Source organism: Tachypleus tridentatus, chromosome 9, assembly GCF_004210375.1.
Source record: "Tachypleus tridentatus isolate NWPU-2018 chromosome 9, ASM421037v1, whole genome shotgun sequence".
Classification (NCBI taxonomy): Eukaryota; Metazoa; Arthropoda; class Merostomata; order Xiphosura; family Limulidae; genus Tachypleus; species Tachypleus tridentatus.
Window position 1 is genome coordinate 62,638,387 of NC_134833.1, and position 72,089 is coordinate 62,710,475.

Here is a 72,089-nt window from a genome sequence, read left to right on the forward strand (position 1 = left end):
AGAACAGTAACAATTGAAATAATATATTCATCACTTAGAAGTTGTCTTAGTTTCTTAAATATGTACACAACTCATAGAATGGAGGCATAAAACATACAAATAATTTTGTTGATTTGTTTCAGTTTTAATATTTGTTTAAATCAATGCACATAAAAGTAATAACGTGATAGCAGTTTCTTCTATTGTGTTTGATAAAGAACAATATAATTTTGATGTCGTAAAGATCGAGATTTGTCATAATTGTATCCGAACTACATACATATAATTATCTTTCATAGCACAAGTTGAATACTTAATTAATTATATTTATTACCAACTTATATCAGTATATACCGCAGTAAAACGTATTTTGTTGTTCAATACACACACATATATATATACAATTTTGTTTACCTATACTTGAAAATTTTCGAATTTCGTTTTTCTTTGCCATGTGAAATGTTTCAGCTCCAATTTCTCAGCTTCAGAAGCTTACTAACTCACAAAATAAGCTGCTTTATCCTCAAACCAAATAGGAATACAAACCATGAATAAGAATAAAAAAAATTAAAATTTTACTTTCTTATCTTCTTGATTTGTTGAGTATCAATAAATTTGTCAAATCTACAAAACAAACCTTTACCCCTCTGAATTTTGAGATTATTTATTTTTCAATATTGAGGTTGATTCTTACCTTCAAAGTTTCAATTTACATTACTTTAATTCCACCATTTTGTTCCAATATATAAATGAGTAATTCACACAAAATTTTATCCATATTAAATAACATTTGTGAGTTCCTAAAGGTATTTGGTATTTTACCACGTAGTCTTCATTATATGTACATATTCTAGAAGAACCCGGCATGGCTAAGTGGGTTAAGGAGTTTGACTCGTAATCCGAGGATCGCGGATATAAATCCCACTATTCGTTGGTAAAAGATTAGCCCAAGAGTTGGCAGTGGTTGATGATGACTATCTGTCTTACTTCTGGTATAACACTGCAAAATTAAGGACGGGTAGCGCAGATAGCCCTCGTTTAGCTTTGCGCTAAATTCCAAACAAACCAAAAAAATATATGCTAAAATGTTTAAGAAAATTCTACATAATTCAGAAAGGTTCTAGATTATTCTGGGATGTTCTCGCGTATTTATGCAAGGTGACAAGAATTGGTTGATTTGTGTCGCTGAAATTTCGTGGAACAAATTATTAAGGAATCTTACATTGGTATAACTAACATAGAAAGTTAAATAAAATTGTTTAGGTTTATGACATTCTATTTTGGTAACTAACATGTTTTAATGTTTTAAAATGCACATTTGAAAAGTATGTGAATTAATTTTTAGGAACCTTAAACTGTAACATTCGATGAGGCTTACAGAAGAATGTCTTCAAATTTTACTCAATTAAATAAGCATATAATACTTCTATGGAAACCATTGGTTTATATATTTAGTTGTTAATATATATATATTTTTAACAGTTATGACTTGTTACTGCTTGTCATATCGATAAGCACTATATTAAGTATATATTGTTTAAAAATGTAATACGTCTAATACTAAATGAAATAAAAAGCAAAATTCATCTAATGAAATAACGCAACATTATAACAATTGAACATATGAATTATCTAAAAAACGCTTTGAATTATTACTTTTATTTTGTTTGTTTAAAATCTTTACAATATTATCTTTTCCATTTGAAATAGGCTTTTTTGAGTTTGCAAGATTAAATCCAAGTTTTTGTTTTGCAGGTGTTTCTTTAGTAGAACAGTGCTACAAAATAATGACCTCACTAAGAACGAATATAGATGAATAATTACACTCACCTGCAGCAGTAATATTGAAAAAAAAACGATACTAATGTTAGAATGCCGCGAGTTAGTCAAAGAGAAATCCAATTTGCAAACGCAGAATAATGTTCCGTGAAGGATTATTTTAAGAAAATGTGTAGTAACCATTCCTTGCGTTGACCATATTATCAGTGATCCTCCCCAACGTTTGGTGTACAGGTAAAGCAAGTTGCATGAGCTCGGAAACTTATTCCATCCAAACACACATATTAGTGTTTTATGTGTGATATCAGATAGGGTATTGATTTTTATGGAGAAGATGTGCTAAATCCTGATATTTTTTATGAAGAACTTCATTGATGGATGACAAGATGGCTGTATATACCTCTCTAGGACTGGTCAGAGGTACTGACTTTGTAAAAGTGTGCTTCATTGTACCAAATATCTATGTTTCTAAAACCCTTTACCACAATGATAAACAGCCATACAGTTGTTTAAGCAATATTGTTTGCCAATTTGCTTCCAAATTTATTCTCATAACATTTATTTCTTACAGATCTATTCTTTATTTAGATTCTTTTATAAAATGTGATATAACTCTAGTTGTTACTTTATCGTATCTTTACTTGACCTAAGTTGTAGACACAAACATTTATGTGAAGCCTTAACATTTCAGATTATACTTGGCTTAAATCTGATCTACCTTGCTGACGTTTAATGGTAGAATACCACTGATGCACAGATTGGAAGAAGTTATTTGGTAATTTTTAAAATTAATGTTGTTAAGGAAGAGAGTGACATTTTAATATTATATCTGACCATTTATAAAAACCCTTAGATGAAGTGTGCCTGTCTGGTTTCATCATACTTTTGGGTTACATATAGGTAATACGAAGACAATGCCTTTGAAAATGCAGTTTATTCAATGTATTCTGTCCCCCCGATAGTACAGCGGTAGGTCTACGGATTTATAACGGTAAAATTAGTGGTTCGATTCTCCTCGGTGGGCTCAGCAGATAGCCCGATGTGGCTTTGCTATAAGAAAAAACACACGCACAATGTATTCTGTTGTTATAAAAGTTATCCCATGAAGCAATAAGATATGTGAAATGTACTCAATCCTAAATAAAGAGCTTAAAAAGCAACAGAATTTGAGGTTCTTCTCTCTTTGCATTACACACAAGTTCACTGAATTTTTGAATTGAGAAATAGAAACACTGTGATAAATAAAATTCATAAATCAAATTGTTGAGAGTTAATTGAACATTAAATCAAAGGCACTTAATAAATTAGATATATTTAACAATGTACTTATCATTGGTGTAAGCTACAGTATTGTGCAAAAGATTTAGGGCAAAGTCAAAAACTAGATTTCAGGCTATTTTGAAAGAACAATGAAGGTAAATTGCAGGTGAAATATCAAAACTTTATTAATATCGATATTTATATTTTGTGTGTTCCCCTTTTCTTTAATTCACAGTGGACAGTATCTCAGGCATTGTTACAACATATTTAAACAAAGTGTTGTCTTGGATTTTACTCCAAATATCTATTACACTCTCATAAAGAGTTTTTAGAAGTAACTTTTGATTTTTTAGGTTTAGGATCCATCAAATCTCAGATCTGCTCAATTGGGTTTGAGATTGAGGACCTATGGGCCCCCTGCATCATTTGAATCACTCCAGGAAGTTCTTTCTTAACCAAAATATTTCTGCATTAACTGGGTGAGTGTATGGAGCCATTATATCCTGGATTGTAGAATCCTCTACCAATTATATACAAATCTGTGTGTATACTACAGTAGATCAGTATCTTATGGTACTTTTGTTGGTCCATTTTTCCATCTATTTTACAAATATCTCCTCTTGTGTTAGCAGAAAAACAACATCAAGCCACTACATGCCTCCTCTATGTTCGTGGTAATTGATATGCACTAAAATAAGTATATATTCCCCTTCTTTCACTGGATGTACAAACCCTAAACTTTGAACCAAATATTTCAAACTTAGGCTTATCCATTTTTAACATCCTTTTCCAATCATCAGCAGTTCAGTGTTTCTACTTTATTACTAAACTTTAGTCTCTTGGGAATATTTGGTAATCAAAGTAAAGGTTTTTTTTAACTGCTACACGACCAAATATTCTATTTTTATTGAGTCTTCTTGATACTGTAGGTCTAAACATTTTTTGTCATTTAGTACATTGTCATTTATCTCATGCTTGAGATCAGGAGCAGTCTTCCTTCTGTACCAAAGACTGCATAAACAAAGATACTTCAGTATCGTTGAGTTTAGGTGTTCTGTCTTTTTTATCCCTATTTTAAAATTTACCTGTCTTGCTCTCATGATACAGGGTGAACTAAAGAGTTTTAAGAGCATTTCTAGTCTGCAGCAATTTTTTGGAGAATCCAACCAACATCACAAATCTCCTGTACGAACTCTCTGTTCTACTGACAATTGTATACACTTCTTAGGCCAGTGCACAACAAAACATAACATACAATGTGAAACACTTTTTATCAAGGTTTATTAGTGGAATGTCATGAAACTGATTTCTTCTAGAATATATCAATAATGATGCTAGCTCCTTTCTAGCTTCTTTTTATGTAACTAAGTCACTGCATGGGGTACCATGACAATTATTTTGGACCCTAAATTTAATCAGTATGTTCATTCAAACAGAACCATTATAACATTCTTAAGGTACAAGAATTTGGGAATTCTGAAGAATAATAAGTATTTTCACCTTAGCTCATTCATTTGTCAGTGAGGATAAGTAAAGTATTACCATAGTGTTGAAATTTACATTTTGTAATGGCATGGAAGAATTAGCTCTATAAAATTTACAGTGCTATATATAGCAAAGATACTTAGACGTAACATTGATTTTGTTACCAGTTTTACATAGACAATAACATTTTATTTAAGTAAACAAATCAAACAGCATTGGCATTCTTCATTTTTTCAACATTAATTTTTTACATAATATTTTACTTGAGCCAATGGGACACAAATGGTGTTTCTGTATGTCTGTGATATTTGAAGTTTTTAAAATTGTTACACAAGTCTTTTAGAATGGGCAGCTCCAATTTTGTAGGATTCTTCTTATCTGCATAGTTAAACTGCTTTGCTACGACAATATATGAATATACAATGGGTTTCTGTTTTCCACAGTGTTATATTTATTCTGAATTTGTGAAGGTTTCACATAAAATGTGGTTCAGAGAGTTGTTAAGCTGATCTTCTTTCCAGTTAGGCCCTGTATGGCCAAGTGGGTTAAGGAGTTTGACTCGTAATCCGAGGGTTGCAGAGTTTAATCCCTGTTGCACCGAACGTGCTCGCCTTTTCAGTCATGGAGGCTTTATAATGTGATGGTAAATCTCACTATTTGTTAGTAAAAGAGTAGTATAAAATATTTATTTATTTATTATTAATCATAGAGCTACTGATGGACTATCTTTGCTGTGCTGAACGAGGGTATCTAAACCCAATTTTTACCGTGATAATTATTCATTTTCATTTCAAATTTCACTGGTACTCATCTAACGCAGTTTTAATTTTCTCCGTTTTTCAGTGAATGTGTTAAACCTAGTAGTTGCTATTACCGAGTTTTTATTATTTTTGAAAAAAAATACAATCATATGATTGAAATCCATTATGTTTAGACTTGCTTCATATATTTTAACATTTTCATATAAATATATATACATAAAAAAAATATATTTTAGACGACAATATAATTTTACCCACGTTAAGGTCGGAACTGAAAACTATATTCAACTTCACTTACGCGCGGATCTATTAGGTTGAGAAATAATTCGTGAGCGTTTTTAAATAATTTCATTCAAGCATTACATGCAAGACTATACAATACTTCAATGCATGAACACATTACACCCAAAACATTTATTATGATACTTTATTTCATGTAATACCTAGGTATATAGTATGCATTGTTGTAAACGAAATTGCAAGAAATTAAATGCGAAAAGCAGATGGTGTCGAAAATGCTCGATTTTGTCCACTTGACATTCCATTTAATGAGCTGAAAATGAAAGCAAAAATTAAAAACATATGAAAATCAAACACACCATCTATTAGAGCAAAAAATTATCTACCAAATGACATGAAATAATTTGCGAAAGCGTTTCATTTATGAATATATTTTTTAACTTGAAAAAACGATCACGAATTATTCCTCAACCCAATACAACACCGAACAAAATATGGCCCGGCATGGCCAGGTGGGTTGAGGTGTTCGACTCGTAATCTGAGGTCGCGGGTTCGAAACCCGGACGCACTAAATATTATCGCCCTTTCAGCCGTGGGGGCGTTATAAAGTTACGATCAGTCCCATTATTCGTTGGTAAAAGAGTAGCCCAATGGCTGGTGGTAGGTGGTGATGAGAAGGTGCCTTCCTTCTAGTCTTATACTTCTAAATTAGGAACGGCTAGAGCAGATCGCCTTCGTGTAGCTTTGCATGAAATTCAAAATAAACCAAACATATCTAACTATGTTAACGTTACGTGTCACGTAAGCTTCAATAAAATAATTTAGACAACTAAGGAAAATAAATTATTTGCCCTCAACAACGTAATTTATAAAAATGATAACATTTGACTTTGTCAGAAGTTTCTTTTAATAGATGACAATTCTAAACTTTCTAACCATAATTCTAAAGGTCATTTATAATTAGTTTGATGTTTCTATACTCTTCTTTTTTAAAATTGGTATGAAAACAATTCGTGATAACCTAAGAACACGTGTTGTTGTGTTAGATAAGTCAGCAATTTTCAATCTTAAATATTTTAAGGCATATGCTGCACCAGAGCTAAATGCCAAGGTCAGAGACCCTAATATCTAGACACACTCATGAAATTTTAAGAATACCAAAAAGATACACCATGTGCTATTTATGCTCTGCCCGACGCGGATACCTGAATCCAATTTTAAGAGTCATAAACTTTCAAATTTACCATTAAGCCAAAAAAGAGCCTACAAACAACTTCAATATTTGGTATTTATTAAGGAGTGTAAATGTTATATCAAAACAATTTGGATTGAAACCTAATTACATTTTGCTGTTGCATAACTTTCTTTAAACACCAAAGGTTTCTAAAATTTATGTTAATATAATATTTTTAAGTAATAGACGCTGATATGGTCTGAAAGATTAATATTGTTTTACATACATACCTTTTTTATTTTTCCATGGTTCTTCTAATAAACTGAGGTACCTTAATCTAATTTAACAGAAATGAAATAATTTTACAGTTTATTTTTGTCGGGTCATTTGGCATTACTATTTTACTTTACAAAGTAAGACTTGTGGAAGCTGCTAAAGACTACAAATTCCCTAATTACACACATAAACACATTTGGGTGAAATCTCACGATTCCTTAAAGAGGATAACTAACTCAATATAATAAATAAATTTAGGTTTATTTACTTAAGTAGCTCATTTTTTTTAATATTTATGTTTCACAGAATAAACATAGTATAGAAGAATGTTAATATAAAAAGAATTGTAAACATTGTTAAAAAAAGTATTAAATTTAGACACCCCTAGCCACAAAAATTTCGAACCTTATAGGCGTCACTTTAAATTTTTAAATATTAAATCCTAGAAGGCGCTGATTGGTAAAAACAAACCAATTGACTCTACTCTTCAGAATTTCTCTTTTGAGATTTTTAAATCATGAAGCTTAAAAATAGTATAGCTGTATATAACATAAATGGTTTTAGAGGCTTTTGCCTTTCCATCTTTTCCACAATCAATATCATGCATCTGATCGAATGTAATTTTGACCTCTCAGGACACTTGCCTTTTCATTTACTCTTCTTTCTACACGTTCAGCACCCTTTCATCACTTCCAATTAATACAATTTGTTTTATTCTAGTAAGAATCCAAAGATATGCGACATATACAAATGTCACAGACAAAGCAGTCTCCTTTCTTTCTATGTTTATGTTCCTTGGAAGACGCTTTACATATTTCATTCACAGGAAGAGTTTTCAATCAGAAAAAAAGTTTTAAGGTAGTATTATTGGATTATTGTTACGTAGTCTGATACCGCTAATCAGTTTTTTTACTCTGACGTTTTTTACATAAATTTGGGTCGTTTTTTTGCTGTTGGGTGTTTTAAAAACTAGCTTAATAACAACTACTCTAAGAAACTTCGTTTGTTTTAGAGAAAACCACAGATGGTTATCTGAAATTTTCATCGCGACAAATAGAGAGAAATAACTAAAAAGTAAGCAGTCCTTCCTCGCTGCACAACCAATAACAACACTATGTAATAATTTTGTTTTCCTTTTTCCGGGTATAAAGTGTTATTTCCCACTAACTTATGCCTATAGTAAATGGAAAAGACCTATTTTTTCTTCAAACTTTCCTTTTGTGACCTGGTTAATGAACTTTTGAAATTTACCCATTTTCCAAAATATTTCAGGAGATTCAGTGCTGAGTAGTTGACAGAGAAATTTCTCGAAGTTACAAGAATTTTCAAGAACTTCCTAGAATGTTGCAGAAGCCTCAAAGCTGTGCTGCTCAATAACGGGAATAAGTATCCGTCTCTTCCCCTGGCTCATTTGGTACACCTTAAATAGGAATAAAACAGCGTCAAGACGTTGCTAGAAGCCTTGAGTATAGTTGGAGGTTATGGGAGACTTCAAAATGGTAGTATTCCTGATGGGTCTCTAATGAGGCTTTACCAAGTTTCCTTGTTATCTGTGCCTTTGGGACAACAGGGAAACTGCAGCGCACTACAACAAGAAGCACTGGCCACAACGGACCGAGTTCTCTGTGGGGAGATACAATGTCAAGCGTGAGCCGCTAGTGAGTCTCCAGAAGGTTTTGTTCCCACCATTGCACATAAAATTAGGTCATATGAAACAATTTGTCACAGCTCTTGATAAGGAGTCTGCAGCTTTCAAGTACCTTTGAGACTTCGTCCCTAAGCTGTCTGGGACAGAGGTCAAAGATAATTTTAAATGTTCTTATACATGATACTGTTTATACACTTTTCAGGGTACAACATGTTCAAGTCCAGAGATAGTTGTTTAATGTATTCCCAGTAGAACTGTATCTTTAACTTTATCAACTTACCTTGTTAGAAACATTTGTCAATCATTTCGGAGAGTATTTTATGGATCGTCATGAACTGCCTCAAATCTACCAACGACACACTGATTGAGATCCTTCAAACACAGTTAAGTATTACTTTATGTTATGTAAGGTATTACAAGATTGGAATTTTAACAAGAATATAATGTATTTGTTTAAAGTTTCAGAGCTGAATTACAGTTCTGTTGTATGATATCACACACAATACTGCTCTATAGTGTTTTGAGTGACTATAAAGTTACTTAATGCATTCCTTTCTTTATAATTCTTGAAATGTAACTTATATGACAGCGAAACTTTTATTTTTGAATTTCAAAGCTCGTTAGAGTGTCAAAATTAACTTAGATGAGACGTCTAAACTGCAGGTAAATCAAGTGGATTAATTTCTCAATGCCAAATATTAAATAGAAAAGTACATAGTACTAAGTCACAAATCATCGTTTTTGTAGAGCACTAAAATGTTATTTTTATGAACTGTCAAATGTAGCTATAAAAATTATTTTTTCGGTAATAACTCATTATAGAACATTTTAAGATAAATAAGTAAATATTTCAGTGATTAATTATGTAAACGTAAATAAAATTATACGTATAATTGTTTATCATCACCTGTATATTTGCATATTTACCTTCAGTATAGATGACGTTCAAGAAGTGCTCATAATTCTAATAAGGAAATTTTGCAAATTCATACCCTCGAATTGCATCTGAAAGCTTAAGATGCAAAATACTTTCTGATAAATCAACTTTTATATCATATTTTACGACTTTACTTTCATAACATTTAATTGTTTAATTAAATATATGTGTCAGGAACGAAATAATTGTCCTTAATTGTATCATAATTACTTTCAAATGTGTTTTTCTGTTTATTTAAACATACATAACAGCTTATAAACAGAAAGTTTGTAACATTTTTGATACAGAGACATAGAACGGAAATTATAATTAAAATAAGGAACTTTAAATTACATCGTTCTAGATCTGTAATGTATTTACAACGTTAAGATATTCGAGTTAGAAATACACTGTTTACCAAATTACAATGAATTACCGAAAGAATTATAATACTATAAAATAACAAAATCATATCAGTCTGACTTGTTTTTAATAACATCTTCAGTACATTTTCTCAGATCTTTCAATTTTTCAGGCTTCTCTGCTTTCGACTCTGCATAAAAGAAAAACATTTTTGATTTACTAAAACTGGATATTTTTTCTCATATTACGAACCACGTTTTGTACAAACACATTATTTAATAGAAGGAAGAATTTGCCCTTTTTTATTATATAATAGATTATGAATCACAGTTCTTTATAACAGTGTATAGCTTGACTTGTCACATTATTTCAGAAGTTTATGTATAACCCAAATTAAAGATGTTTGTTGACGCTTTCAAAATTGACTCTTGAATTATAGTTAATGAAAACAGCATCAACACTAATAAGAAAATTGAACTTTTGTTAAAGTACAGAATTGCAACTGTATGTATGATAAATCTATATTTTACTCTTGTTTTTTTTCTTTGTTTCTCTATTACTCAAGCACATATATGGAAAGAGTACATTTACTGGAATAAATGTTATTACTATGCTTTCTAACAATAACCAAATACCAACATCTTAGTTACCCCTTGCCCAACAGGACGAGCCAATTAACCCTTGAGGAGCCAACTCAAGGGCACTCATCTATAGGAATTAAAGGCAAAAGTGATGTATCGAAGTGCCATCAATATAAACTGATTCATCAAGATGTTATCCCTCAATCACCAGGATCCTCTCATTCCCTTTACAGGTTCCCACACTAGGCAAACACATAGATAGATGTTTGGATATCATAGGACGTAAAATAAAAAGACAGAACCTTTCCTGAGAGGTCACTTAATCACGTACAAGAATCCACACCGAGGGCTAACAAACGACAACGAAACATTTAAAGAATCATTTATTACTAAAAGCAAGTATAAAATATGTATGTTTGTATGTTACAATTATTCTCTATTTTCTGTTTCGAGATTGTTCTGTAGCTGACAATTAAATGTAACTTTGGGGCCAATTACCTTTACATTTGCGACATGATCAGAAAGTACGTTGACTTACCTTTTCTCCTAAGAGCACATATTCACACCTTGAAAATTTATTTGAACCGTAAGTACACAGTAAATACAAGTTTTATAGTTGTAAAAGTTCGTGTTCATCATCCAATAACAATCTTTTGAATAACAAGAAATGAAATATCGATATTCGAACTTTATATGATTTCAATATAAATCTAAAATGTGGCTACTATTAAAAACAGAAAGGGAAATTTATAGTTATATGGTGTACACTGCTTTCAGTGGTGGATACCTTGCATTATTTAACTTTACAACTTTAACAAAGAGAAAAAAATAAATTATATACGTTGTGATATATTTTCAAATGAAGAAAAAAGTGAATCGAAATCATATTCTTCATTTATTAGATTGCTTCACTTGACATAGTTTAAAGTAGAAATAAAATTATTTGTAATGTTACCATTAATAACTACTTTTTGAATACCTGTAAATTTAAGTGGATTTGATAAGGCAATAAAAGATAAAGATAACACACAGTAATCAGAAGTATCATAACAAGCAATCTGGTTACGTTTGACTCAGGGAATCATACGTCAAGTTTCATTTTTGTAGATCCGTAAACTTAATTTTATCGGATATTATAATGGGATATTATTTGTATTTTTCTCTGGTCTGAAATACTACCATGGTAGCAAAATTTGTGAGTTCCTGAAACACATGTTTAAAAAATCTCCGTTCGTTACTGTAGGCCCGGTATGGCCAGGAGGCTCAGGCTTGTAATCTCAGGGTTTCAGTTTGGAATCCCCGTCACACAAAACATACTCGCCCTTTCAACTGTGAGGACGTTATCAAATAATGGTCAATCCTAATAGTCGTTGATAAAAGTCCTTTTTGCAAAAAAATAGCTTAATTTCTAATTATCCACGTAAATTTCATTATCCACGTAACGAAAGCAAAGTTTGAAGAGCCATTTTCTGTACTTTTACAACATGAACACTCTTTCAATACAGCAAGTTTGTCAGAACTAGAGAAATACAATCGAATATCTAAGATAGGTTCAAAGGCCTGTTCGTTCTTACCAGGACATCTACAACACAGTTTGGTTGAACTTTTATATTACGGTGAATGTATAATGAGGCCAGACCATTCAATCGATTTTCAGAGGTAGTATTTCTCAAATTCGTTTTGATTCTTCTGAGAGTTGGAAACGAACGCTCAAATGAGCTCACTGACACATGCAGCGTGGCAAATACTTTCAACAGTCTAGAAATGACTGGGAACATTTCTGCTTTGCATATTACATATGCATCTATGACATTTTTTGTCTGTTGTTCGCAAGTGATTTGTACCAAACCCTGAGTTCACCTACTGCAGCTAGTGAAGTGCTGTCAATGTCAGTCTTGTGTGTATTGACCAACTTTTCAATTTGTTCACATTGTTGTGCTGTTCTGTGGCTGATCCTGATGGTAGTTGACACATGGAGTTTGTAAGGAGAGTTTTGTGACTGGACAGACGTTCACATATTTGTGAAAGAAGGTGATCAACAAATGGTACAAATGCAACAATACGAAAGTACTCCTCAGGGCTAGTGGTTTGTGGGTTAGCATGGTAGATCTGTCTTTTTGCCTGCCTTGGCATTATGATGTCAATTTGAAGCTCACTATCCAGAGTTTGAGCCTCACAGAAAATGATGTTAACTTCATTCACAGCATTATATCTGAGTGAACGGATTAAATCTTCTACTATTTCTGCGTGATGCATCGCAGCACCGAAATCAATGTTCTGTTGCTGCAGTAAGTTGCACAGACGTAAACTAAAGGAAAACAATTTAGCAATGGTAAGTAGAGAAACGATGAATTCTGACTGTGTTATAGAACACAACAATTGATTGGCTTGCATGACAGAATCTCTGTCTTGCCAACCTGATATGGTCTTAATGGCATCTGCAACTACATGGATTAATTCTGGAAAGACAATGACTGAGTCATGACTCTCAACCCACCGGCTGGGGAAGAGACTTTTCAAACGTTTTTTTTTTTTTCGATTCAGGTGTTTTATTCTCCACCGATAGAGCAAAAAGGTGCTTTCGTTTGGGTGTATTGAGAAAGTTTTTAATGCTAGAAATTACTCCCATGCAATTTCGCACAGGAAGTTTTTTACAAGCATCAGAAATTGCCAAGTTTACGGAATGGGCACTGCAGTATACATAGGGTGCAAGTAGGAATTTATCAGTTATGTGTCTCTGGACACCATTTAATTTCCCATTCATAGAGGCAGCACCATCGTACACTTGTCCCCGCTGGTAAGCCATGTCAATACCATATTTTGTCAGAGTGGTAATGATAACATCAGCCAAATTTCTGCCTGTCACATCATAAACAGGTATAAATTGCAAAAAAATCTTCTCTCATTGCAACAGAGTTGTCATTGGTATGGAAATATCTAAAACAAAGCGAAAACTGTTCATTACCTAAAATATTTGTTGTTTCATCAGCTAATATTGAGAAACACTTTGCAGAATTAACTCTGTTGACCAAAGCATCAAGAACATGAGTATAACAGGCATTAACGATTTTATTTTGAATTTAGGAATCAGATACGTAGCATTCCTCTATGTACTCTTAAGGCTTGCTTAAAGCAAAATTGCCCAAAAATTTCCATCATTATTGATGGGCTCCTCATCAGATTCACCAACAAACATTGGACCAGGATCATATTTTCCCCTCAAAGCTAAACCCTGTCTCCCGCACGCACAGCAATACAGTATCAATAATAGGCATTAAATATTGCCTGTTCTGTTCAATTTCTTGCTTATTAGTTGCAACAAGCTGCAAGTGCACACATGAACTTGTGTTTACGACGTGTAGAAAACTGTTAGCTTTTTTTTTCTTTTCTGTCTTGGTGGTACAGTTTCAATTCATGTGCCTTGAAGTCTTCAACAGTCTTCTTTCAGTTTGTGTATGGAAATTATGCTAGATGTTCCAATTTCTGGCTTCCTACACGAACACCATCAGGAACAAAAAGAGGGCAGTACTTGCAGAAAGCAAGTATGTTGACTGCAGAGTAGCCATCTCCAATGTGAAAGCCAACGATGCTGAAAACACAACTTTCTTGTACCACACTGGGGGAAAACATAATCACTCCCTGGCTTCCAGGCATTCTCAAGGAGGCATTTTTTATTTAAGCGTTTGTCTAAAAGAGACAGAAAGACATAGTTGTAATTAAGTTATTTTGCACATAATAAAGTTTGTTATGAGAGAACAATAACCTCGAAGAGAAAGACTTAGAGCTGTACTTCACAGAGCAGACCTAACATCCTGTGGCTGTAGGCCTACAATCACTAGCAGCAATGAATATTCAGTCTAAAACTCATCAGTGTTTCCATGATTTTAAATACAAAATTAATATAATGAAGAGTTGACTCACCTGTTTACCAATGCTGACATAATCACAAATGTAATTTCCAATGTCCCAGACTGGACCTCAGGTGGTAGTGGCAGCGCTTGTAGAAGGCCACGGTGATGACTCTGACAATTAAGTTGACGATTCTGATTCAACCTCATTGATCAGGTTCAGCCTCATGAATGGGTTTAAAGAATCCATGCAGTGTCTTTTGCTTCTTCAGGCTTGGCATAGTGAATGATTATTTACCACAAATTCTGTTTGTCAACGTCACATTCTTTTTGTCAAGTCAAATTCATAGTTCCATTGGCGCCATCTATAGTGAATCATTCACTATAGATGGAGCCAATGGCTCTAGGTTTGTGTCATGGCGCTGCCAGCCTGCCACGGTGACACCCACTGTTTATTTGTGAAGATAATTCTTGAAATCCAGGAAATCTGAACATACATTGTCCATGATATTTAAATACAGGTTATAGACACTATACATATATTTTGCACTCTCCTGAGGTACTCTATATTTTATATGTTGATGACAGGACTGTAGGCCTACTTTGCTTGGCCTGATAACTTTAAGTTATATATTACATATATATAGGCCTATATATTTATTTATGATTAAAAAAACAACAAGACAAACACCTCAGTATGCCATTCTGAAATTTGTCAAAAAGGTGGTCTCAGAATGTATAATTCAGGCTTTTCTTTTATGTTTTTTATCAAAAAATTTCCCGGAGGGCATGCTCCCAGATCCTCCTAGTATGTCTTCGCGCCTGCGACGCTTGCATCAAGCACTCAAACTAAAAAAAAAAAAATCAATGGCCATTTCTGGCTACGCCCCTGGTAATAAGCAACAGATTTTATCAACTCAATAAGGAATTGTCATATATTTATTAAATCATTTATTGGTGAAATTTTAAGGTTTGGTTTTGAACGAGAAGCTTCTAGGTGTCTCAGCAGTAAGTAGTTAGACTATAACACTAAAGTTATTATTAGAACATCAATTAACTGAATTCACTCTATATATATAGCTTAAGGAAATTGTGTTGAATCACAAATGATAACTCCATTCATGGTTAAAGTGAATTATAAATCATTCGCAGAGAGTTTGAGAAAGTCTGAATTATAAATATTTACGTGACGGTTGCAGATGAGAGTTAGTGTCAAGCAGAGGTGTCGCTAGGTTCTGACATATGGGGGCCGGTGTCCCTAATACCCAATAGGAGACATGAGAAATCATAATAGAAAACCAGGATCGATATCGTATTCAAACGCCTAAAGTTTTCACCTATATGGGACCTAGTCCATTCTCTTTTAAGCACCTAGCGATACCTGTTAACATCGATGTTAACAACTGGGAAACTCCCGCTCACGACCGAACCACCTGGAGATCTCTTACACATTACGGAGCAGAATTCTTTGAGTCATCATGAAGACAACATTTTGAAGAGAAGCGAGAGAAGAGGAAACAACGCCAGGTACTACTAAAACTTCTTCTTCTCTCTGAGCTGACATGCCCTCACTGTCAGGAAACCTGTACAGCAAGGATTGGCTTTATTAGCTCTCTCCATACCCATGAATGAACTTGTAGGACCATCATTTTCGACCTCGAGGGATGGTCATGACGACCTGTGTGGTACAAAGATATAACAACATTTGTAGCAATCTGAATTTTAACGTCATTTGGTAATAAGTGTCAAGAGAGAGAGACATAAAGACCTGTTATATAAACTACCTGTACACACATATCTGTTTAATACTTACAACAATACTACTCAGATTTACTTCTATATTTACAAGTGAATAACTAGTGTCTACAAAGTTTCAGTCGCTTAGATTGGATATTTTGTCATCTGCAGTTAAATTTGTTAAAGAATAATTTTGTGTTTTAGAATGACATGAAGAAGGAACTTCTCACAACATTTTAAGACATTAAAAATTGTTTTATATTTACAGAAAATATTTATTTTAATTCGTTGAGACACATCTTCTAGAAGACATTTCAAACATTCAACTCTAACTCATTTGTTTGGATAACAAACATCACAGTTCACAAAGAATGTGTAACTTTAAACCCAGAAGGTATTTTATATGATACACAAGCTAAAGAGCAAAGTTTAAAAACCAACATCATCTATATTTATTTTCATGGTCTTTGTTAGAATATTGACACAATGTATAGATATTAAAAGTAGGTTTGAATTTTAATTTCAAATAACTTGAGTTTGAGTTGTTCATATTATATTGACCCAGAATGGCCAGGTGGTTAGGGTGCTTGCCTCGCTCTCTCAGGATTGCGGGTTTAAATCCCCGTTACATCAAACATGTTCCTCCCCCTCAGCAAGGGATTATGATGTTACAGTCAATCCCACTATTCGTTAGTAATAGAGTAGCCCAAGAGTTGAGGTTTGTGGTGATGACTAGCTAGCTGTCTTCCTTATAGGGAACTTTTTACTACCGATAAACATTCAACATCATGGAGTTTATGTTTCGCAGTTGCCAAACGTGCTCGCTCATTCAGCCGTAGGGAGGAAAGGGGGTACGTTCATGTGCGATGTTTATTCCCATTATATTCTGTAATTATAGCTCTTAAGTTAAGGATGAATTTCACTGAGTAGCTAAATTCTCTTTACTGTGTCGACTTTAATATAAAATATTTATTTCAATAACTCTGTTTCATTCTTTGATAAATTGTGTAGGCAGAGTAGTCATGATGAAATTGTAGAATGGACGGCAAATGCCTGATGTGGAGACACAAGTGTTATGGATGACGTTTTGAACGTGTTCCGCCTTTCATTTTCAAGTCAGTGTCTGTACAAACAAACGAAACCTTGGAAGGAGTTTAGTTTAGAGAGAGAGAAGCCTGAGAAATTCTCTCCCCAACAGGGGTGTTCAGGAATGTCATAGTTCCTCTTCGTCCCCGCTCACGGAAGATTATTTATCTGTACGTGAGGTTTCTTTATTTTTATTTGGCTTGTTTAAGACGATGAAATGAGATAAGGCATTATAAAAATGTCATGTGAGAACGCTGAGCGAGACAAAGGCGGGAAAGAAGAAGCGGGCAATTCCGGAGCCCACAGTCCAAAAAGAAGCAAACCGCAGACTAACCCCACGAGAATCTGTGAAACGTCTCGTGATCAGGGCCACGGAGTGGCTGGGATTTATAAATCAAAGTGCCTCAGAATTTTATGTGAGTTATTGTGTGTACGAAAGAATGAAATCTTGACAGGAGTTTAGTTTAGAGAAAGAAAAGTCTGAAAAATTCTCTACCCAACAGGGGTATTCAGAAACGTTGTAGTTCCTCTTCGTCCCCGCTCGTGGAAGATTGTTTATCTGTACGTGGGAGTTTTCCTTTATTTTAATTTGGCTTGTTTAAGGAGATGAAATGAGGTAGGGAAGGGGTATAAAATGCCGGGTGAGACCAGGGCAGCACGAGGAAATTAGCCCAGGCCAGAGTCCGGAGTCCAAATAGTCGAACGGCAGAAAAAACGAAACATCAACTCAAAAGACACGATTCTGCAAGGAGCAAGGAAGTTGTCTTGCCTGGGATCTATAGATCTAATGCCTGAGATTTAGGTGTGGGAGAAACGGGAGTACCCCGAGTAAACCCACTTTCACAGCTAGGGCGCTGAAAAAATGCTTTGACTGTGCCCAGAAGCAATCTGTATGGAGAAAGATACAAGGATTAATAAATACTAACATAAATTAACTGAGGAACATATCAAACACCAAAAACTAGTGTTAGAAGACTGGACGGGTGCAGAGAGTTGATTAGGCTAGGTTCAACAGGAACGTCGCTCGAAGTACTTCTAGGTGAGATCATTATCAACCTCTTCTTGGAGAATGGTCTGACGTTTCTTGGAGAATGTGTGGATGTTGTGATTGGTAGAGTTGGCTGGGTTTCTTGTGAAAGTTTACTAGAGGCTCTGGTCAGTCACTTGTTGTCTGCTTTCGTTTGGATTGCTTGGTGATTGTTGGCGATATTGGTTTGAGTTTCTTTGTTTATTGAACGGAAATGTTCAATAGAAGTTGAGGCATAGCACGCATCGATATCCAAAGTTGATGTCTGAGTGTTATGTGATATTTTACTGGAGGAGTCAATTTAAGTACTTTTACTGGTTGATTGTTTCTTGATCAGTGGTTGATCGGTGAATGGCTTTGGTGAGTCGTCAGTTAATGGAGTATTTTGTGGTTGACTGGTGTTTGTGTATCCTTGGCTTGATTGACCGAAGGCAAGGGCGCTCGGCACTGAAATAGAATATATGATAATAGCATCCATTGCATAGAATGGTGTTGGCACTGTGCTTGGTAGTTTTAACTATTTTAATGAAACTAGTGGCTTGGTTGGTGTATTTCGAGAAAATTCGGTGAACGGCGTATATCTCGGGCTTAGTTTGGTTTTGTTTTCAATGGCACTCTTTATTTTGTTATGGTGAATGGATGAATCGACGCCTCTAAAGAAAACAGTGAACAGGTTTGTGGGTATCTTGGTGGGTGAACAACTGACTTTAATACAGTATTCCTAGGCTTAGCCTGGGCGACAAACACGGTTATTTGTCGGACGAGAGGTGCGGCGGTAAGCCGTCGACGATTACCGGCGGAGAGAATGGCGTGTTGGTCCAGACAATGAAAACATCGTGTTAACAAAGGAAGTTCAGTACGTCTTGCTAGCTCGGCATTATAAACTTTCAAAGACTTTTCTAATCTTTCCCTCTAGTGTGTGTGTCTGTTACTTCTTGCCAGGTATTTGGGTTCAATTATTATTTCATTCCCCGAAGGGGGTCGAAAAATAATTTAGGGCATGTGTGTTTAGGTGTTGTCTGTTTTTTATAGTGTCCTGGAGGATTGTGGAGAGCATGTTATGAAGGGTTGGATTATTACTGTTTCTGATTGAAGGAGATATTTCCTCCAATCAGACACAGTAATAGATTCAACTAATGCCAGCCACAGGTTGCTTACCTCTAATCCGAAATCTCTGTTCAGTGAAGGTTTAATAATGTTAATATAAAATGATTTTTTGACATGTACAGCAAAACTGACTGGCTCACGTTTAACTTTAGACTCGACTCCCATCTACCACACTTGGCCGAATATGCCAACAATAAAACTAGATTAGACAAATACGTAAAGCAAGTTACTAAAGTCATACACAAAGTCATTAAAAGCACAATTCCACAAATAAGGAAAAAAAACAACACAAAAACTCTCCCATAGTCTTTGGACTTTAAAACCAGAAATTCTAATAATCAAATGCAAATAGCTAAACCGAATTCACTTTGCAACACGGACCCGCCAATCAAAAAACAAAGATTAACAAAACAAACGCAAAAATTAAAGTAGCAAAAATCAAAAAGTTGGCTTATCTTTTGTAAAAGGCCTGGAATGGCGAAGCGCGTAAGGCGTGCGACTCGTAATCTGAGGGTCGCGGGTTTGCGCCCGCGTCGCGCTAAACATGCTCGCCCTCCCAGCCGTGAGGGCGTATAATGTGACGATCAATCCCACTATTCGTTGGTAAAAGAGTAGCCCAATAGTTGGTGGTGGGTGGTGATGACTAGCTGCCTTCTCTCTAGTCTTACACTGCTAAATTAGGGACGGCTAGCACAGATAGCCCTCGAGAAGCTTTGTGCGAAATTCCAAAACAAACAAATAAACAAACAAATCTTTTGTAAAATCTTGATAAAACTAAAAACAACCCAAAGACTTTTGGAAAAAAAATTAAGAACATTCCCTCGGACAAAAACATTTCTAAGTTAAGGTAGAGCTTTCTTAATATTGCAGAAACTCGGGTTTCATTGTCTTCCAGAATTTGTCAGTGTCAACGATAATAGCTTTCTCCCAGTTTATTCTGTGTCCAATTGACGTTGGTGTTGTTTCAGTTTAAAATATATATTAAGAAATGCATGTAACATATATTGTTAGATTATATCGCGTAGATCCAACATGTTTCTAAATTTCAGAAGATTCGGGAGTATACGAATCAACAGTGTATGTTTTACTTTATCAGTAACAAAACATTCTGGAATCTTGCATAAAGTGTATAAATACATACGCTAAGAGAGAGTATATTGTTGATTTGTTACAATTAGTGTACTATAAACCTCTGTAGCTATAACTGTGAATACAGCTTATTAATAAGAAAACTACAGAAACATTTATGGGTTTCAAACACTACAAACCGTTTAGTTTCAATGAATTAACTCGGACGTTATTACTTCTACGAAGACATTAGATATATTTGTTACGGATGTGGGTGGGTTTTCTTATAGCAAAGCCATATGAGGCAATCTGCTGAGTACACCAAGGAGAATCAAACTCATGATTTTAGCGTCGCAAACTTGTAGAAGAAGTTAGATAATTTCCTGTTAAGTGAGATATACCTGTGTAACAACATAGAATAAATTCGTTCATCGTGAATCTTCGATACAATATTCAGTTCCAGACCATATAAAAACTCTGTATTGTTTGTAAGATTGTGAAACTTTTGAATACAAATCATTATTTGTAATAACCATCATCATAACTTGTATTGTTGCTTATATATTAAACTACATTTGTGTTAAAAAAGAAAATTGTGTATACCAATCTTGTTGGAAAATATCATAAACTTCATACATATCGATATTTAAATAGCTTCTAAGTTAAGGTAGAGCAATCTTAATATCACAAAAACTCGGGTTTTATTTTTGAACTTTGTACATTTATATAAAATTATAATTTTCAAATGCTCTTATTTTCATATATGCTCTTCAAAAAAAGAAACGCAAAAGGTATATTTTTGTTATTTTAAAGAGAGATATATATGTAATAACGTTACAAGCTCAGAGTATGTGATGTTACACGTGTTAAGGCACTGATTGTCAGACCAAAATTACAATAAAAGTTGTGCACTTTGAAAACGGAGGAAAACATCGGATTTTTCGCCAAAACGCATGCGTGTCCAATAAATTTGTTTGAGAGGTCTGCATGTTCTGCAAGTGCAACATGTGCAAATTCCTTATAAATGTGACGGGTTTTCGGTTTCTATAGCTCAGTGTTAAGCCACTGACACGCAATACAGTTACCCCAACACTGACGGAAGCACAACGCAACAACGCCATTGGTCGCTGGGAAGCAGGCGAATCTCGATCAGATGTTGCCAGAGCTGTGAATGTCCACCCAAGCACCATCACAAGGCTATGGAATCGTCACCAACAAGATGGATCAACTCATGACCTTCCACGATCTTGCAGACCTCGTGTGACCACGCCCGCACAAGAACACTACATCCGCTTACGTCACCTTCGGGATAGGACCACCACTGCGACATCTACTGCCTCAACCATACCAGGGCTGCGTAGGGTTTCCGATCAGACCGTACGCAACCGTCGACGAGATTCTTAGGCCCCATGTGCAACCCATCATGGTGAACGTCAACGACGTTTTTCAACATGACAACGCCCGACCTCACACAGCCCAACTCACCACTGTCTTCTTGAGACACCACAACATCTACGTTCTTCCCTGGCTCTCCAGATCACCAGATTTAAACCCCATCGAACATCTTTGGGACGAGTTGGACCGACGTCAGCGACGGCGACAACCTCAACCGCAGACTCTACCTCAGCTTGCAGCATCTTTGCAGGCTGAGTGGACAGCCATTCCATAGGATGTGATTCGTCATCTCATCGCTTCCATGGGCAGGAGATGCCAGGCTTTTATTGATGCTCACGGGAGGCATACTCATTATTGACGTTCAGTGACGTTAAACTTCACCTAGTGAGCGTGGACATCGCTTTTGCAGACTTTGGATGTTCAGTAGTGAATGTGCAAAGTTTCACACATGTCACACAGAACGACCCGGAATAAACTTGTTAACAATGTGTCTCATATTTTGCCTTTTGCGTTTCTTTTTTTGAAGAGTATATTTTCATTTGAAATTGATGGCTATGTAATTCATTAAAATATTTTATGTAACAATAATATAGGAAACGTTTTAATAGAAAAAATAAAAATTAGATTTATCTTCTTTAAAGAAGGAACTGATAAAAATCACAACAAGTTTAAACATAAAGCATCTCTTTGATCCACCACAACTTAAATATATTTAATAAACCACGACAAGTACAACAGTTTTGTTACTTTATGAAAGTTTTAAGTTTTAGATAAAGGTATTCCAGAGTTAGCAAATGCCAAAAACAAGGAAACCAGTACAGTTTCAAATTATTAGATGAAAGGTAACATGTAGATTCTGGTCTTTATTAGCTTCCAAGTGATCCGTTGAATCTGTAAGCATCCATTTTAATAAAATAATTAAATATTAATATCAATTCACTTAGAATATAACGAATAGCATTTCGTTCAATATACCAGTCAAATAATTTAATACCAGAAGTTGAAAAAAAGGAAAAAATACTGACCATTGTAATAAAATTGTAATAATACTGTGTTGTCTTCCACTTCATAAATTTTAACTGTGTTGTCATGAAAATTAAAAGTTAGTAAGTTTTTCCAATTGGGTTCAATGAAACTTACATATTTTTAAATATCTCTTTCATCATGTTATGTTTTCTAAGACTCTAAACATTACCTAGTTAACATTTCTTTAATTAATATCGTATTTTATTACATAGTATTTATTTATGTCATATATCATTCCAAGTTTGTCAGTTTTTTCATGTTTGATTAAGTAAAAGATATATATATATTTTCATATCTGTTTCATTATTTCACTTAATTTAAGATTCTATACATGTAGCAGTTTATATTTCTTCCAGATGTTGCAATTCGTTCCCCAGTAAAATATGTTTCTGTACATGTAGTTTTAAACGTATAGTACATAAACAGGACTCAGTTGCATCTGGTGTCCGGTGAACGTATTACGTACATTATCTTTAAACGAATTAATTAATAATAATATATATATTAATTTAAATTTATTTGTGGTGATATTTTTCCTTAAACCAAAAGTTGTGATACATGAATAATTAGTACAATGTCTAACTGTTATACTACACGTGACGTTATTTGAAACTACAGTTATCTCGATTGTAATTGCAAATAATAATGTGAATACACTTGTCAACATATAAGATGTTCAAGTTGGGAGATAGCTGTTTAATTTGTTACGTTTTATTTATTACGTCTTCACGCACAATTGTCAATGAATTTAACAAGTGCAGATTCTGGGTACATTTTAGCTTCTGCAAACTTCTCTTCGACACATTGCAAGGTTTCTCACATACTCAGATAAATGAGGATTTGGGTTACGTAACATATTACAAGATTGATAGTTTTTATGTGTTGTTTAATAGTTTAGAACTGAATCACAGTTCTATTGTAAAATATCACATATAAACCTGTCCCGAGTAACTACAAATTATTTTATTCATAGTTTTACCTATAACTCCCAAACAGTAACATACATGTAAGCAACACACATTTGCACTGTCTGAAGATTTTTCCTCATGAAATTTATGTCTGTTTAGAGTTTCAAATTTAATTTAGATAAAACTTCTACACCGTATACAAAAATATTGGATTACGTTTTCTTTACCGAATGTTACTAGGTTGTTCAGAAATAAAAGTCGGAATTCCCACGATGACATTTAGACGCTAAATATTGAGTAACTTATCGTTGATTGGTTGGTTCGTTTAACTCTATACTATTTCAACTCCACTCAAAGTAAGTTTCGCATCCCACAAGGTAGCCTGGACAAGAAGGTCTTTCGTCTGATTTTCCTCTACGACTTCAAACTTGGACGAAAAACTACAAAACCAACAGGACACATCAACCGGGAACGACTATGGATCTATTACTAAACATACAGTCAAGTGTTGGTTCAAAAAGGCTCGACATGGAGATAAAAGTCTTGAAGACCATGAAGGTCGTGGAAAGAAGCCATCCTTAGATTAAAACATATTAAGGGAATTGAAACAAACACTGACACAATGAGCTTCCAGAAAAGCTAGGATCAAGCAATTACCAACTACCTGAAAAGAATAAAAGATTAGATTAGTGGGTTCCGCATGAAGTGATTAAAGATCAACAAAATCGACGGTATGAGACCTGTCAAGGATGACGCTCCAAAAACTGAACGTATTCTGAATCGAGGTTCTGCCTCATCTACCTCATTTCCCAGACCTTTCCCATAAATAATTTTATTTTTCAAGCACTTTCACAATTTTGTGAACAATAAACACTATTAAAACATTCCAGTTGCAGAAGAAGCTTTAAAGAAATTCACTGATTACAGAAACTCTAATTTCTACAGACGGGGTATAAATAGCATCGTTACACGTTGACAAAAGTGTGTTGAAACAAATGGTGTTTACTTTGATTACAACATGTTTTACAACACTGGCTTATACTTTTCCTAGCGTTGCAGTTCAAAAGCGTTTTGTTTGTTTTGTTTTTGAATTTCGCACAAAGCTACTCGAGGACTATCTGTGCTACCCTAATTTAGCAGTATAAGACTACAGGAAAGCCAGCTAGTCATCACCACCCACCGCCAACTCTTGGGCTACTCTTTTACCAACGAATAGTTGTATTAACCGTCACATCATAACGCCCCCACGGCTGAAAGGGTGAGCATGCTTGGCGCGACGGGGATGCGAACCCGCGACCCTCAGATTACGAGTCGCACGCCTTAACACTCTTGGCCATGCCGGGCCGATGTTCAAAAGCGACATTTATTTCTGGACAATCTAATGAAAAAAAATCATAATGAGTAATCAAAATTTCCGCATCTGTTGAGTACTGAAACCTGATTTATTTGAACTGTTAACTGTGTATTATCATGGTGGTTATAAAGGGAAATTTTTCTTTTAGTAACTTGGTATAGAACATTTTAAGACAAATAAGTAAAACATAATTCAGAGATTAATTGTATAAGGGTAAATAAAAAATATATATTATAGTTCATCATCACCTTTCATCAGCATATCCTTCTGGCTTGCACAATTTATTCCTGTAGTTTTATCACGTTTTCATGAAGAAATTTTGCAAATTCACACTCGAACTGTATCTGAAAGCTAGAGATGAAAAATACTTTATGCTACATCAACTTTTCTTTACATTCGACAACTTTGTTTTCATAACATTTAATTACATATTGTAATTCCCGGCGTTAAAGTAATTATTTTTTCCCAAGAATAACTTTCAAAAATTTACTGTACTTCTTCCAAGTCCATAAGCTACGTTGCTCATAGACCTAAACCTGAGCCTAAAGGAGAGAGTTCCGATACTAGATAGTAATCCAAGCCCCTCTATACGACCCAGAATGAAATGTGTAAGTTACAGTATAAGTGGGAGAATAGGGAAGGGAAGCAAATTAACAAGAGATCAATAGCAGTAAAGAACTGACTAGGCGCATGGAAATAAGTATAAGAACCACTGTGGAAGATCGAAAGATTGTAATCAACAGAGCATACGCTCTATAAAGCGACCCCTCCCATCAATATCGGCACTTCCCCTGAGAGAATGATGCCAATTAAAGTCCCCTACGATTAAAACGGGAGAAGGCAACTGTTGAATGGGAGTATCAAAGTTTGATTGATCATAGGTCTCTGTAGGCGACGAGTAGAGAGAACAAACAGTGATTGTATGACCCAAGGAAACACGGATGGCTACGGCCTTCAAAGGTATGTCGAGTGGACACATGCTGATCAACCAACATTGTCACCCTTCTATGTACTCGTTCATCACACAGTCTGTCATTTCTGTACAGAGAAAACCATCAAAAAGTGACTGTATTGGCAAATTATGGAATTTTTCCTGTAAGGAAAGACATACAGTATGGTAGGAAGGAATCAGTACTTTGATGCCATACAGATTAGAATGTAAACCTCAACTGTTCCATTGTATCAAGGTGGCCATTTTTATTTATGTGTAGGTAAATTGAGTGGAGAGCTCTTCTGTTTCTGTTTCTGTTTCTTTATTGTCTTTATTCGAGGGAGGTCTATTGACCTCCATGAATTCTGCCCTGGCTGGTTTTACGGGGCAGGTCTTTGCTGTTGGAAGAGGATTCAAGCAACTGAGGACGTGAACAAATGATCGTTTTGCATGTTGGGGAGAGAGAAAAATATGTACTCGAGGAAATACACGTACTCGAAACCAAAGGAAGTTTGCTGAATGGGGACAGAGGTGGGTGTTGAAGTTGATTTATCAACGTTTTAAACCATGGAGGTAGAAAAAGTTTTCATTTGGGTTGAGAACGATTCTTCCACCGCAGTAGTGGAACGATGTGCAGCAACATACGTCCGAGATGAATTGATGGGCAGCAACTTTCGAGCCTCAAGGTAAGTAATGTTTTTAATCGTTTTCAAACACTGCACCTCTTTTTCTTCCAACCATTTAAGGTACGAAGAAAAATAGGAAGCGTGAAAGCCATTGCAACTGATGCAATGATGGTCGATTTAAACCTCATAGGTATCATGGTTCTTACCACCACAATGAGCACATGTCAAGGAACCATGACCATATGTCTTCGAGTGACCGAACTGCTGACACTAGATCCATCTCAGAGAGTATGGAATGTATGGCTGAACCTTGAAAATAAGATATCCTGCCTTGATGGTGGTAGGTGGACGTGGTGATGTAATATGTCAGAATGAAGACACTGGTTGGCATCATAATTCTATCTTCGCGAGTGGATATACGCCTCACTGCATGAACTCCTTTGGGGGAGAAACCAGTGACAATTTCAGACTCTGGAATGTTCTTTAAATTCCTCTCAACAATAACTTCTCGTGATAAATTCAAAGTAGCATGATGTGTAACCTCAAATGGTATATTCCAAATCGCCTTTGAATGCAAGAGGAGTTCACTGTGTTGAGATGGGATGTTTCCACCAATTTGTCACTAGAGCAAAGCTTCTTTACTGACTTTAGAGAGCCAGAAAGTTCCTCTAGACCCTTCTGAATGAAAAAGGCACATATCTCTCTTAAAGGTTTGTTTGAAAGAGAAAGTAGTTTAAGAAAATGAAGTACAGGTGTTACAGATGTTGGAGATTGCTGCTCAGAATCTTCAAGACGTGGTCGTTTACCTATGGACTGTTTTTTAATTATTTTATTGAAGATTGTGTTTAGAGGATCTATTAGAAAAAACGAATATTTCAGTACCCACTGACCTCACCCACCATGGAGCCCTAGAAGGGGATGCATTACAATGCCAAAGAAGGACACTGCAGCAACGTCAGGGATTCGTGAGCACTATATCGAAATACCAGCATCAGATACAATTCCCACTACACCTGTTGAGAACATCTAACACTGGTACTTAGTTGACCGTAGCCTAAGTGAGCCAGTCAGTTGACCCAAGGGGGCCACCCCAAAGTTACACGTCTATAGTAATTGAAGGGCAAAGTGGTGAATTAGATTTAGACCCCTTAACCACCACGATACTCTCTTCCCCTTCACGAGTCACAACGTACGGCAAACGCGTGGGTGGACGTTTAGATGCCATAGGAGGGAAACTGAAAGAACAGAATCTTCCCTGGAACGTCCCCTCACTACGAACAGGAGTCCACACTGAAGGGAAGAAAATTGGAGCCCATAACTTAATTGTAGGGACCGACGAAAGCCTCTTTACTAAACGGAAGAACAATGCCGGCCGTCAACTTCCACTGAAATAGATATTTGGAGGCATTTGTCGTTACACTAATGAATGCTTTATAGTTCAATTTCTTGATCGTACTACTCCTACTCTAATGGAGGCTATACAAAACAATATCGCTCAGAGATCAATAATGTACTCAGACTCATGGTCATCATACAATTCACAACTTCCACTGAAGTCAGTATTTCAGCACTTTAAAGTTAACCACAAGTACAATTTCGTCAACCCGGAAACTGGTACTGACACACAAGAGATCGAAAGGTTCTAAGGATCGTCTAAGTGGAGGAATATGAAACATCGAAGCACTACACGTCATCATCTAGAGTCATATTTAGTCAAATTTTTGCGTGACAGTCGATACATGATCAAGATCCATTTTTAATGATATCAAAAATTTTGGCCTCCAGAAGCCTTTGCTTGTTTTGTGTAGTATGTATAAATATAATGCTTTCTTATTAAGTTTTTTTTATGTGAAAAAACAAGCCTAAATTATTGTAAATAAACAGTTATATATTTAATATTGTATTAATGTTTTAAATATCTCATACATTCAAGTGCCTTTAATGGCCCTCCCGACAACACATAAGTATCTTTCATCCTATAAAGTAATCGTTCACATTTCACCCCGAAATGTAAACGTGTGTAACTGTGGAATTATTGAAGCTTCTCTGTATTCAAATCTTCAGTAAACGCCACAAATTTTCTTTTCTTTCCTCGCACGTACAAGGTATATCTCTCTAAAATGCGTGTTAAAATAGCCTTTTAAAATATATATTTAAAAATACATATTTAAAAATATATATTTATTACAAATACAAATACAAAATTTACAAATTATTACTGATTAGAACTAAAATGAAAATATTAAACATTGAATAATACTATTTTTATCTTGGTATGTCAGTGACAAGTAATATGTCAAGTATGTCAAGTTTGCAAGTAATATTTGGTTAGTTGCTTCTTGTAATTATTTGTTAATTTAAGAAAATAGTAAATGTTTTGGTCATTTTTGAATATGGCTTACTTCAAATTTATGTATCTCATATCCTTCTTTTAACACGAAGCAAAAACATTAAGTTACGATATTACAATGATGTTGGGGCATAGGTAATTTTTATCTAGTTTTCTTTTATTGCTTTCAAAGAAGAATGTAATGTACTGTTATATAATGTGAAAATTTAACAGTGACTAATAGCATTTTTTCTTCAAATTGTAGCGACTATAAAGTACTTTCACACCAACATCAGGTCAGGCTAATACACAGGAATACATGCAAGACAGTTAAAAAATCCATGGTCAAATTAATATTTTAGATGTACAGGAGCCTATTATAGCACTCATGGAAGCTAAAACTAGTAAAGTAAAAATGACTGTTGTTGATAAATAGCACAGACAGGTAGATTGTAAATTCGAAAAGTTTAGTTATCTTTAGTAAATTATAACATACTGTATTCTTAATTTCAATACAATATGATTTGTGTTATGTAAATTTAAACAAATTTTGGTTGTTATTTGATATATTATTCTTTACCGTTTCTATTGTTCTTTATGACAGAAGAAGTTCCTTTATCTCATGAAAATAATGTATAGCAAAGCTAAATTTGTTATTCTGGAATTGAATATACCAAAAATAATGGAAAAATAAAAACTCGAATTATTTTCCGATGCCAAAACTTATACAACTTTATTAGCTCAGAACATGCTGTCCAGACAGTTTGTTGTGAGTATAACATACAGACATGATATGATGAGCCAGAAAACGTAAAAATAGTCTATGATATTCTGAGATGGATATGTGACGTCACTGCAATATTCTTTTGGGCAGAGTATACGTGTCTGTTGTGGAGAACAATGAGTTGAAGCATAAAAATTATATATGTGATTTTATAAAAAAATCTATATCACTAAAAAGCGGAAAGAAAACACAAGACATGCCCGCATACCAAAAAATAAATTATTTTCTCTTGTCTATAAGGTTTCATTTCGAATTTGTGATTATTATTATATATATAGATACACAATTTATTTGCTAAATATGGATAAACATGGATAATAATAATTTTATGAAAAGAAAAAACTGTTGAGGAACTGTTACATTCCTTATAATGCTAAAATCAATGGTTCGATTCCCATCGGTGGACTCGGCAGATGACCCTTTGTGGTTCTACTATAAGAAAACACATACACTATATTCCTTTCCACGTGCCACCCAACTTTGGGGTTAATTAGAGAACAAGGTGAACCAGATGCTTTTGTAAAGAATGTGTAGAAACGCCAAGATAATAAGAGAGTAATGGCTTCTGTAAGGAAAACGGATATGGATGTATTTGAAGCATGTAAAAGGATGTTGAACCTCAATAGATACAGTGCATCATCAGCCATAGATGTAGAATCAAGAATAAAATACGAAATGAATAGAAGAAGGTAGTGGACAGGAGAGAAAGTGGAAATGTAGTAATGTTAAAATGACCATATTGGGTGACATAAACTTTGTTCCTGGATAGTACGTGTTATTTCTTAATTGCTTGTGTTGAAAGAGCAGAGAAAATAACCATTAACCACTTCAAACATTGCTTTCGTGATCTGGATAATGAAATTTAGAAATTAACCTATTTTCTGTGTAAAAACGGGCAAATTTGCACATTTCTATTTACATAAGGTCTGAATAAAACAACACATAAATCAAGATATACATGTATTTATACTAAAGTTATACAAAAATGAACAAATATACATCCTGTCAGTTATATCCTCCAATTGCATCTCTAGTAGCATCATCTGAATTTATTCTCCTTACTTGCCCCACAGACTATTTTATCCACATGCTTTGTCAAGGAATCACCTATAACTATAACTTCTTTACCATCCACATCCTTCTATGACCTTTTAGATGATATATTCCTTGTACGTAAATCCTTATGTTCTTCCTGCAATCCTGCTATTGCTTCCTACAAACGTTTAACATTAATTAGCATAGCATCTAATTTTTCCTCCACTCTAGGCCCAGTACGGCAAAGTGGTTGGAGTGCTCGACTTGTCATTTGAAGGTCGTGAGTTCAGATTCCCAGCACACTAACCATGCTGGTCCTTTCAGCCATGGGACAAAGATTTCACAATCAATCCTACTATTTGTTGGTGAAAGAGTAGCCGAAGTGGGTGATAATGATAAGTTACCTTTCCTCTGGTTTTACACTGCAAAATTAGGTATGGTTAGCATAGACAGCACATATGTAGCTTTATGCAAAATTCAAAAAACAAAGAAACAATCGTCCAGTCTACCAACTCTATATGAAAGAATTGCACAATTTCATTACCAGCTTTCTTTAAATTACATTTCGGACCTAAGTTACCACATAAAACTGAGTGATTATACCTAACAAACTACGAATGCTTAATTCCCTCACTAGTCTCAACCGTTGTATTCATTCTTAGAGCTTCAAAATAAATACATCATACCAAATACCAGTAGCCTATTGTTACCACTGTCACTGTTAATTTAAGATCCAATAATATTATTTTTGGATTACTGCTTTATTTTCACGTTAACACTTACCTTTAATTATATGGAACTAAGAAACGGAATATAATTTATTAAAACTAATAATATATGCAATGTTAATAACAAAATGTATTTTGCCTGATGTATAACTTACGTATAAGATATAAGAGTATACGGTGAATTTAAAATATTAAGAACAACAACTTAAATTTTAATTTGTTATATTAAATAAATACAATCTATCAATCCTGTTTTAGTTTGCCATTTGCCAATAGATTGAATTACATATTAGTTTAAAGTACCGTTAAACGTACTAGGTTTAACCTAAGCAATTACTGTTAAGATCAAAATAAATTTGAAGATGACCAAGAAGGTCGAAACATTGTTCTCTGCTCTATTAGTAAAAGAGTTAACACCCATACTAACCATCCGAAGATACTTTCTATTATGCTTTAAAATATTATAAATCAGACCTTTTTTTCAACAGTTCATTTTATATCATTTGAACTGTTTGCTTTTCTTTAAGTGGTACGAATTAAGAACTCCTGAAATTTAGCTTTGAACTTAGTAAGACAAGAAGATTTATAGGATTAGACAGATTCTAATTAAACAAGTTGTGTTATTAAAAGTTTGTGATTTAATTGTTATAATAATAATCAGATGACGCTCTTGTTGCGTGAAGTAGTTATCCAATCAGAAAATGTTAAATACTGGGTTGACTACTCAATGTCTGTCCTGTAAAAATAGGTTTTCTCGGGGTTCTCCCGTTTCTCTCACCACACATCTAATTCCCTGAATAGCTTCAATCCTTTGATCCAAGCCACGGCATTAGATATGTAGATCTCGGCCACGAGGTGACCCTATTAAAAGGTCGTCCGATGTTTTGTTGGAACACTATCGTCTTGTATCTTTTCATCAACGTCACATAATAAAAGCTGTCATCATCACCGAAATCATTGCCTTGGTCTTCTGTCTGTCTCTGCGTCCACCAGACATTCGCCAAATTCTCTGATTAATCATCAGTACTCACTCAAACATATATCTCATCACGGGTGGTAGGTGTACTAGCTCTTTTATTGATAAGCAGAGAACAACGTTTCTGCCTTCCTACATCATCTTCATGTTAACAAAGAGAGAATTTGCAACTGACCATTGCCGGACACATATTCTAGAGACGAGAGTATAATCGGGTACAGGATTGTAGGGGGCGTTGCAATTGGACGCAAGGTTACCAATCAGTATTGGAATGAAGATTTTTCTTTATATTGGTTTAATTTTAGTTTTTGTCGTTGTAAAAAACTCGCTCACACAGTAATTACTGATCCCCTGATCTATTCAGAATATCTACACGTGCAAGGCGAAGGGGAATAATATTATCCCTGTTTTTTTATGGTATTGTTTCTGTTATGTTTCGTTGTTCATTGTTTGTAAACTTTAGTGATTGGTTCACAAGACTTTTGTGGTTTAGGATTTAACTAATATAAATCTTTCAGTACCATCGGTTCGTGATAATTTTTTGCTATTATCACTTGGAATAGACTATTATTATTATTATGGTTTTCTTCAACTATTACGTCACTGTTATATTCGCTCTTCACGTTCTTGTTCTTTACTTCAATACATACCTTTAAACCTTGTTTGTAATTAGCATTGTTTCATTGTAGACAACCATGAAGCCGTATTGTTAATCGCTATATTATTTGTTTTTCAATAAAAAAAAGTTAGTTTGACATAACTTTCAAGAAACTGTCAGAAGTGTATAATATTTGAGGTCTTAACGCAAATTCCACGTTGCTGTTCATGTACTTTAAGTATACCATTTCGTTTCTTCATTATACGAAATAAAACCAAGTCACTAAATTGTATTAACAATTATATAAATAATCCTAATAACTGCGTTGATTATAATTTTATTGATAGTATATGGTTTTACCTTAAGTTAACCTATTCATATATGTTTAGAAATTCTACATTACATAGCTTTGTTTGTTTTTTTTTAATAATTAGGAAGCACAAAGCTACCTAATTGAAGGGCAATCTGTATTCTGCCCACTGTGGATATCAAAACCCGGTTTCTAGCGTTGCAAGTCCGCAGACATCCCGTTGTGCCACTGGCAGGCTCAATGGTAGCATTTATCCTATTTGTAAAAAATACATATTCATGAACCATAATGAAGATTCCTAACGACTGTAATTCATCACATCAAGATAGTTATTTCTTTCTAATCAGTACAACAAATAAACAAAAAAACTTTATTAACTTACAAAAGAAGAAATTGCTATATATCTCACACTTTATAAATGTTTAACACTGAAAATCTCTCATTGATATTTGGCCATTAATACTTCCATAAAAATTAATGTTATAATATTTTTAAACTATGTATTGGTTGCTTTTGCTGTTGTTTTTTGAATTGAAAGAACTTATCACTCTTTATTTCTTACAGTTAATTGTTGTGTTACATCTCTTTTAAATCATATTTCTTTTTATAAAGCATTAAGATGAAGATGGATCGAGATCTATCAGTAAATAAAACCTACTCTTAATCAATACCCTGAACAAGTTTACCCTATTAAAAAAGTCGTTCTAGTTTCATCAAAAACTGTTTATCTCTACGGCTGGGGAATTCCTAAACCCAAGAGTGCATATTGTGCATCAGAATAGCAAAGGAAAGTTTAGATATATTACTTTAACTCATCAGAAGATTTTCGGTTCAAGTCTCGATATGCTGGTAGACACATTTGATACTTGTGTCCATGACAGCCGAAAATCAGTAATGCTTGCTGGTAGTTCACATATAGGATTGAGAGCTTATAGCACTAAAATTAGGTTTAGCTACCTGCGGTGAAGAAAACGAAAATATTTTTTTGTATTCAAATACAAATAACAACGGAAACAATTTGTTTAAAGAGTGATTGTTTTAGTAACAGATGTTTCTGATTGGTTTTCCTTCCCTCGATATTTTTAAATTTGGTATGACTCTGTCTACACGTTGGTGTCTTTGATCTGATCGTTTATTCCACGTACAGCTCGTGTTTTTCCAGATTGGAAAATAGAATAGAATAACTATTATCTATGTTTCAAAATATTGGTACACTAACAAATATTTTTTTTTACTATTTGAAGTTGATAAACTTATACTTTCACACTCATTATTAACATTCTTAAAATATCAATTGACTCTTGCAGTTTCTTGACAGACTAGAAAAGTTCTTAAAATATGTGTTTTTTTAATAAATTTATTAATTTACTATATTTATCTCTACAATAAGATAAAAAGTTAATTTATAATACTTCAGTTATTTGGTCTTAATCTGAGACACATGCAGTTTATGACCTTAGTATGACATTAGTAGGGGTATAGGCGAGGCTCTTACAAAACCAATCTGATGAACATAGATTCAAATTATTAACAGATATAAATGTAGAATTAGTCAGTAAATGCACCTTAAAATCAGTCATACGTGTTTGTTTTAGATATTTAGTTACAATTTCTAATGAAAATAAATCAACTTTATTTTCGTTATCTAGTGCCCCATACTAAAAATATCTTTATATTTTTATTTAATATACAAAAACTTAATTTTAAAATGTGTTAAATCCTTATTAGAAAATATATCGTTTTATTAACGTTTTTTTCTTAAAATATTTTTGAGTAGATTGATTTAGCTTACCAAGTAAATCATTTACCAACTAGAATGTACTTTCTAAAACTTATAAAATGTGATGCTCTTCACATTCAGTCAAATTTGAATAAGTATTTGTTCTAGTATAAAATAATGACAACAAAGGAACAGTTGTATTTATAAAACTTATTTATATGTTCTTCTTTAAACTTTTTGAAATTGTTAACCAGAGATCTATGTTTTAAATCTGTGAGTAAGCCAAACCACTGTTATGTGCATTGTGCATGGAATCTCAGAGTTCATTTTTATCGGAAAAGTATCAGTTTGTGATCTGATATATAAATGTCGAGTGTTGGAATTCTTAACCATGGATAATTATGATTACCAAGGCAAGTAAGCCATTCACTAAAAATAATATAATTTATAACAATGATAAAATGTGAGGATTTATTACAGCGATAGCCGATCAGAAAACGTTTGTTAGTAAACAGTACGATCACTTCACAAATCAATTTAATTCCTAACTCTATATCGCATCATTAAATGAGTAAATATATAAGAGCTGCTGAGATAATCTATTGAACCACTTCATCAAAGTTATTTCAATTTCATAAATCAGACTGTAGGTGAATCGTGTATTGTCCAGCATTTCCCAAAGATATCCTATAAGATTCAGGTGTGGTGATCCTCTTAACATGTCCATTTATTTGATATCTTCTGTAGGAAGATGTTACAAGCGAAGCCTGATGTGGCTGTGTACTATCACCCTTTAAAGAAAATTCTAACTCATTACACCAGTATATTACAACGCTAATGGCTGTTAGACAACAACTCTATGTCACTCATAGTGCCATGTCGTACACGTAAAAATCACTGTGCTCTTTGGAGCTATGGATGCACTGGATTAGAAAAGTTGCCATTCAGTCAAATACGTTTATTATTTAGAAGCTATCTTAGTTTCTCTCAAGTGCACAATACGAAAAACGTAAAGGATTACCAAAGTGAAACCGACATTGCGATTTCCTCTTACCCTTTATAGGTGAAGTCTATAACACATCCACAGATTCGAACCCAGCTCAACAAGTTTGAAATCTAGAACTCTACCGCATGGTCAACTCATTCTTTAAAGTTAGTAAGGAGGAGATGACTCGTTTAAAATACAAACATAATACATTTTTTAGTAAATTATTGCTTTCAATATCAAATGATGCATATACATTTATTTAATTTATTGTCATTTATTGTTTTATTTTTTATTTCATAAATTCATAAATCTTAGCTCGAAAATCATGAAAATAAAGAGATGGATTAAATGAAACTCGCATAATTTTTATTAATATCTCTTTCATTATTTTACCTCATCTTATATTCTACACATATTCTGGTTAATATTTCATCTGTGATGGTGTATTTCCTTCTATCCATCAAAATATTGCTATACATGTAAATTTAACGTTCATGGTCTAATGATTATAATTCTAGAATGTTGTATACATGAATATTTATAAAAATAATTATTGATGCCATGCTATATAAAGTCCCCACATAATTACTATATAGACATCATCGGTCTATAGACACTATTCGGTTGCCTGTTGTAGTAAAATATCTTTTATATATGCGTGTCTTTCGTAGTTTTCGACCTCTTTGTGAGAAATACACAATTAAATATACCTTTTTCATTAAAGAAAGGTGAAAATAATGATGTTATATTTTGATAATAATTTCATTCAAAAATATATTGTTAAAAGTAACAGTTTTTATGCACGTGCAAATCAACAGCTCAACTTTATGGAAATGTTGTTTCTTATGACAAATTTTAAATGAAGGGTGTTTCATCAATCTATTCAAAGAAATGTTGATTCCTGTTATATTTGTTTTTCCTGATTTTAAAATAACATGTAAAAAGTAAAATACGGATTGCATCCTCAATAAATAAATAATGAATATTATGATTAGGGATAACAATGCCAGAAGTACAGAAATAAAGTAGGGATTAATACACAAAGCCATACTAAAACGACTACACAAGTAGCCTCACCTTTTCATCAAAAATATAACCTAATATTAATGTTAGTCTATATTTAAAGTATAAAATGAAATGTGTAAACAACACAGCTGGAGAAATATTTGTTGATTTCTGAATTTGAAGTCTTCATTTATTTTTATATTGATAACTTTGATAACAGAAAAAAAGATTAATTTTGGAAAGGTTTAAGTTCAAAATTTAATGGATAATTTGACCTTAAAGATAAATTTTATGCACTTTGATCCAGTCTACGTTACTACTTTAGGCTTATTATAGCAGCACTCACTGCACATTCACTCGCGTCGCTAAAATCATAATGGACAGATAATAATCGAGTTATTCTATCTGGAAAAGTACATGTCAGGTTTTATGACTATTCTTATTTCGAGAAATCAATATAGACGTGATATGACATACTCTGGATATTATATAAATTACACAGATTTTTCAGTGATGACGATAAAACCCATTTGCAGAGAAAAATATATGTGTAAAAACGGCTCGTTACTTAGAGGAGCACATAACGTTTTGACCTTTTTCGTTCATCGTCATTTGAAACTAGAAACATTTAAAAACGTTTTGTAGTAAATATTGTATATATATAAATATATATATATATATATAATTGTATTTTAAACTTCATTAATTTACCTCTTTATAAACCTTTATCAATTATTTCAGGCAATATATTTTCTGCATCGTCTTCAATTGCTGCAGATTTTTCAGCGACACTATTTTTGATATTCTGCAAGAATTCATAAATAAGACTAATGTCATGTAAGATATTTCGCGAAGGTGAGTTTCTACAAGCAAAAATTGTTTTAGTTTAAAACTTTACAACTGAATTATAGTTGTATTACAGGATATCACATATAAAACTGCCACCACTGACTATTCATATAAGACACTTCAAGATTCCTTTCGTCAGAGCTTCCCAGCTGTAACGCACATGTTAGCGAAACACACTTAGAAATTGAATACTTTTCTCCTAAACTGTCAAACTGTCAAACGTGTTGTTCTCTGAAGGTTATAAAAGGAACTTTTCTGTAAAAGCTCATTATAGAACATCTTAAAATAAATAATGACATACAATTCAGGAATTAATTATATGAGAGTAGATAATAAATATATATATATATAATAGTTCATCATTACCTGCATATCAGCCTTTCTTTCTTTAGCACAGAATTTATTCAAGAATGCATAATAATTCTTGTAATGAAATTTTGAAAATTCACATTCTCGAATTACACCTGGAAGCTTGAGATAAAAAACACATTCTGTTAAATGAACTTTTATCTCATATTCTACACCATTGTTTTCATAATATTCAATTGTATACTTAAATTTATGTGCCAAGAATGATATAATTGTTTTAAATTTTATAATAACAAATTTCAAATATGCTACTCTTCAGATTGTTTATAATCAGCTTGATATGGTTATAAAGAGATAAACAATTGTTAAAAACTGAAAGTAAATAATATTCTTGAAACAAAGATAGGGAGTTAAAACATAATGAAAACAAGAAAAATAAAATGGTTGATTGATTGGTTGTTTTGGAATTAAGCACAAAGCTACACAAAGGACTATATACATACCGCAGTGCCTCTGGGGGGAAAAAATAAAATATTTGGTTCATTGGTTGTAAACAAACATAAAGATATATAGTGGGTTATCTGTGTTCTGTCTGCTGTGGGTATCGAAACAATATTTCTTGTTTTGTATTTACTTCAATATACTGGTGCGACTAGGGGGAAAACAAAACCAAAATACTATCATACCGTTCTAGATATGTGAGTTTGGTCTATATATAACAATATGATTAAATATTCACCAGTAGTATGTTATAGTCTACAGATCAAAGTATTTACTATTTCTGACCGGACTTCCTTCTTCTATTTAAAAGTTTGTTAAATATTAGTTACAAATTATAAATCATTTATTTCTGTACGTTATAGCTTTAAATTTTAAATGTTCCATATTAATTTCTCCGATTGTAAAATACTTGAATGTTGTTGTTTTATACACTTGTTTTTAGTGTTGTTTCGATCTTATACTCATTCAATATGCTATCTGTGTTCGATTCACTTGATGGATTCCAGCCATACAATTTTTCTTAATCGTCCATAATGATGCCCTGCTCCACCAGGGGACTGATTTGTAAGGTTATTCTTTAAAGCGTCAAATTAACCCTCAATGTAAATTAAATTTTAACTATAATTTGTATATATTTATTGATAGATTTACCGAATTTAAACTCAATTTATGTAACATTCTTAATAGAGAGATAGAGAACGAAAATTATAAATAAAAAAGGAAAATTAAATTATAATTACCTCGTTCTAGGTCTGTAAATTATGTCTAAAGTTAGCGCACTTACGTTAGCAATATCTTCACCAAGATAAAATAAATTACCAAGACACTATTAATCATAACAGAACAAACACCAATCCAATCTGACATTTTTTAAAAAATTGATTCCATGCATTCTCTCACGTCGATCATTTTGTAAGGCTTTTCTTCATTCATCTCTATGTGTTAGAGAAAAAAGAGAAAATATTTGATTTACGTGAAAAGAATATTTTACTCACATAACGAACCAACTTTTGTAAAAACACTTTATTAAATTAAGAAAAGAAAGAAATTGCCTTATTACAAACCTTTAATAAATTATTGTTGAGTATAAAAGCACATAGCTTCAGATTACTCCAGGAGTTAATGTATAACGAAGATGAAGGATGTTTGTTGAAAGTTTCAAAATTAACTCTTTAATTCTTAATGCTACAGAAAATATCAACACAGAAAATAAAATTTCATAAAATTTCAATATTTTATTCTAGTTTTGTTGCGTTGTTTTTAATTTTCAAGTACAGATATGATAATAGAACATTTATTCCCGTAATATGATTACTTAATATATTTATACACCAATAAATTTTGAAAATAAACTTACTACACAACTTTTGAGAAGCTACATCGATCATGTTGCCTTTCGTCGATGTCATGGTTACGAGCACAACCAGAGCTACAAATAGAACTTTAATGTTGAGGGTATTACTGTCTTCATGAAGATTTCAGCTTCCCAGACCATTTTTATATCATTCATCTAACAGCTTTCAGTCAATAATTTAATCTAATTTTTAACTTCCCCAAAATTGACAGAATTTTGCTAGTATATTTCCCAATCTGTATTATGTTTTTCGGATTGGAGAAACTGAGTTTGACTTCAACAAATATTGGAGCGACTAGGCAGGACACAGGCGCCTCCCTCCATTACTCAATTCAAATATGTTTGTTTAAAGTTTCATTCGCGTGACGGGGCACAAGACAGGTAGATTATTCGGCGCCTGTCTTGTGAAAGTGGGTTTTCTCGGGGTACACTCGTTTCCCCCCACAGCAGATTCTGAGGCATTTGGATTTATAGATCCCAGCCACCTTGTGGCCCTGAACAGGGGACGTTTGATGTGTTGTTGGTTTGCTGCTTCTTTTCGTTCTTTTACGGGTCAGCCTGGATTGTTCTCGCTCTGCTGCCTTCATTCGACCGCCTTTTCGTTGCTTTTCTCTGAAACTACCTCAATATGTCAACTTCATAAACATTCGATGTACTGCAATATTTAGAAAAATTAAATACAATCTCTTATAGAGATAAAATTCTAACGCAAGCTGGGCGAAGGGGGATATCAATATTCCTGAACACCCCAGTCGGGAAGTTCATCTTGGATCACGGGTTCGAATGTGGAGGCGTTATAATATGACGGTCAATCCCACTATTCGTTGGTAAAAGAGTAGCCCAAAAGTTGGCGGTAGGTGGTGATGACTAGTTGCCTTCCCTCTTACACTGCTAAATTAGGGACGGCTAGCGCAGATAATCCTCGAGTAGCTTTGCGCAAAATTCAAAAACAAACAATCATTCTATATTTTGCAAACTCACGAATGAAATAAAATTTGTACTATAGAATATTATAAGTGTTTAATGATCAAATAGTAACTTAAACTGCTAGGCAACACTGAAAAAATAGATGTATATCTGCTAAGACGTTTATTAAAATATACTTGTGTTTTAGATTTAATATTTTTGTGTATTCTCTTATTTTCATCTGTGTTATTTATTCGTGAAAAGCGTAACAAATTTGACATTAATTTCCATACATAAGTAATTTATATCATACTGTAACATCGTATATCTCTCATATTATATTCCAGCTTACGATTCAACAACAAAATGTCTTAAAAATTGTAGCGTCCATTACTAGGCCAGCTGTGACATAGTGGTTAGCGTGTCAATCTGCAAATCGAAGAATCCAAGGTTAGAGCAGAAACGTCATTAAATATATTTTACACTTTCAACTGTGGGAGTATTATAGAAGTGACAGCGAATCTCTTTCTCGGATCAAACAGTAAGATAAATCCCGAAGCTACCGAATGACCGCTCTACTTCTGACCAGTAAATTCAAATTAGGTAAGTAAAGTTGAAAATCATGGTTTTAGAATTTCGCTCTTTAGTATGTGTATTATGTAAAATACCAATTAGGTTTAGAGTTTCATATTCTTTGTGAACTATGCATATCAGTTGTCCAAACAAATGGGTAAAAGCTGGATGTTTGAAGTGTTTTCAAAAGTGTCTCAAATAACTAAAACTAGTATTGTCTACACATATAAAGAATATCTTTGTAATATTCTAAAGGGTTGTGATAGCTTCTTTCTTCCTGTCACACTTGCCGGCGTCGCCAAGTGGTTAAGGTACCTCGATTCGTAATCCGAGGGTCGCGCTTTCGAATCCTCATCACACCAAAAATGAGGGCGTTATAAATTGACGGTCAATCCCACTACTCATTGGTAAAACAATAGCCCAAGAGCTGGCTCTGTGTGGTGATGACTAGCTTCCTTCCCTGTGGTCTTACACTGCTAAGTTTGAGAGGGTTAGCGCATGAAGCCCTTGTGTAGCTTTGCGACAAATTCAAAAAGCACTATCGCTGAAACTTTGTAGACACACTCATTTTTCACTTATATATATAAAGCAATTCTCAGTACTGGTGTTGTAAGTATTAAATAGATATGTGTATACATGATATTTATGCTTCGTACCTATTAAATATGATTTTATAATTTAATGAATTACAAACTTAGTAATATCTTGAGACTACAAGTGTCGCTGGGTGGTTAAAAGAGTATATCCACTTCTGGCAAAAATGATTTTGTTCCGGCTTAAAGTGCACATATCTCACTTTCTAAAATTAATAGTAAACAAAGCGTGTCTATGCTTACATTAAGTACTACATTCTTTCCTGGTCTAATATGCAGTTAAAAATGATTGTGATATTGATTTATAGCTAATCTTTCGACATACTTTAGTGGTTCATGTGACTAATAAATTAAATCATTCTTGGAATTTGTTGTAGTTCACTATTCTATCCTTGTATCATATACAGGATACCGTACATTTCCTATTATATATTATTAACACAGAAACTTTCATTTAGTTTTCTTGTTTCTTTCTAACAGATATACCTACTTCATCAGCACGAAATCTGATTCAGCTTTGTAAATTGTGGATAATAGGTCAATGATAGCAATGTCCTCCACTCCAGCTGAGTAGGTGATATCTAGATGTTACAGTTTTTGTTCATTCTTAGAGAACGAACACTCACATGGTGATGCTTTAAATCTATGCGCTCAACTAAGGCTTCCTACTTGCCAAAGAATAACAGTTTAATTCAGAGTAAGAGTACTACTTGGTTCAAAGTGCGAGTCGATTAACATACTGTCATCTGTAGGAATAATAACTATTAATTAGTTAAATGTTCCACTTGGAAGGCGATTGTACAGTGCGTATTCAAGTACACACATTGTTTTGCTTTGTAACTATTCGTTTTCCTGTATTTAACTTAGTTGTTGAGTTTAATTTAAATATATTTTACAATTGTTCTGACAGTTATGAAGCGGACATAGAAATGAATGAACGAGGATAGCTACATCAACCTCAGTTTTGGAAATCTGTTTGAGTTTGAGCTGCTAGAGAAAGTTTTATTTTAAGATAACACTATTTTCTTTATCAGGTTTTTATTTTGACAACATTTTCATTTGTACTTAATTTTTTATCCCCTGAAATTACCCACCTATATTAGTATATTTACTCCTAGTTATGATCGTAAGAAAATGATGAAGCAGTGTCACATATTTGATTTCTTATGTCATTAAAAGGTTGTTTGTTTTTACACCAGATTGTTTGTTTGGACAACTGCTTAAGTAATTATTCTATACTCAATAAATAATCTTGATATTTAAGCATTTTTATTGGAATAGCAAATTTCAAATGTCGAACCAAAACTTTTGTAATTTAAAACATGAGAAGAAATTTTTAAAATTAATTGATTCAAATGAAGCATGTCGGTAATGGATAATGTTTAACTATTTTGACGAAATTTCGATGTAACATTTTCTAAAACCATGGCTTGGTATAAGCGTGACATTCTCTCTCTCGGGTTTGGGTATCATATGTACACTAGAGGGTCAGATACTCTTTGACATCTTCCTCCTTCCTTTAGTTATTTAGTCATGCAGTGTTTGATGGTGTTAGTTATTGCTTTTTAGGTCAGAGTGTGCTAAATTACTCCTACCTTTTTTCAGAGCAATGTCCATGTACTAGTACACATATACAGATATTCTTTTGCCTCATCAGTAAGATGTTTAGTTTGTTGGTAGAATTTTTTATTTTTAAAGAAAAGAAAGATTTCCGACGAATTTTATTACTTTTTATTTATATAAATATATTTTTCATTTATTTATTTTTGTGTTTAAAATATATGTTGATCGTTGAAAGTTGTTTTGGACTATCTTCATCATGTATAAGGTAACTGTCTAGTTCTCATAATAATTCATTTTTCATCCAATTTTTATCAAAATACGTTATTGTGCTATGTAGGAGTCTATTTGATATAGTTTGTATGTTTGAATATTTGAGTATAAATTGAGATGATTTTGCTCTGGAAACTCTATATGCTGTTGTGAGGAGTGTGTTTTGTATTGTTCACAGTTTGGCTTTTATTATCTTGTCATTTACAGTAATCCGAAGTGGAGCTGCCTTGTGAATTACTGGTTTTAATATATGTTTTGTAAATTTTTACTATATTGTCTGTTGATGTTCCACTGATCTTGCCAGTTAGACTTCTAGCATAACGGGTGATTCGCCAAACTTTACTTTTAATTTCGTTTACATGGTTAATCCGCTTTAATTTTGAATCACAATTTAGACCAAGACATTTTGCCAATGTGGCAGTTTAAAGTAGTGTTCCATTCATATATATATGGGGCTGTAGTTTTGTATTTTGTCAATTTCGTAAAGACTACGAGTTGTGTTTTTGCTGTTTTTATTTTTATTCTGTATATTTGACAGTATTCACTCATTCTATTTAGTTGCAGTTGTATGTTTGTAGCTGCTATTGTTGGTTTTGTGGCACTTTTCCAGACTGCCACATCATCAGCGATCTGTGAAGAGAATCCATGATTAGGATCCTTCAATAGCATATTGCTTACATACATGATGAAGAGTATAGGGCTAGCCACCATTCCTTGAGGGACACTAGGTTCTGAGAAAAGGTACCCTCGACATTCACTCTCCACTTTCTACTTCCCAAGAAGTTAGATAACCAGCGAATATTTCTACGCGGTAGTCCCACTTCATTCATACGGAACCGTAGACCATTGTGCCATACAGTGTCAAATACTTTCTTAACGTCAAAAATGCATGAGACAGTGTATTTTTTTTGTTAAAGCTATCTATTATTTCTTCTGTTATTCTGATTAAGTGGTCAGTAGTTTGTCTAAATTTCTTCAATCCATTTTGTTCTTCTGGTAATTTTGATGTTATCTCCAAGAATGTGGAGAGTCTATTACTGATTATTCTCTCAAGAATTTTGCCTACACAGCTGGTCAGGCTGATTGGTCTGTAGCTATTATGTTTATTTGCTGGATTTTCTTCTTTAAGAAACATTAATATATTAACAAGCTTCCAAGAAAGTGGTATGTATCCTGAGGATAGAGATAAATTAAAAAGTGCTATTAGGTGGTCCAACAATTTCGGAGTGCTCTTTTTTAGAAGGATGGCTTGTATCTCATCTTCACCCGGAGATTTGTTTTTTGTGTTTTTATTGTTTCAAGAAGCTCATGAATAGATATTTCTTTCGTTAGTGTCATGTCTTCGTAGTTTGTGATGTGTCATGTGTTTATCTCAGAAATACTCGTTGGGAAAATTGGTCCAATTGTTATATATTGTTTAGTACATAGTTTGTGATTTTGTTGTAGAAATATGTATTTATAAATGGGTCAGAATGCGTTTTAAATGTATTTTGTAGTTGGACTATGAAAGCTTTGTCTTTTTCTTTGTATGTATGTGCTATAGTATTATCGTGTTCGAGTGCAGGATATTTCTTTGCGGCTGAATACTCGTTGGTGAGTCGTTTAAGGTGAGTCCAAAATTATTTCGGATCAGTTTTATCGTTCAGTTTTGAGCAGAAATTATCCCATTTAACTTATTTTTGTAGTTTTATTTCACGTGACACTGTTATATTACTGTGTTTGTTTTTGAATTTCGTGCAAAACCACTCGAGGCCCTTCGGCTCTAGTTATCCCTCATTTTGCCTTGATAAATCCTAGAAGGAAGCTAATCAGTACCACTCACAGCCTATTCTTAGGCTATTCTTTTCTCAACGACCAGTGATATTGGTTGTCACATTATAATGCCCCCATGGCTGAAATGGCGAACATGTTCGATGAAGAGGATTGGAACCCGCTAAACAAAAATTCCGCGTCGAGTGCTCTAAAGACAATATAACAGAATAAATAACACCTATTGGAAAAAAACAATTTACGTTCCTTCATCCTAAGTGTCAGATACTTTGTATGACAAGGATCTATCTGTACAACACAATACGTTGCTAATTACTCTTAATTTTTATGGCTAGACAGTTATACATTTAAAGTGTAGATGAGAAAAGATTAGCATATAAAAGTAAAAAAGGAACTGAATAGTTCTTCTATAAATTACTGTGAAAACGTTATAGTTGTATCAACTGTATCTAAGTATAATGTTGTAGAAACTGTTGCGATCGCATTGGGAAACTGTTTTTATTAGTGTCGTCCACCTGGCGGCACGCGAGTTCTTTTTCTCAGTCCACAAAAATGTTTTAACACCCAAAAAAGAAAACTGATTAAAACAAAAATTCAGAAATAAGTTGTGTGTTGTCTTATAGCAAGGACACATCTGGTTCTCTGTTGAGTTCACCAAGGGGAATTGAACCCCTAATTTTAACGTTGTAAATCCGTAAGCTTACCGCTGTATCAGCGGAGGACAGAAATGAAATAGTCAATATCTTAATATTATGAAATCAATTCATGACGTACTCACACAATAGTTATTGGTAAAAATAAGTTGGGTTAAGAACTTCTACCATGTAGAAAAGCCAGTGTGTTTCGATACCATTACATTCCAACGACGAATTTTATTTTTTGTTGTTTAGCATCAACTATATAACTTGATATTATTGTTAATGTATTAACTGAAAATGTAAAATCAAATCTATAGACAACAATACTGGAAAAATATTTGTTGATTTCTTAGTTTGAGATTTTCGTTGATTAAAGAGGCTTGGTTGTGTTTAAAACGTTGGTAATACTAAGAGTAAATACTTTAATTCAGAATCGAAAACAGTTTAAAATTGAATCGATGATTTTTTTTCATGATAAATATAACGCACTTAGCTATAGGCTAGGTAATCACATACTCTATCTTTGGTTTAGGCTTGTTATAACAGCACTTACTACACTTACTAGGTGTCATGGTTTTATACACCTCCATCATTAAATGCATAAAGAGTAGACAGTAATCGAACTATTTTGTCTGGATAAATGAATTTTGGCTTTTATGACTTCCCCCATTCTGGAAATGAAGAATGACGCAACTTGGACGAAAAGCTACCGAAACTACACGGAGCATCAACCAGATATTTCACAATGGATCTGTTGGTTCCAAAGGTTTTAACCTGGAGATAAAAGTCTGGAAGACCATGAAAGTCATGGAAGGAAGCTTTCTTTAGATGAAAACAAATTAAAGAAGAAATTGAGATGGACCCTCGCAAAATAGTACATGAGCTTGCAGAAAAGCCAGGAAAAAGCAAATAAAGCATTGGCAACTACCTAAATGGAATTGAAAAGACGAAAAATTTGGATAAGTGGGTTCCATATGAGTTGATTGAAGATCATTAAAATCGACGTTATGAGACCTGTAAAGGATGACGCTTCAAAAATTGAACGAATTGAGAATCGAGGCTCTGCTTCATCCACATTATTCCCTAGACCTTTCCTCTACATATTTTTAGTTTTTTCAAGAACTTTGATGACATTTTTAACAATAAACGCTTTCAAAACTAGGCAATTGCAGAAGAAGTTTTCAGGAAGTTCATTGACTATAGAAACTCTGATTTCTATAGTAGGGTTATAAAAAGCATCGTTACACTTTGACAAAAGTGTGTTGAAGTAAATGCTACTCACTTTGATTTAGGCATGCTTTAGAATATTGGTTTATACTTTTCTACACTTTGGGGTTCAAAAACAAAATTTATTTCTGGACAATCTAATAAAATGATTATTTTCTGAATATGCTATCGGATATATCGTTTTTCAATAACAAATTTTGTATTTGGGTATTTCATAACAAAATGTTTTCGATAATGGTTAACATTTCATTTAATGTATTTAATTTTATACTTCGATACAAAACTTTCAGATTATATACAGACTAAATTTTATATTATTTTCTAGAGCTTCTGTATAAAGTTTCATATATCAAGCACAGGTCCATCTAAGGTAGAAGTACTTTAATTTTCTGCTTAGTTCAGACTGAACTTTCCAACAAATATATTTTATTGATCAGTGTACCACTTGTTGTTTTAACATAATATCAGGTTATAGATATTTCTATTTCATAGTTAGATTTGTTTATTCTGCCATACGTAAAATACAGATACTCGTGTTCTTCATGTACAGGGCCCGGCATGGCCAAGCGCGTAAGGCGTGCGACTCGTAATCAGAGGGGGCGTTGTGGGGGCGTATAATTTGACGGTCAATCCCACTTTTCGTTAGTAAAAGAGTAGCCCAAGAGTTGGCGGTGGGTGGTGATGACTAGCTGCCTTCCCTCTAAATTAGGGACGGCTAGCACAGAAAGCCCTCGAGTAGCTTTGTGCGAAATTCCAAAAAAACAAAACAAATCTTCATGTACAGATATACCACTGTTTAAAATAACTACAGTTGCAACGTTAAACAATTTTACACGAATTACTATATCACTTATAGTGTAAAGCATCTGATGTGCATTATTACATTAATAAACACTTTAAAAATATAACATTTATTACTGGATATTAATTTTCATTTAAAAAATGACAAGTAAACCAAACAGAAACAGCATGTAATTCATTCGTAAACAAAAAAATTATAAATAGTTAAATAATATAATTGATAGCGGAATAAAAGAACAGTTTATGACTTATTCAATACTCAAGATTAGTTTGATCAAGATCGAGTGTGCTTAGTGGAGTCATTCTTAGGTAGTGGGTATGTATTTTATTTTAAGCGAACAATGCTTATTTAGTATTAATTCGTGTAAAAGTCTTCGAATTCAAAACGGCATTCGTAAAGGGAACGATGTAAGCACAAAGCACGTGAATGCACATTCTGTCTTTGGAATTTTAGCTAATTTGAGCAAGTGTGTCTCTGTACACGAAGTACTCGAGTACCTGCATTCAATACCAGCAAAATAAACACACCGAGCTATATAATTGTGTGTATGAAAGATATTTTGTTTAGTAGTATTTACTCTTGTTTTTATTGCGTTGTGTTTCTACTACTAAAGTAGAAATATAAAGACAGAATATTTATTTTAGTAATACGGTTATTTAAAGATGAATTTTACAGAAAAAAGAAAACTTTGCAGTCAAAAGAACTACTCATACTGATTAATTTTGCAGGTTCACATTTTTTATAAAACATATGTGCTAATAAATGAAACATAGAACTTAGTGCAGAAAGAGCCCTTTCCCAGCGGCAATCCGAACGTTTTAGATTTTACGTTTGCCGCTAGGAAAAGTACTGTGACGTAATAGTTGACAAACAATCCACCAACGCCAGCGCGTTGAATGTAAATAAATATGGCCAGTGCATACGCAGAAACAGAGGCGGAATCTGTTTTGACTTTGTGTTCTGAACAGTGTCAAGTAGCGCCATATCAATTTGAACCTACTCTGAACGAACGTAGAACAGTTACTTTTGACACAGATGTGACAAGTTCTAGTGATGAGGACAGTTCTAGAAACGAGATTAGCGGAACTGTAAGTGATACTGAAGAAATAAGATTATATATTAAAACAACATGCTTTATGAGGTTTATGAGATTTACATTTAACATAACAATGTCAAAGTACTGTGTTAAGATTAATTTTATTATTATGAGTTATGCAAATATGTTATGGAGTATATATTTGATTGTTTTCAAGTCTACAATGTTGTTGTTTTTTAAATACATAACATGTGCTTGATCACTTCAACGTGTTCAAGACATAGGCTTATTTCAATTTATCTTTAAATGTTAAATTTGATAAATGGTATTCATCAAACTTTTCCACATGTAAAAATGATACAAAAACATCTACAGAATGATCTACGAGTTTTTAAACTTGGAATATACTCTATTTGGAATAGATTTGTCCACTGTCTAAACTAGGTTTCACTGACTATCAGGTGTCACAAATGCAAAACACGCTCATGAATGTTAAATGTGTATGTCTTGTTACATCCTTCAAAATCTTGTACTTTTTAACTTATTATATTATACTGCACACATACCTTTATGTTTGATCTTTTCGTGATGGCAAGGGGTGGCTTCAGAGGGGTGGAACCTGTGCGCTTGATCGGTCTTCAGATCTACACGAGGAAAGATGGTTGGGACGATCCTGTCTACTGCCGATGGTTTTTTTCGGTCTCAACCTGCTTGGCTTGAAACCCACGGAATCGAAAACAGTGAGATCCGAATGAAAACATGAGCGTTCAAAGTGATCTTGACAAAGCTTTGCATGGTGTGAAGGAGTCTAGTTCTTCCTATTGACCATCCGCACCCACTGTCGCCACCTTGCCAGTTCATTCTCCTTGCAGGTAAACGAAAAGAAACTTTTGCCCGATGCTGAACCGTTTTTACAAACATAAGCAACGCAGTTAACCATGTTATCATAAAACAAACATAAAGTAGCAATATCAAAACAAAAATAGTCTCACAAAGTATATAATCCGAAAAAAGCACCGATAGATTTACATAAGACACCAGCACTGAAAGGAACAAAATGGTCGTCGCGCAACGAAGCGTGTTTGTCAACTATTGCGTCATAGTTGTAAAACGTCACGGAAACAATCAAACGACCAAGAAAAACTCGAGTTAGAGGACCCGCATGTTTTGTTCATTTTTTACGCAAAAACTAAAGTGTTTAAAAAAATGACAACCACACAGGAATTATACCTAACCAAAGTACAGTTTCTAAGGCAACTATTAAATTTGTTGAAAATTCACCTTAAATATTTTATACGCCAATAAAACCCGAAAATGAACTTACTACACATCTTTTACCAATTGTATCAATAATGTTGCCTTTAATCAACGACACAGTGGCGAGTACAACTGGGGCTATTTGTTTTGAATTTCACGCAAAGCTACTTGAGAGCTATCTGCGCTAGCCGTCTCTAATTTATCAATGCAAGTCTAGAGGGAAGGCAGCTAGTCATCACCACCACCGCCAACTCTTGGTCTACCCTTTTACCAACGAATAGTGGGATTGACCGTCACATTATAACGCCCCTACAGCTGAAAGGGCGAGCATGTTGGTGCGACGGGGATTCAAACCCGCAACCTTCGGATTCCGAGTCGAACGCCTTAACACGCTTGACCATGCCGGGCCCAAATATAGAGATGTGTGTTTTCTTATAGCAAAGCCACATCGAGCTATCTGCTGAGCCCACTGAGGGAAATTGAACCCCTGATTTTAGCTTTGTAAATCCGAAGACATACCGCTGTACTAGCGGGGGGAACTGGAGCTATAAACAGAATTTCCACACAAGGATCGTTTATTTTTTTAACGAGAGAAAGGTGAAAAGAGAGCAGCAAATCAGAAGAGGAGGTAGACATTGAAGATCCAGATTACAGTTTCAGAGGTGCAGTTGATGAGAGAAACCTATACTACTCCAACCAAAATGACCTGAATGACTTGATCAGAGATCCTGATGTGAAAGTGATTTACATTGCAGTTCCAAGTCTTGAAAAATTACTCACTTCTAAACATTTTTGTTCATTTTTGAATAAATTTTGTATAAATACATAGAAATCTCGATTTATATGTTTTATTCAGACCTTATGTAAATGAAATGTAAAAACTGGCCCGTTTTTACATAGAAAATAGGATAGTTTCATTATTAAGGTCACAAAAGCAAAGTTTGAAGGGAATAATGGCCATTTTCTGTACATAAATACAGTGTGTACATTTAGTATGCTACTGTACTGACCTAATAACAATGGTATTATCCTGATTGAAACAATTTCCACAAAGTGATGTATCAACATTTATAGTGTCATCATGTGATTCAATTGACAGTTAAAAATCACCCTGAATGAAAAAGTAGTGTCAGAAATCTTGACTTTACTGAAACTAGTTTCGTGCATCCACTTCAGTCTAACATTGTTTTCTTGTCGGAGACAGGATGTCCAAAAATCCATTTAGATCAAAATGTAAATACATAATCTACCCTCTGTGTCTGAAGGTATAAAATGATAGTTGAAATGTACCAATATGTTAGCAATAACTTAAACAAGTTCTTTGATTTTGAATAATTTTGTTATTTTTAGATGCTGTTGTAAATAAGATCTGAAAAGAACAGTTAAAATAAATATACTGATACATTAAGAGTTTTCTCAATGTTAATTAATATTAATATTTTAATTGATTTAATGTAATTACTATTTACAGCCTCAATGGATTAATTAGCTGCTGACGAGAACTGGCATCTACATATTACCTAAAATGTTATAACCTGAATCTGTACTGATTTCCATTTATTGGTGTATGTTTATCTCTCTAGTACTTTTATCTAGAAAATAAAACTTTCATAAAGCAACGAAACTATTTTACGTGTTGTGTTTGAGTAAAGCATACAGTGTAATGTTGATAAAATGCAATGAACAATGATATTACGGTCATGTTTGTGAAATAACTTGTTTGTTTGTTGTTGAGAGCAAAGATTACTTCAGATAGAAAAAGATGTTAGAAGTGAAAGATTAGATTAAATTCTAAAAAAAAAAAATATTCATTTGATACTACCATGATAAATAAATTATAAACCAATGTTGCAACATCGATCTTGTACTTGATTATAAATTGGGATATTAAACTTTAAGTGTAAGTGATAAGTTGATAGCATTGTTAAAATAAACTGTTATGTTGAATCTCTATTAGTAATGGAAAGTTGTGACCCAAAGTGTTAAACAGTGAACTTACGTGTAACGATGAAACAGAATTACTTACAAAAGTCAGAAGTTGTATGAAAAAACAGGAAAGAAAAACTTAATTGCAAATCTTGGCATTTTAGAAAAAGTAGTTATTAAAGGTCAACATTTGGTGCTTTGAAGCTTTTTAAATACAAACAAGAAATGAGTGAAATTATTTAGTTATTTGTAATAACATTAATCATTTAGAAAACGATCACACACTTTATATGAAAATGTTTCGTTATACATTACATGTAATATGATTTTACTGATAAGCATGAGTGGTTTTCAAAATAACTAGTGGAACACTTTTATATAGAAGTAAATTCTTTTACTTTCAGGATATAATTGTTTTAAATATAATTATGATGAAGATTTTAACATTCATAATCTAAAACCTTAGAACTGACCCACCAGGGTAAACAATTAAAACTATATTTACATGTTTTTAATTTAAAACATACGTCAACGTCATACACATGTAGATGTACTTATGTAACAACTGATATGAAAACGAAATTGTAACAGTATAAATTCTGCTCAGTTTCAAAATCAGAAAATTTGTAACTTTACACAATATGTGCAACACAAACTCAAGATGTTTAACATTAAAATACAAACATGTACTTTAATATGTGCAAGTTATGTCAGTATTGTGACATGAACAATGAAAATCTTGATGTTGATTGATGCAGTTGCTACATAAAAATAAATTACTTTGTACATTTTCTTTTTTAAAAAAGTTCATCATTAATTGTAAGAATGTATTACTTTAAAATATTAATTTTAAATTCATTTTTTATGGAAAATGAAGTAAAATAATTATAAACTTATGTTCTGATTTCTAATCCACAAAAATCTGAGAAAGAAAACATTGAAAAATCAAGTTTTATTAAAGCGTCTAGATTGTAATAACAAAAGAAGAAAGATAGAGCTCACTACAGAACAGATGGTGACACTTATTGGTTGCTGTTCTAAGCAAAAGCTGCACAATGAGCTATCTAACTTCTCTCCACCATGTGAAATCGAACACCAAATTTGTGCATAGCTAATGAGTAAATTTTCAATTAGCACATCGGGATATGCAATGATTTCGTAAAATTATCATGTTTTGACTTTACTTAAATAAATTTACTTTATTTCTTCTTTGGGACACAACGAACTACTTAATCAATTCATTAAATTATAAAAAAGCATCTTTTATTAACTTTCGAAAGTACAACCTCTCAAAAGTTTTAATAATTATTCGATATTTCACACAGTTTAAGAATATCTAATAATGAAAATATCACTTTAACATATGGCCATTAATACTTCTGCAAGTGAACTGCTGTTGTGTTAATTTTCAAATTATATATTTTTTGTATTGAAAAATTAACAACTTTTTTCTTATAGTAATTGTTATATCACATCTGTTCTATTCTGTATATTCAAGTCTTTATTAAATGCAACTGGAACAGAATATGAGGAGAAGAATATTGTCACGAAAACTTCGAAGGTAAGGTTTGTTTGTTTTTGAATTTCGCACAAAGCTACTCGAGGGCTATCTGTTCTAGCCGTCCCTAATTTAGCAGTGTAAGACTAGAGGGAAGGCAGTTAGTCATCACCACCCACCGTCAACGCTTAAGTTACTTTTTTTTACCAACGAATAGTAAGATTGACTGTCACATTATAACGCCTCCACGGCTGAAAGGGCGATCATGTTTGGCGTGATGGGGATGCGAACGCCTGAACACGCTTGGCCATGCCGACGAAGGCAATGACCAACCTAAGTGCTGATGAATAAGTAATCTCAAAATTCAAAGAGTGAAGGTTTTTTTTGTTAAGGTAAGTTTAGAAGTGATCATGCGCACAACGTTTAAAGTCTTCAATTAGATCTAACTGTTTTAGTTTGTTGAAACTGTTGTCGATAATAATAGAACTACATCATAATTCAAGATAAGCTTTTTATTCTTCTAAAATGTAACTGCAATGTTTATAAAACAACCTTGTCTATATTTACTCTTCAGACTCCCAGGTCTAATGTATGGTTTACTTAAAGTTCCCAAAAACATTCTTTTAACACCTATTTTTTTCAGCTTCAGTACTTATACCTATAAACTAGCTAAATTCTTCATTCCTCTTTTAAATTAAATCATTTCCAACTAGCGTACAATTAAAGATTCCTTTTTCATTGCTCATGAAAGTTCTAAACTTAATAACGTCGATCAATAAATACTTGCTAGTATTGACATTGAATCTATATTCACAAGCATTCCGTTTGAAGAACTAGACATATAATCTTAAACAAACTCTTCCCTAGGAAAATAAAACACATGAAGTTTAATCAGCAAAAATATGAAGAATACTTGAACTTGCCTTCAAGGAAACTATTTTTTTCAACAGTCAGCAATATGACCTAGTAGATAACGTGGCATGCACTGTTGACAAATACCAATTTAAATTAATCCTTCCTTTTTCAGGCAATGAAAGTTTCGTACTGAAATAACAAAATAATTGAAATGTGTTATCCATACGCTCAGCTACAAATTATCTTTAAATTACCATTCAATGTATAAAATATATTTCGATCTAAAGACATATTACCCACTCCCATCCGTTCCAGGTTCACATGTGATGGCAGAAATGCTACTTACATTGGTAAAACTCCAACGGACCCCACAATTTGCTCAGAAAGTGAAACTACTAACCACTCATTTTGAAAAAGAATTTCAATGTCATCTTATCTGGATCATCAAATACTAAATCTTTAATAAAAGAAAGTTTACCGATTATAAATAAACTTCCAACTTTGAATACTAACATAACTTGACTATAGTTAAGTCTGTTCCAAATACGTGTATAATATCGTTGCATTATTCTATTCTCTATTTGTTTGTCCCTTAATTTATTTCATACTTTTCTGCTGTACTTAATTACTTTTATAGTGTTTAAACTTCATAATATGTCTATCTAATTATGTACCATATTCAATATTGCTTGCTCTTCTATAGTTAAATTCGTTAGATTGTTTAAAGAATCAATCAATATAAGGTTTTAGAGAGACGGGAAGTTATCACAGTATTTTAAGATATTAAAAAGTTATGTTTTACATTTATAGACCTGGGGTGGGCAACTTATTTTTCATAGTAGCAACAACTATGGCTAATGAAAACAACGTTGGCCACACAATTAAAAAATAAAATTGAAAGGTGTTAGTTTAATCAAAATAATTGCATTTCAACTAACCTTCAGTACGGAAATTGATGGAGATTTTCATCATCAAATTTTGTAAAATTCGGCTTATCATCTATGCACAATTAGCATCTTAGTTCTGCCTCTAAATTTATGTCAGTAAGCCGAGATCTGCATCTAGACTTAGAAAATCTAGCGTGGAAATTGTTGACTCACACACCCATGTGGATCCAAACATTGAAAGTAATTTTGAAATTGCTATCTTTAAATTTGAAAGATTTCTATATCTCAGAATAGTGAGCCAAATTTTCCTGATAGAACATTTTTGTTTACGTTTTATATGTTCTACAATTTACAGGGGAAGAAACTCATTTTCAAATCCACACTTATCCAAAGACAAAAAAAAGATCTAATTCCCTCACTAAAATATCCCAAGTCATATTGAAATGGATTATGCAAAAATTCAAATATTAATTTGAATTTTTTAAATTCGGAGAAACATGATTCAAATTTTTGAGATAGATTTTTGATTCAGTTTACATAGAGATCATCTTTAGCATCAGAGGAGTCATAGCCCTTGTTATTTTCTATAAAACCATTCAACTTGTCAAAATGTGTCAAATCATTCTTTTGTAATTGTTCTGCAAGGAGGTTTAGCTTCAAATGAAATTCATGAATAGGCTGTGAAAGCTCGTTTATTATTTTACCTCTTCCCTGCAGTTTCGTATTCAAATTATTCAAGTGTGTCATCATGTCGCAAATCAAATTACCGTGACAAAGTTTTAATTTCAGGGAAATTTTCGATCTCACCTTTTTCAACAGGATACACTTTTATTTGAGGAAATAAGGAAGTAAATCGTTCCAAGACTTTTCCTCCACTTAACTATCTTACGTTCGCAAAATCTGTAAGATCATCAAAAGTACAATCACTGCTTTTCTTCAAAGATTCAACAAACTGTCGATGAATGAGAGAGCTTCCACTTCTAAAATAATTCGCAATTTTTATAACAGTGTCCATCAAATTTTTACAATTCATTACTTTGAAACATCTGAACATATAAATTTTCCTGGTGCAAAATGTAATGGAAAGATGGCAGCATGGACTTCATATTATTTTCAGTTAAATGCTACTTCAAATGAGAAACAAATCGCAATTTCGCCCCAGTCATAGTGAAGCACCGTTTGTTGTGACAGAAATCAGTTTTTTAAATCCAGATTGAATTTTTTTGACATTTCAAGAAATTTTTCAAAGATGTTTTTTCCACATATTCGATCTCGTAATCCACAAAGGTCAAGCATTTCTTCCCTCACTTGAAGATTTGAAGTTACATATCAAATCCAAAATATCAACTGTGCAGTGTCACTAACATCTGTTGACTCACCTAGTGCTAAAGAAAAATACAGTCTTAGTTACTCAAGCAACTGATTTTCCACGTCTTTCGCAAACTCTTGCATTCTGCGGACAGTTGTTCTTCGACTTAATTCCAAATTATTTACCTTGTGAAGAATACCATCTTTTATTTTTGAATTATAATTCTCCAACCGAGTTTCAATGACCACAATCAATATTTCTTTTAATAGTTCAGCATCAGAAAATGATATCTTTTGTTGAGCTGAAATCCAAGCTACTTTATAGCTTGCTAATGTAACTAGTTCTATCGATGATAAAAATCGTTTTAGGTCTCCCTTTTGTTCACGAATTATGCTTTCAGAGAGCTAATTTTATTCATACGATTTTTGCTATCAACTGGAAATTTTACATCAAATTCGTTGTAAAAATTGTTAAATTGTTGTTTAATGCTGTATACTTTATTATTCCTAAAATCTTTGTTACACAAAACACACACTCACTTATCATTTGGTACAATAACAACAAATTTCAACTCCAAACTTTCGTTCAATTTTCGTTTCACTTCTTTCCAGTCACACACCATTTTTTTTTCGGCAGTAATGCCAAAATCAATTAAATTGTCTTTATCTTCTGAGTGTTCGCCATCATCTGGATTTTTTCGTTTTCGAATTATCCACTTTTCCATATTATGGAATAAATAACAAAATATATTTAAACACTTGAAAGCACCACAATAAAAATTTGTTTGCAAGCGCATGCAAAGCAACGCACACTCGAAAACAGACATCTAAACCAGACTGACGTTACAAAATGGGCGAAGTCTGTGGCAGTGATGAAGCACGCGACATTAGCGATGACGTGAGACAGTGCAGTTGCTGATTATCAAATTTCCTATAAAAATAAATGATAGACAAAGTTGATTTCAAAAATCAAGCTGACCATAATTGTGCTGTCCACTGGCCACATGTGGCCAGTAGCCATGGAGTTGCCCACCCCTGTTGTAGATAATATTTATTTTAATTAGTTGAGATACATCCTCCAGAAGGCATTTAGAACATCCAAATTTTACCCATTTGTTGTACAACTAACATATACAGTTATCTAAGAATGTGTAACTTTACACCTAGAGAGTATCTTTATAATACAGAGGCTAAACAGAGAAATTTAAAATTATGATATTCAACTTTACTTAACATTAATTTTAAATTACTAACTGGATGTATGGCAGCGATTCCACAGTTTTGGCTCTCATCCTGCAGTTTGATTAGAGTAGGGTATTGAGTGTCACTTGTATAATGTTCCCACAGCTAAACACTCGAAATATATTCAATTGCTGTAATCTAGGACCCTTCGATTTGTAAAAGGTACTCTAATATATACGATATTACAGCATGATATAAATTATCACATGATATTTACTTACATGAAATAATGCGAAACATACTAGCCTTCTGAATAACATGTGACACAGATGAAGACAGGAGAATACCAAAAATGTTAAAACTAAAACAGATGAATATTTTATTATCACCTTAGAAGATACAAGCCCATTTTGTCAGTCTTAGTTATAAGTTTAAATTACTAGTTGGTCAGGAAACACTTTAATATTATATTTTACTACCTGTATAAAATTCATGAGTTTGGAATATATGCACTATTAACCTATATATGTTTTGTTGTGGATATATCTACAAACAACTCTTTAAAACGACCTGTAACATATTAAACGTGCTATAACAGAGTGAAACTTCCGCAGGAAATATCTGCGTACGAACAGTTTCGAGTCACGTGATCATATCATACTAGTCTCCTGTGATTGGTATGATCACTTCATTTTTGCTTGTTATTAAATGAGGTTTGTCGAATACAAAAAGTGGTGCACAATTGTTGGTGAATAAATTACATAAGTTTTTAATTTCAGGACAGTTAGGAATTTGTTTAAATTATTCGCTGAATGCAGTTGAATGAATGATATAAAAATGGTCTTGCAAGTTGAAAATTTTATTAAAACAGCAACATTCTCAACAAGGAAATTGTATTTGTAGCTCTGGCTATACTCATAAGTTTGACATTAACAAAAGGCAACGTTATGGACATACGTTTGCACATGACATGTGGAAGTTCATTTTCAAACTATATTGGTGTGTGAAATATTATTTAATCATATGATAAGAATAAATGCTCTTTGTTCATATGTGAAATTCAACAGTAAAATATTAAAGTAACGTTTCACCATACACATTACAGAATGGTACTAAGAAAAGAAAGACTGTAATTTTATTTTTAGTGTTGATGAAATTTTCAACAGCTAGAAGAAGTCGGAAGTCAATTTTAGAAATTTGAACAGATATGTTTCATCTCTGTTATACAGTAACTTCTGGTATAAGCTGAAACTATAGAATTTTATACCCAAGAATAATTTATAATACGTCTGTAACAGGGCAAATTCTTCCTTTATTAACTTAATGAAGTATTTTTAGGAAAATTGGTTCGTCACATGACAAAAATATCCTCTTCAGGTGAACCAGGTATTTTCTTTGTAATGAAAAAGTGAACAAGCTGAGAGAATGCTTTGAGTCATTTTTTTTTTCAACAATGTCAGATTGTGTTGCTATTTGTTGTATTATGATTAATAGTGTTTCAGTAATTTATTGTGGTTTTGTGAATAATTCTTTTAACGTGAATCTGCTAACGCCACAAATAAATTACAGATCTAAAACGATGTAAGTTTAATTTAATTACCCTTGTTTTAGTTATAAATTTCATTCTCTATCCTTGTATCAAGATTGTTACACCCCTTCAGTTTGAAAGCAGAAAATGTATAAATGTAGGTATGCAAATTGTAATTAAAATTTAATTTATAGTATGAGTTAATTTTACGCATTAAAGAAGAATTTTAGAAATTAAAATTTCCTGGTAAATTAGTGAGAAAAACTTTGGATAAAATATATGGTTCGATTTCACACAATGAGTAATGTACAGATAGCATACTGTGTGACCAAACGAAACAAACAACACTAACAACAAGTATGTTAAAACGATAACATCCAAGTAAGATAGAAAAATATTTTAAAAGCTTTTCCATATTTTACAATTGGAAAACATTAATGTAGAACGCTGAGAACAAAGTTATCGTATATAAACAAAACATCTCCAAGTTCTTATTGATATTTAAAACTTTGTACCAGAAGAAGGAAGTTTTGTCAGAAACAGTAAATATTTTGTTCTGTAAACTACATAAGAGTTTTGAAGGTTATTTCATCATATTGTTATATAGAGATATAACTATTAACTAAACACATCTAGAGCGGTGCGATACTAAATTAATTTTATTTCACTTGTTTTTATTATGTTTCTCATTCTCTGTCCTTTCTTCAAGAATATGAATTACTTCCAGTTTATAAGCAACAGTTTATGTCCAAGTAAACATACTGAGTTGATTGTGAAGAAAGAGGAGAGAAAAATATTTGAAATTTGTTGTAATACATTTTAAGACAATTAATTATATCGTTTTTGACACGTAAATTTAAGTATAGAATTTATTGTTATAAAAACAAAGCTGTAGAATGTACTGTAAAAGTTTATACAACAGAAACTGTTTTTAATTTCAAACATCTAAATGTATTTCGATAAATGTGAATTCACAAAATTTCCTTACCAGAAGTGTGAAGAATATTTGAATCAATTGTCCACTGTAAAAGTATATGCTGATGTACAGGTGATGATTGTTTATTTGTTTTGGAATTTCGCACAAAGCTACTCGAGGGCGATCTGTGCTAGCCGTCCCTATTTCCGCAGTGTAAGACTAGAGGTGTGTGTGTGTGTTTTTCATATAGCAAAGCCACAAAGGGCTATCTGCTCAGCCCACCGAGGGGAATCGAACCCCTGAAGACTAGAGGAAAGGCAGCTAGTCATCACCACTCACTGCCAACTCTTTTTACCAACGAACAGTGGGACTGACCGTGACATTATAACGCCCCCACGGCTGAAAGGACGAGCATGTCTGGCGCTACGAGGATGCGAATCCGCGACCCTCGGATTAGGAGTCGCACGCCTTAATACGCTTGGCCATGCCGGGCCACAGGTGATGAAATACTATTATATGTATATATGTATTCTCATTTAATTAACCTCTGATACATTCACTTATTTATTTAACGATGTTCAATAATGAACTGCTACAGGCAAAGTTTCTTTTATAAGCACTATGGTTTGACATGTTTGACAGTTTATAAAATGAGGTTTCTACTACGCTACATATTCGGTAACTTGTGACTTTTTCTTATAAGTTGTTGTTGTTTTTAATCTTGACAACGCAAACATAATTAAATATATTTGTTTACTGTGTAGACGTTTCATAGAAATTAATTTTGAAACTCGAAATATAAAATTTGGAAGCAAAGTCTTCAACCTCTGTACCTGTGTTTTGCTATAACATGTACGTTACCGTTTTGGGAAGGAAAGCATAATGTAGCTTAAATTAACAGTCAACAAGGACAGTACAGGATAGTGTCATATGTGATATCCTACAATACATCTATAATTTAGACGTGAAGCTTTAAACAAGTACATTTTTTCTAAGTACAAACTTACAATATTGTGTCATTTTATATAACTTTAAGTCTTATTTATCTATGCTTGCAGGAAATTAAAAATGTGCCAATGAAAAATTTGTAACAGTTCAAAAGGATCCAGAAAATATACTTTCTGAAATGTTTGATAAGTGTTTCTTAAAAGGTAAATGAATACATTGGGAATACACTAAACAACCCGTCCTTGAACACTTCATGTTCTAAAAGTGTATAAACATTATTTTCTACAATATTTTAAAATTCTTTTAGTTTTAAATAGCGTCAAGTGATGTATAACAGAAAGACGTTTTAGTAATTATCCGTGCATAAATGTCATAACTTTCAGTTTAACTAAAAAATACCATAGCAAAAAAAATGTTGTGAATTATATTATTAATTACTATAGTTAATTGTTTTGCATATTTATTCTGTTCTCCTAAAATAGTAAAGTACAGCTTTAGTTATTCTGTATTTTCTATATTACATTATTTTATGAAAATATATGGTTATCACTAAGTACGATTGTATTTAGTATTTAAGGTTAGGCCAAGATAACAATTACTGTCGTATTTATTATATTACTCTATGATACTTACATGCTTACTATAAAAACTGTTGATGTTCATTTATAGCCTTATTTAAACACCTAAGAGTCAGCGGTTGGTGGTGATGACTAACTGTCTTCTTTATAGTCTTACACTGCTATACAAGGAGACAGCTAGCGTAGATATTTCTCGTGTATCTTTGCTCGAAATTCAAAATTCAGACACAAACTTTGTCTTTTGCAAATTATAAATAATATTTTTAATATTTTGTATTTGTAATGAAAGTATATATAAATTACCATTTGGAGATGAAGTTCCATAACTTAAAAAAGGGGGTCTTTTCAATTTGATAAAGATTTGTTATTTATCATATGACGGTTTACAATGGCACTAATAATGAAAATAGAATATTATTATTATGAGTTACTGTAACTATGATGTCAGTATTACACTGTATATTACCGTTTTTTTTTCTACTCCAACACACGTTTTTAAATCCAGTTTGTAACAAAGATTATTCTGCTGTATACCACCATCCAACTGTGCTGTTATTCGTTTGATTACTTTTGTTAATAAACAATATTATGTGTAATTTAAACTGATTTCACCAAGGAATATTAAGAAGTGTATAATATATATAAATGTTTAAGCATTTAATAAAATATTTACACGCTGTGATAATCTACATTACCATTTATTTCCAAATCTAGAAGTCCATCAATGCTTGTTGCCCTTTAGGGGCATAGTTGTAAGTCATAGAACGTATTACGCTAGAAACTTTTGCCAGGCTGTATTAATAACGTCGCCTTTCGTCAACGTCAGGCTTACGAGTACAACCAGATCTACAAACAGAAATTTCTTGTTGAAAATGTTGCTGTTTTAATGAAGAATTTAGAGCTTTATTTAAACGTCTGCCAATCCTTGCGTTACTCGTTTCTGATTGGAGAAACAGCGTTTCGTTACAAATAATAACAGAAAGATTACAACAGACGTTTACAGATACCTTCTTCCATACAATAAGATCACGTGACTCAAATTTGTTCGTATACAGTTTCAACTACAACATCAACAAAAATAATACGAATGACTAAATGAACTACAATATCATCAACAACGTCAACAACATATCAACGACAACGTCAACTACATATCAACGACAACGTCAACAGCAATACCAGCGACAACGTCAACGGAAAGACCTGCATAGCAATAAGAAATCTGTAGAAGCCTGTGAGGATGCAAAATCTGCCCTCTGTTTCTGAAGACATAAGTTGATAAACTTAAAATATACCAATATGTTAGCAATAATACTATGTAACAAAATTTTTGCTTTTTCTTGTTCCTGGGCAGAAAGTGTTACTTTCCAATTGCTTATGCCTAAAGTAAATGGAAAAGACCTATTTTTCTCTTCAAACTTTGTTTTTGTGACCTGGGAGCGTATGACGAAAACATGATGGGAGGGAGACTATATTTGGAGGCAAATACGTGAAAGTGATTTATATTACAGTCGCAAATCTCGAAAAACTACTTCTAAACATTTTTGTTCATCTTTATGGAACTTTAGTATAAATTCATGGAAATCTTGATTCATATGCTGTTTTATTCAGACCTTATGCAGATGAAAATGTGCAAATTTGCCCAGTTTTACACAGAAAATAGGTTAGTTTCTATATTTCATTATCCAGATTACAAAAGCAAAGTTTGAAGGGAATAATGGCCATTTTCTGTACTTTAACAAAATAAGCAATTTAGAAATAACACATACCATACAGGAACAAAATTTGTGTTAAATAGTGTAACTTAAGCGACCATCTTTGATCTTGAACACCTTATGTTATTTTTAGATGTTGTTGTATATAACATCTAAAAATAACGATTAGAATAAATATACTGATACATACTAGAGAATCCCGTCAAAATTGTAATTGCATGAGGAATTTGTATGAAATGACACAAGTTACACTCCCTATAAACCTTCAAGTTCACTACTTTTATTGGACATCAAAGACAACATCCTGCTTATGTCTCGTACATTTAGAACTATACATATGTAGAAATACAGTGCCTCAAAATGAAATATGACATCACTTCAAAATATTAAACTGTAGAACAAAGAAACAGAAAGTATGAATACCATATAGGATATTTAAAAATAAAACTTTTTTTTTCATAACTATCATTGTAAGATATACGAATTTATGTAATCCAAAAAATAAAATTATTTGTCCTTGTTTATAATATTGGTTAATTTTTGTCAAATGATTTAACTGATATATTTAATAAATTATTATTGAATTTTCTCGAAGTTAATTAATATTAACATTTAATTGATTTGTTATAATTGATATTTACTGTCTCAACGGATCTCTTAGCATTGATAAAGACCAGCATCCATATATTACCTATAATATAATCTGAATCTCTTTTGGTTGCTTGCTCTTTAGTATTTGTTTAACTTTCTACTGTCTTTAATTCGATAATAAAACTTTCTTAAAGCAAAGCCTCGTAATCTGAGAGTCACAAGTTCGAATCCCCGTCACACCAAACATGCTCGCCCTTTCTGCAGTGGGGGCGTTATAAAATGACGGTCAATCCCATTATTCATTGGTAAAAGAGTATCTCAAAAGTTGGCTGTGGGTGGTGATGACTAGCTTTCTTCCCTCTAGTCTTACACTTCAAAATTATGGACGGCTAGCGCAGATAGCCCTTGTTTAGCTTTGCGCAAAATTCAAAACAAAACCTGAAGCAACAAAACTTTTCGGTTTCTAGTAACTTATTAAATATCAATTGTGGAACTTTATGAGGTGGATAATTCTGTTTTTTGTTAATTGTTCATTTATTATCTCTTCTACCGTATAATGTATTTATGAATTTTAGTTCTATCAAAGCGCTAACTCACTTTCTAGTTTATCATGAGTATTTTGAGTAAATGTATTTCTGATGAAAGCAGCTTCAGTTTGGCCAGATATTTAGAACACTCGACTTACAAACTGAATGTCGTAGGTTCGAATCTCCATCCATCCAAACATGCCCTTTTGCCGTGGTAACTTTATAATATTATGCTCAATCCAATTATTCGGTAGGTGGCGATGATTGGTTGCCTTTCCTTTAGTCTGTCACTACTAAATTAGGAACAGCTAGTGCAACTATCTTTCGTATAACTGCCCAAAATTCAACACAAACCAAGACACTAGCTTCCCTAGCGGTGATGTACATATGTTATGAATTCAGCTAATGATTATGAAAATTATGATCATATCAAATGTGCTCTTGTGATCTAATTGGTGACTAACTGTCCTGGTATAAGCTTCATAAATTAAGTCACAAGACTGTAAACGATATAGCTATTACTGTCTCTCGCTAATGACAGAACGATGGAAATTCTAACACATGTGAACTGATCTATTGCTACTAGCGAAGGAATCGAAGTCTACTTTCCTTTAATATCAAAACTTCGAAAGCTCATCTTACCTACAGCTTTTTGGAAAATTCACCGATTTATATTACTGCAGTCAACCACCATTCTTACCTGTTAAGAAGTTTGACCTGAAATCTGATTTTATTTATTAGAATTTCTTGAAAGACCTTTCTATATGTATCAATTACGTGAAAATAAGCGGGTGGAACTGCGACCTCTTTTCTTGAGAGGAAGGTCATTAAAAATGCAACAGTGTATATATGTATTTTTCAAATAAAATACCAAAGTGTATTTAATAAAAAGCAATTTCTAACATGCAATTACGTTTTTTAACGAAAAGTTATTTAAGCCGGAAAAAGGACAGGAACGCAACTCTTAGTTTTTTGAAGGCTCACGTTCATGAACATCGAGTTATTCACTGGGTTTATAATACTTTGACTGTACAATGCTAAAATCCGACAATCGATTTCACGAGGTGTACAGAACCCATATACCAACTGATTATAAAAAAAAAAACAGTACCCATACAATACACGTTTTCGACATATATTTATAAATTAGCCCCGAAAGACTGTGATTAGAACACAAATTATAATGTATAGTTTTATGGTGTAGTAAAAATTACCGTATTTTCTGCCATCGAAGACGCACCCCTATTTTGATTTGCTAAATTTTGAAGAAAATAAAAGAAGATAAACATAAGAATAAGGTCGCAGCACTTGCATCAATCTCACCAAGATGTTTCGTTGATTGTTTAGTGACTTGTGGAACATAACTCCTCTTACCAACATGTCGTTGTATGTGAGCTATGTGCTAATGTGGGCTGTGTTAAAAGAATTGATTGAACTGTACTCTTACCGAAAACAGGTCTGTGTTTGAGATCGTAACATAACAACTTAACATAATAGTCTGAACGGAATCACAACAGACTTACAATATTTTGCAAATGGCTGCCGTTATCGGGTTTGTGTTTCCGCAATTTTATGTTTTTATAATGTTGCTTTAATATAAAGATCGTTTGAGGTGAGTAAAAATGTCATTATTTGATGAAAAACAGTCAAATTAGACCATCGACTGATTTTCCTCAGTCCTGCAGAAGCGCGTATGAATTAGTTTAGGCCTATGAACAACGTAGCATTCGGCCTGGACGACGCAGGATAAATTTTAAAACTTATTTAGATAAAAAATAGCGTCTTCGACGCCGGGAAAAACGTTATTAGTAACATTTTGGTACCAGATAAAGCACTTCCATTTAAAGTGTGTCATTATTCTTAGGTGTTACTCTGTTAAGTAAACCACTAAAATATGTTATCAGCTCTTACGGAGGCCTGGCATGGTTTAGCGCGTTAAGGCGTGCACTTCGTAATCTGAGGGTCGCGGGTTCGCGCCCGAGTAGCGCCAAACATGCTCGCCCTCCCAGCCGTGGGGGCGTTATAATGTGACGGTCAATCCCACTATTCGTTGGTAAAAGAGTAGCCCAAGAGTTAGCGGTGGGTGGTGATGACTAGCTGCCTTCCCTCTGGTCTTACACTGCTAAATTAGGGACGGCTAGCACAGATAGCCCTCGAGTAGCTTTGTGCGAAATTCCAAAACAAACAGCTCTTACGTTAGTATAGTGTCAAATATCTCGGTACATGTTATGTTTCAACTCACAGATTACTGTAATATTTGCTTAATCGAAATTTCGAGAAAACCACACATCTTAATAAATGACGTTTTCGTTTGGATTTGAATTTCGGGCATAGCTACACGAGGGCTATCTGCGCTATCCGTCCCTAATTTAGCAGTGAAAGACTAGAAGGAAGGCAGCTAGTCATCACCACCCACTGCCTGCTCTTGAGCTACTCTTTTACCAACGAATAATGGGATTTAACGTCATATTATGACGCCCCCACGGCTGAAAGGTCGAGTATGTTTGGTACTACGGGACGTGTACCACGTAATTTTGGTTGTCATATTTCGTATTTTAACGCATAAAGTTTCTAAAATGCAAAGTTAATTGCCTTGACTACTCAGAGTTTAGGTACATAAGAGTTCTGAACAAACCTGCTTTCAACTATCAACCCGTCCAGGGCTCGAATCCTTCGCCGGGGTGGTATTTTCATCCAGCCCTCTACACCCGCGGATTTCGATTACTTATGCCAACCATGGAATACTTTATTCAATATCAGTTGTTCCACCACAAAACGTCCAGTAAGCCTTTTCTCATTGTTTCTTAGAGGCGTTCACCCAAGTATCGAACCAGACGAAATCAAACAAGCCATGGAAAGCCAGACCCAAACCAGACTACATGCAGTTCATCGTATTTTCTCTAAACATACTAACCGGCCTACTCACTTCATCAAGATAGTAACAACGTCAAAACATAGTGCTGACTACATCTTGGACAATGGGTGTTTCTACCACATCTTCCATTTCAGCGCTGAACGCCCACGTCGCCGTTCCACCCATCCGCAGTCATATAATACTACCATACGAAACAGGTAACCTAGGGGCGACTTTCAAGAGCCAAGTATCGATTCATCACTTAATCCTGATTCAAACAGAAATAATATTCAATCATCTTCTTCCAGTTCTACATTGATGCCCTCAACCTCGAATACCAGCAAAATGTCCGGACTTACCGACCCGATGAAAACACGCCAAATCTTGTCAGACTACAGCAATAATTTCAAGCACTACAACCTCAAGCCAGACACAAGCCACATGCACCAAGACTACAAATACATGAGTTCAGACCAACCTCAAGATTACTAGTACTCAGAAGGTACAAACTAAGACTGCAAGAAGGACAAAAAATCCTTTCTGGAGTTTGATAAGGGCTTGCCCTTTCTCTTTTTAGGCTTCTATATGAGCTCTTTCTATTTCGGCTTCGATATGGGCTTGTAAAAGCTCGATTTATTTTACTTTAACCTGGATTTTTAGCTTATCTTTATCACTCAACTCTGATCGGCTGGTAGAGACTGGATCTAAGAGACAATTTGGTACTGCTAACTTAATATCACAAAATCAACGACCGATATATGACTTAGGGTCCTTCATGGCGGTCGTTGATTTTGTGATATTACGTTAGCAGTACCAAATTGTCTCTTAGATCCAGTCTCTACCAGCCGATCAGAGTTGAGTGATAAAGATAAGCTAAAAATCCAGCTTAAAGTAAAATAAATCGAGCTTTTACAAGCCCATATCGAAGCCGAAATAGAAAGAGCTCATATAGAAACCTAAAAAGAGAAAGGGCAAGCCCTTATCAAACTCCAGAAAGAAATTAGGCTGAAAGATATAGAAATTAGACTTAACTCCAATCGATCAAGGCAAAATGACAACTTTGAAAACTTCATTTATATATTGAAATACCACTATGCGATGAAAATAAAGTTGATAAGTAGCTCCAACATCTTGGAAAAATTCCCCAAACCATGGAATGGCCCATCGAAGAATATCATTATTATTACAAAGTGTTTTAACTGGTAGACCCCAAGAAGATAATGCCACTTTATCTCTTGAAGAATGTATGGATTATGACAAATTTAAAGCAGCTATTCTCAAAGCATACGTCTTAGTACCAGATGCTTTATCACCAAAAGTGTTGAGATTATTGTAAGCAGCATGTGACAAAATATATACAAATTGTGCCTACAAAGGAAGGTTATTTTATTCCATGTTGTAATTCTATGAATATTGGCAAAAATTTCGATAAAGAAATAGAGTTATGTCTAATTGAAGAATGTAATTGCTGTATAAGTGGCGACTTCAAAACTTACTTGAATGAAGAGAAATTTGAGGCACTACAGAAAGCAGCTGCTATTTCTGATGATTGCATTTTAACACATAAAACTTCTTTTTATTAAAAATAAAATCTATTATCTCAACAAAAACCTGTATGTGTTCAATCCATCCACTGAGAATGAGAATTCTTCTAAAAATCTAGCTCCTGTTATCAAAATCTTCTTACAGACGGGATAAAACTTCAATAAGATCATCAAAGCTTGTTTGCCAATTTTGTAAAAAGCCTGGTCATGTTATGTCCAATTATTGGTGTTTAAAAAATAAAAGGAGGTAATATCCTGATCATATGTGTCCAAATATGGACGTACTTTCATCAGATCACCCTTGTTGTTTATTTGGCCACTGATATAAATGCTGATGTAGTTAAGGAAAAATTTAGGCTTTTGTGTCAGTTTTTTCTGTGTCTTTGACAAAAGACACTGTTAATCTCATTCCTGTATATATTCTATATGATACTGGAGCAACTCAATCATTGTTATCAGAAGTATACTGCCTTTGGATTGCAGTTCTACTACTAGTGAGTTTGTTATTGCTCAAAATATTGAGGCTTGTATTATTATTGCTCTTCTTAATAACATTTATTTAACATCAGACCTAGTTTAGGAACAAGTTGAAGTAAGACCTACCCTGTCAACTAAGAGTGTATTATTATTAATGGACAACGATTTGGCTGGAGAAAAATTGTTGCTGGACTGAAAATGGTTAACAAGCCGATCACTGTTTCGTCTAAGGATGACGTTGCTGCTGAGGAGAATCCCGATTCGTTTTGCTGATGTACTGTGACTCGGGCTCAGGGTGGGAAGTTAAGCAAAAATCAAATGATAGACACATTTTCAGAGGACGACATTACAGACCTCTTCAGGACATTTTTTTGGATCCATCAGAAATCTTGTGAAAATTGTCTTACTGACAATTCCTTGGTGAAGTACTGTTTCCTAGAATAAACTGATTGCCGAACAAGAAATATACACATGTCTCTTCACTTTTTGAAAATATAATTTCACAGAATGAATTAGAGAAAGCTATTTTTCAAACATGATGTGCTCATTAGACAATAGACACCACCAGATACGCGAGCTTAAGGATACTGGGATGAAATATTGAGATTTACCCATGGACTCAATATGAGAGGTCATTTAGGTGTCAACAAGATGTGACAAAATTATAAGACATTTCTTTGAGCAAAAAATTAGGCAAGATATTTCTCGCTTTTATAAAACTTATCATAATTGTCAATTGGTTTATAAAACCTAACTAGAATATTTATATTGCTTCTGTAAAATCTATCCCAACTTTTCAAGAACTCTTCAGTTGTGTGATTTTTGATATATGAAGCCTTCACCAAAAGGTTAACATTTGTCTACATGCACTTTCAGGTGCTCTGTAATTGTGTAATCGTAAGATCATATTTGTATTCAATTTTTTGGATATTGTCATGATTATTGAAGTTGTATAGCTCAATGATATTGTATTATATTTAATGTATTGTTCCCAATGTATATATGCATACACACATATATTAGTTGAAAACTGTGTAAGTCCAGTTTATAATTTTCTATAAAGGGAAGTATAACAGATTTACTAACATTCTAATTAATGATTGAACATCGCGATCCTGGTGTATGCGCTTCTTCCTACTTTTGTTATTTGCTGATTATGACTTTACCTCGGAGTACCATGCTAACATCACCTTGGACACCGTTGTTCGTGAAACATCAGCAGGTTGAGCTGTCTTTGGCCACTTAAGTTCCCGCCAAACGCGCCCCAACAATCATTCCTCTGTCAAAGTCAGTGTTGTCTCCTCTTGCAGCCATGTTAGGCATTATCATAGGCAACCAGCCCTGTCCAGGTTTTCTAGACATGACCACTATGCATGGTGTTATGTTATTTGCTTAATTACAGAACGAGCAACACCTGATAGATGCTTCTGTATTTAATATACTTGTTGTCCCACATTTGCACAGGTGTTTCCATCTTTTGTCTACTCTAAGTAGTAATGCATATACAATTATCTGTATTTTAAGTGATATAAAAATTAACGTAAAATTATCATATACCGAAATGATATAGGTCAAGGAAATTGTGAAAGAGATAGTGCGTGACTTCTTACTAGGTCATTGGAATTGTAGTTAAATAAAAACAATGGCGTCTCATACATGAAGCACACGATCACCTGTATTCCATACATTGCTGAATATACACACAAGCTATGGAATGAAAATATCAATAAACTGTTATTATATGAAAGCAACAAATGGTACACTGACTCATGAAACATTTTGTTTGGAAAGTTCTGAAACAAAAAAGAGGATTAATGTACTTCTACCCTAGGAAGACAAAACACATGGTCTGTACAGAAGACTTATTGCAGAATGCATGACCTGTTATGAATATAAACTTAAAACTATGTATCATGTCAGAGAAATTAATACACTGAAAGACGTTTTAAACATTATCAAAAATATTTTATTATGAAACACAAGCATTTGTTAATTAAATATGACATCTCTAATAACATATTTAGAAAATAGTTAATGATATATTAAGATACAGATCAAT

General features: G+C 33.4%; 1 long non-coding RNA gene across 2 annotated transcripts; it reads left to right on the plus strand.

Moving 5' to 3' along the window:
* The first annotated feature begins 8,146 nt into the window (after positions 1-8,146).
* Positions 8,147-52,390, plus strand: LOC143227110 (uncharacterized). Of its 2 annotated transcripts, XR_013014885.1 has the most exons (5): positions 8,147-8,985; positions 37,790-37,903; positions 41,315-41,570; positions 45,510-45,573; positions 52,168-52,390. It is a non-coding gene; the product is annotated as an uncharacterized LOC143227110 (long non-coding RNA). The 2 variants fall into 2 exon arrangements; XR_013014886.1 differs by lacking the exon at positions 45,510-45,573.
* Positions 52,391-72,089: the final 19,699 nt, after the last annotated feature.